This window comes from Canis aureus, chromosome 8 (assembly GCF_053574225.1).
Source record: "Canis aureus isolate CA01 chromosome 8, VMU_Caureus_v.1.0, whole genome shotgun sequence".
Classification (NCBI taxonomy): Eukaryota; Metazoa; Chordata; class Mammalia; order Carnivora; family Canidae; genus Canis; species Canis aureus.
Genome location: NC_135618.1, coordinates 56,291,537 through 56,359,287, shown reverse-complemented (window position 1 = coordinate 56,359,287; position 67,751 = coordinate 56,291,537). Strand labels below are relative to the sequence as shown.

The 67,751-nt window shown below is 39.3% G+C and overlaps 1 protein-coding gene across 4 annotated transcripts; it reads right to left on the bottom strand.

The window, feature by feature from the left end:
* Positions 1 to 18,288: 18,288 nt before the first annotated feature.
* Positions 18,289 to 50,347, bottom strand: RBBP6 (RB binding protein 6, ubiquitin ligase). Of its 4 annotated transcripts, none has more exons than XM_077907050.1 (19): positions 50,244 to 50,347; positions 48,970 to 49,150; positions 43,738 to 43,837; positions 41,567 to 41,603; positions 36,979 to 37,023; positions 34,809 to 34,897; positions 34,595 to 34,691; positions 34,070 to 34,209; positions 31,220 to 31,392; positions 29,513 to 29,616; positions 29,062 to 29,399; positions 27,745 to 27,841; positions 27,512 to 27,590; positions 27,357 to 27,411; positions 25,831 to 25,899; positions 23,641 to 24,003; positions 23,249 to 23,350; positions 20,640 to 22,403; positions 18,289 to 20,277 (listed from the first exon to the last, which is right to left on the bottom strand). In XM_077907050.1, the coding sequence occupies exons 2-19, from the start codon at positions 49,133 to 49,135 to the stop codon at positions 18,708 to 18,710; spliced, it is 5,388 nt and encodes a 1,795-aa protein (XP_077763176.1). In that variant the 5' UTR covers positions 49,136 to 49,150; positions 50,244 to 50,347; the 3' UTR covers positions 18,289 to 18,707. The 4 variants fall into 4 exon arrangements, with proteins under 4 accessions (XP_077763176.1, XP_077763175.1, XP_077763174.1 ...); XM_077907049.1 differs by lacking the exon at positions 50,244 to 50,347 and adding an exon at positions 49,440 to 49,579; XM_077907048.1 differs by lacking the exon at positions 50,244 to 50,347 and having other exon boundaries at positions 48,970 to 49,357.
* Between the last annotated feature and the right edge of the window lie 17,404 nt (positions 50,348 to 67,751).

Here is a 67,751-nt window from a genome sequence, read left to right as displayed (position 1 = left end):
TAAAATTAATAAACTTCCAGTTACACTGATCAAAGAGAAAAAAGGCACAAATTACCACTATCAGGAATGAGGGGGTGCCTGGGTGGCTCAGTCGGTTAAGCATCTGCCTTTGGCTCGGTTTGTGACCTTGGGGTCCTGGGATGGAGACCCACATGGGGCTCCCTGCTCAGTAGGGAGTCTGCCTCTCTCTCTCCCTCTGTCCCCTCCCCCCCGCGTGTACTCACTTTTGGGTGTGCCCTCTTTTAAATACATAAACAAACAAACAAATAATCTTTTTTTAAAAATCAGGAATGAGAAAGATGGCATTGCTCCAGATTCTATGACTATTAAAAAGGATAATAAGAAGATACTATGAGTAACTTTATGTTGATGAATTTGACAACTCTAATGAAATAGGCAAATGCCTGGAAAGACACAAGCTGTCAAAGCTTACTCGAGAATAGATAGATAACCTGGTTAAGTGTTATATCTATCAAAGAAATAGAAATTGTTCTTAAAATCTTTTTTTCTTTTTCTTTTCTTTTTTAAGATTCCATTCATTTATTTGACAGAGAGAGCACAAACAGGGGGAGCAGCAAAAGGAGAGGGAGAAGCAGACTCCCTCCTGAGCAGGGAGCCCGATGTGGGGTTCAATTCCAGGACCCTGAGATCATGAGCTGAAGGTAGACACTTACCGGCTGAACCACCCAGGTGCCCCTAAATTGTACTTAAAATCTTTTCAGTGAGGAAAACTCCAGAGCCAGATGACATCACTAATTCTACCAAATTCTTAAGAAAGAAAACATTCCAATTTTACACCAGCTCTTCCAGAAGATTGAAGGAGGAGGAATGAATGAATGAATTCTGCAAAGCCAGCACTATTCAGCAGTCTCTTGAACATAGATGAAAAAATTCTTAACAAAATTGAATTTAATATCATATTTAATATCACGTAATGATTCAGTGAGGTTTATTTCAGCAAAGTTAATCTAACATTTAATCAATGTAATTCACATAATAACTAGAAAAGAAAACCCACATAATTATCCCAATAGATGCCCCCTAAAAATAATTGACAAAACACAACATCCATTTCTGATAAGTCTCAGCAAACTAGGAATAGAAGGAAACTTCCCCAACCTGATAAAGGGCATCTAAGTAAACAACCTATAGGTAAATCACACATAGCAGCAGAAGACTAAAAGCTTTCCCCCTGAGATCAGGAATAAGACAAGGATGTCTGTTCTCACTACTACTATTCAACTGCTACTAGTCTACTATTACAAGTCTCAAAAAAAAAAGAAAAAAAAAAACAAGTCTCAGCTAAGGCACTTAGGCAAGAAAATGAATAAATCAAAGGCATCTAGATTGGAAAGAAAGAAGGAAAACTGTCTTTATTTGGAGGTAATACAATAATTTATGCAGAAAATAGTACAAAAAAGTTACTAGAATATATAAGTTCAGTGAGATTTCAGGATGCAAGACCAATTTCCAAAATTATTGGTAGACACTCACAACTAACAGAATGGAAATTTTAAGAAATAGCATGAAAATATGAAAAGCTTGGGAACAGCTTTGACCAAAAATGTGTGAGTCCTGTATACTAAAAATCATAAAACCCTGAGAGAAATGAAAGAATATCTAAACAAATGCAAAGATACATGGGTTTATGTATTGGAAGACTCAGTATTGTTAAAAATGTTAATTCCCCCAAATTGATTTATTGACTCAATGTAATCTTAATCAAAATTCCAGAAGGAGGAGTGTATGGCTGGGTCAGTTGGTGGAGTGTGTGACTCTTGATCTCAGGGTTGTGAGTTCAAGGCCCACGTTGGGTGTAGAGATTACTTAAAAATAAGAAAAATTGTACAACCGTATGTAGTACGTCCAGAAATGGCTAAAATGCTAAGTGGTGTTATGTACATATTACTGCAACAAAAATGTTGATTCTAAAATTCACAGTTGGGTAGCCCGGGTGGCTCAGCGGTTTAGCGCCACTTTCAGCACAGGGCCTGATCCTGGAGTCCCGGGATCAAGTCCCAGGTCCAGTTCCCTGCATGGAACCTGCTTCTTCCTCTGCCTATGTCTCTCCCTCTCTCTCTCCCTGTATGTCTCATGAATAAATAAATAAATAAATAAATAAATAAATAAATAAAATCTTTAAAAATAAGATAAAATAAAAAAAATAAGATAAAATAAAATTCACAGTAATATAGAAGGTATAGAAGAGTTGGGGGAAACTTTGAATCAGAACCAAACTGGAGTACAGAGCTACAGTAATCAAGACAATGAAGTATTGGCATAAAGACAGATGTAAAAAACAATAGAACAGAACAAGAACTATAGAAGTAGACCCACACAAATCTGGCCAATAGATTTTTAACAAACTTGCAAAGGCAACCTGTTGAGAAAGTTGGTCTTTTCAACAAATGGTGCTAACCAAATTTATAGATATGCTGAACAACAAACATTTCAACCCATACCTTGCACTATACAAAAATTAACTCAAAATGGATCATAGTGGGGACGCCTGGGTGGCTCAACAGTTGAGCGTCTACCCTTGGCTCAGGGCGTGATCCTGGAGTCCCAGGATTGAGTCTTACAGGGGGCTCCTTGCATGAAGCCTGCTTCTCCCTCCACCTAGGTCTCTGCCTCTGTGTGTCTTTCATGAACAAATAAATAAAGTCTTAAAAAAAAAAAAAAGGATCATGGGGGGTGCCTGGGTGGCTCAGTTGGTTTAGCATCTGCCTTCAGTTTGGGTCGTGATCCCAGGGTCCTGGGAGCCCTACATGGAGCTCAGTGTGGAGTCTGCTTCTCCCTCTCCCTCTACTCCTCCCTGCCCAGTTTGTGCTCACTCTTCTCTCTCTCTCAAATAAATAAAATCTTAAATAAAAATCTATTATAGTACACACCAGTAATGAACAAGAAATCAAATTAAGAAAACAATTCCATTTACAATAATATTAAAAAGAATAAAGTACTTAGGAATAAATATGTTCAAGAATGTACAGAACTTGCACACTGAAAACTATAAAACATTGTTGAAAGAAATTAAGGAGATATAAATAAAGGGAAGGAGGGGATCTCTGGGTGGCGCAGCGGTTTAGCGCCTGCCTTTGGCCCAGGGCGTGATCCTGGAGACCGGGGATCGAGTCCCATGTCGGGCTCCCGGTGCATGGAGCCTGCTTCTCCCTCTGCCTATGTCTCTGCCTCTCTCTCTCTCTCTCTCTCTCTGTGTGACTATCATAAATAAATAAAAAAAATTAAAAAAAAATAAATAAAGGGAAGGATCTCTTGTGTTTATGGACTAGAAGATAGTATTATTAACATGGCGATATTACCAAAAGAGATTATTATAATCCCTACCAAAACCTCAGATGCCTTTTTTTTTTTCAGAAATGGACAATCTTACCCTAAAATTCATATGGAAATACAAAGGACCCAAAAGAGCCAAAAAAAAATTTTTTTTAAAGAAGCAAAGTTGGAAGACTCATACTTCCCAATTTCAAAACTTATATAAAGGTGTAATGTGGTACTGGCTTGAGGATGAGTATATGTATGGAACAGAATTAAGAATCCAGATATAAACCCTTAGTGTCATAGTCAATTGATTTTGGAGAAGGTATGAAGATTCAGTGGGGGAAACAGCAGTCTTCCAACAAATGGTGCTAGGACAAGTGAACATCCATATGCAAAAGAATAAAGATGGACCACTACCTCCTACCATACGCAAAAATTTACTCAAAATGCATTAAAGACCTAAATGTAAGAGTTAAAATAATAAAATTCTTCATGACCTTAGACTGAGCAATGTTTTCTTAGATGTGACACCAAAGCACAAGTGACAAAAGTAAAAATAAGGTAAATTAGACATCATCAAGATTAAAAACTTGTGGGATCCCTGGGTGGCGCAGCGGTTTGGCGCCTGCCTTTGGCCCAGGGTGCGATCCTGGAGACCCAGGATCGAATCCCACATAGGGCTCCCTGTGCATGGAGCCTGCTTCTCCCTCTGCCTATGTCTCTGCCTCTCTCTCTCTCTCTGTGTGACTATCATAAATAAACAAAAATTAAAAAAAAAAGATTAAAAGCTTGTGCTTCAAAGGATATCATAGAGGAAGTGAAAAGACAATCCAGAGTGGGAGAAAAGTATTTGCAAATCATATATCTGATAGGGGACTTCTATCTAGACTATATAAGACCTCTTATAACTCAGGCACCTGGGTGGCTCAGTGGTTGAACATCTGCCTTTGGCTCAGGCCATGATCCTGGGGTCCTGGGATTGAGTCCCGCATTAGGTTCCCCACAGGAGCCTGCTTCTCCCTCAGCCTATGTCTCTGCCTCTCTGTGTCTTTCATGAATAAGAAAATTAAAAAAAAAAAACCTCCTACAATCCAACAATAAAAAGAGAAACAGTGCGAAGGAAAAATGGGCAGAGGATTTGAATTGACATTTCAGGGGCAGGGCGGAGGATATGCAAATGACCATTAAGCACATGAAAAGATGCTTAACATCATTAGTCATTAGAGAAAAGCAAATCCAAACCACAATGAAATATCACTTTATATCTACCAGGATAGCTACGAACAAGATGAATAAGTGTTGGGGAGAATGTGGAGAAATTAAAACTCTTGGTACACCACTGATGAGAATATAAAATGGTAAAGCTGGGACACCTGGCTGGCTCAGTCAATAGAGCATGTGGCTCTTGATCTCAGGGTCTGTAAGTTCAAGCTCCACATTGGGCATGGGGCCTGCTTAGACAAAAATGATAGAGCTGCTTTGGGAACTATTTGGCATATGATCCAGCAATTCCACTTAGAGGATATAAACTGAAAACACATCCGCAGAAAATCTTGTACATGAATGTTCATAGTAGCATTATTCATAATAACCAGAGAGGAGAAACAAGTCAAATGCCAAACACGTGATGGATGGGGAAAATGTGGTTATTTAGTCACAGGAAAGAATGAGGTACTGATACATAGTACCACAGGGATAAGCCCTGAAAATGTTTATGCTCAGTGAAAGAAGTCAGACACAGAAGGATACATACTGTATGATTCAGTTTATATGAAATATCCATAATAGGCAAATTCAGAGAGGCAGGAAGTAGATTAGTGGTTGCCAGAAGCTGAGGTGAGGAGGGAATGGAGAATCACTAATAGGTTCCTTTTTGCGGTAATGAAAGTATTCTAATTGCATGGTGTTGTACAACTCTGTGAATATATTTAAAACCATTGCATCATATATGTTAAAGGGGTGAACTTTGTGGTATTTGAAATATATCTCAATAAAGTTGGTATTCAAAATTGTATCATCAGTCTAAGTGTAGAACCCAAAGTTATAAAGTTTTTTTTTTTTAAAGAACTTATTTATTTATTCATGAGAGACAGAGAGAGAGAGGTAGAGATACAGGCAGAGGGAGAAGCAGGCTCCATGCAGGCAGCCTGATGTGGGACTTGATCCGGGGTCTCCAGGTTCACACCCTGGGCTGAAGGCAGTACTAAACCACTGAGCCACCTAGGCTGCCCAAGTTACAAAGTTTTTAAAAGAAAACATGGAGTAAGCTTTTTGAATTTGAGTTAGGCAAAGATTTCTTAGAAACACCTCCAAAAGCATGGTCTTTAAGTTTGAACACATAAACTGGACTCCATTCAAATAAAAAACTCTAGGTTTCAAAAAAATAATGGTAAGTGAATGAAAAACTAGCCATAGAGTGGGAAAATATATTTGCTTATCGCATATTTGATAAAGGACTTGTACCCAGGATATATAAAGAACTCTCAAAATACTTAAATTTTAAAATGGGTAAAAGATTAGAACAGACACTTCAATGGCAAACAGCACATAAAAAGGTGCTCAACAGGAAATGTAACTTAAAAGTACAATGAGATCCTTCTTATCAGAATGACTATAAAAAGACTGGACAAGCCACGTTGGCAAGGATGTAGAGGAACTTGAACTCTCATACACTGCTGACAGAAATGAAAAACAGTCAGCCACTTTAGTAAACAGTTTGGAAATTTTTCTTTTTTGTGTGTGTGTGTGAAATTTCTTAAAGTATTAAATAGACACCTACCACATGATCCACTCACTTCACTCCTAGGCATTTACCATGAAAAATGAGAGCATATTTGCATAAAAAAGACTTGCATCTAAACTTTCATCACAGCTTTATTTGTAATATTCAAAAACTGGAAACAACCCAAATGTCCATCAATAGGTGAATAGACAAAGAAAAATAAACTTAAAACATCCCACTCAAAAAAAAAAAAAATCCCACTCGGCAAGGAAAGGAATGGTATATGCCATGGCAGGGATGAATCTCAAAATATTATGCTGAGTGAAGGAAGCCAGACCAATAAATAAATAAATAAATAAATAAATAAATAAATAAATAAATAAAGTACCAACTGTAGGATTCCATGTATATGAAGGTCTAGAAAATTCAAATTAATTTACAGTGTCATTATCAGTGGTTTCTTGGGGTTTGAGGATAGGGAAAGGTAAGAGGGGACTTTACAACAGGCACAAGAAAATATTTAGAGGTGATAGGCTCCTTATCTTGACAGTAGTGATGGTTGGTTTTATAGGTGTGCATGTAGGTTAATTTATCAAATTTTGTTGTTTAAATAAATACATGCAGTTCAGTTTACCATGTAATAATTAAATCTGAGTAAAAATGCTTAAAATAAAATAAAAATAGCCTTGATGTTTGAGTATTTATTTTTTAAAAGATTTATTTATTTATTTATTTATTCATTCATTTATTCATGAGAGACACAAGAGAGAGGTAGAGATATAGTCAGAGGGAGAAGCAGGCTGCCTGCAGGGAGCCTGATATGGGACTCCATTCCGGAACTCCAGGATCATGCTGAGCCAAAGGCAGATGCTCAACCGCTGAGCCACCCAGGCATCCCAATATCTGAGTATTTAAAACAATAATTAGACTGAGAGAAAAGCACTACTGAATTCAGTATTAGTGTACTTAACACTGTATTAATAGGAAAAGCAGACAATTTAAATTATCAATAGGTGACTAGTTAAATGTTACATTTGTACACAACGGAATATTATGCAGCTACAGAAAAGAATAGGGACATTTTCTATACATTGATAAAGAAAGATGTCCAAGTGTATTAGTAAGTGAAAAATGCAAAGGGCAATATGGTATGCTTAGTACTATCTTTTTTTTATTTTTTTTATGATAGTCACACATACACACACACACACACAGAGAGAGAGAGGCAGAGACACAGGCAGAGGGAGGAGCAGGCTCCATGCACCGGGAGCCCGATGTGGGATTTGATCCCGGGTCTCCAGGATCGCGCCCTGGGCCAAAGACAGGCGCTAAACCGCTGTGCCACCCAGGGATCTCTGCTTAGTACTATCTTGTCCTAAAGCTATTTGTAGGGGTGCCTGGGTGGCTCAGTCGGTTAAGGATCTGCCTTCAGCTCAGGACATGATTCTAGGGTCCTGGGCTGGAACCCCACATCGGGCTCCCTCCATGAGCAAGGAGTCTGCTTCTCCCTTTCCCTCTGTTCCTTCCCCTGCTTCTGCTCTCTTACTGTATCTCAAATAAATAAAATCTTTTTAAAAAGCTATTTGTATAATAAGGAAAAGTAGTAAGTGTGTATGTGTGCACATATATAAAGAAATCCTGGAAAGATATACAAGTACCTAACAGTGGTTACCTGGGCTGAGGGGATAATTCTTGATGGAAGCCATACAAAAAAAGTGTTGAAACTTCTTATTTTTCATACATGCACACACATAAATACATGCATACATAATACCAAAGGACAAGGCACCAGCAGAATTTTATTTTTTTTAAGATTTTATTTATTTATTCATGATAGACATAGAGAGAGAGAGAGGCAGAGACACAGGCAGAGAGAGAAGCAGGCTCCATGCAGGGAGCCCGACGTGGGACTCGATCCCAGGCCTCCAGGATCCCACCCTGGGCCAAAGGCAGGCGCCAAACCGCTGCGCCACCCAGGGATCCCCACCAGCAGATATTTTAATACTATTACTGATCACAGAGAGTGGGATTGAGGAATTCCAGTCAAACATAGTGGACTGCATACATTTACCTTTGCTCCTTCCTAAAAATACAGCTTGATAATGAAGGGGGTGGGGAAGGCATGAAAGAAAAAAGAACAAGAATGGGAAATAATAGTTTTGGAAGGCAAAATTCATATGGAGAAGTGGTAAGTGACCTAGAGGACCAGAATCATAGGTCTAAATCAGAAGCCCAAAGCCAGATTATTGGTAACTCAGCAGCCCAGGAAGATCCAGAATTGACTGATAGCAAGTACTACTGAGAGTAGCAATGCAGAGATGGCCAAGAGGGTGAATACAAAGCCACTCACTCTGGCAGAAGAATGAAGCCTAACTCTATGGAGAAGTTCAATAAGAGCAGTTGTTCCCAACTTTGGCTGTATATAATCACCTGGGAGATTCTAAGAAGCCTGAGGTTCAGGTCATGCCCAGATGTATTAAATCAGAAATTCTGGGGGTAGCATCCACCCAGTCTTCAGTATTTGTTAAAGCTGCCTAATTAATTCCAATATGAAACCTTTGTGAGAACCGTCAAATGGGAGAACCTCTGGATTTGAGGACATCAGGCATAGATGCAAGCCGGTCTGCTGTAATGAAAATACAGCAAATGTATTTTTGTAAGCCTTAAAAAAAAAGATTTTATTTATTTATTCATGAGAGACACACAGAGAGGCAGAGACACAGGCAGAGGGAGAAACAGGCTCCCTACAGGGAGCCTGATGTGGGACTCCAACCCAGGTCTCCAAGAATCACGACCTGCTGAAGGCGGCGCTAAACCGACGAGCCACCAGGGCTGCCCTTTTGTAAGCCTTTTTATACTTAATGGAGCCTACTTATCTCCAAAAGAGTTCCTGGTAGTCAGGGTGGTAATTACACTGCTTCTCCTCTAGCCCGCTCTGAAGAGGGATGATTCCTTCCTGGGGAAACTAGCCCAAGAAAAATGCTTGTGAGTATACTTACCATGATGAGCACTGAGCAATGTACAGACCTGCTAAATCACTATACTGTACACTTGAAACTAATATAAATAACACTGTATGCTAACTGTACTGGAATTTAAATATAAAAAATAAATTTTTTAAATTTTTTTTTAAATTTTCATTTATTTATGATAGTCACAGAGAGAGAGAGAGAGAGAGAGAGAGGCAGAGACACAGGCAGAGGGAGAAGCAGGCTCCATGCACCGGGAGCCTGATGTGGGATTCGATCCCGGGTCTCCAGGATCGCGCCCTGGGCCAAAGGCAGGCGCCAAACTGCTGCGCCACCCAGGGATCCCTAAAAAATAAATTTTTAAAAAAGAAAAATTCTTGGAAGATAAGGGCAGCTGGGGATCCCCCAGGGAAATGATCTAATCAGATCAGCTTACAATAGAACCCACTTGACAAACCTTGCAGTTTCCAATGTAAGGAGTATAGGAAAACCTTAAAAAACAACGATCCTATCACATCTTCACTAGCCCTATTATACTGATGAGAAAAGAAGAGGACATTATAAAAAGGGAACAATAAGAAAACAAAAATTCTGGGACACATGGGTGGCTCAGCGGTTGTCTGCCTTCAGCTCAGGGTGTAATCCTGGAGCTCCAGGATCGAGTCCCACATCGGGCTCCCTGCATGGAGCCTGCTTCTCCCTCTGCCTATGTCTCTGCTTCTCTCTCTCTCTCTGTGTCTCTCATGAATAAATAAATAAAATCTTTTTAAAAAAAGAGATAGAAAATAGGAAGAAAGGGGTAAGAAAATCAGAGAATCGGTCAAGGAAATCTAACATCTAAATAATATGTTCCAGAACAAAATGGAGAATATCATCCCACAAGTAATAAAAGATGGTTTCCAGAACTGAGACTTGAATCTCCAGATTGAAAGGGCTGATAGGGGCAGCCCCGGTGGCTCAGCGGTTTAGCGCCGCCTGCAGCCCAGGGGGTGACCCTGGAGACCGGGGATCGAGTCCCACGTCAGGCTCCTTGCATGGAGCCTGCTTCTCCCTCTCCCTGTGTCTCTGCCTCTCTCTCTCTCTGTGTCTCTCATGAATAAATAAATAAAATCTTAAAAAAAAATGAAAGGGCTGATAGAACACATAGCAAGATAAATCTTAAAAGACTCATATCAACACACATCATCAAATTTTTAATGTACTCAGGATAAAAGGAAGTTCCTGAAATTATCCTCGGAGAGAAAAATACGGCTGAAAGCTGTATTATGAGCAATGTCTGCAAGTATAAGTGAAAATAATTTCCAACTTACAATTCTATACCCAAACCATAAATCAAGTGTGGAGATGGAGTAAGAACATTCTTGATGTTGTAGGCTCTCAAAAAATGTACCTCTCACTCAGCCTCTCTCAAGAATCTACTAGAGCATGTGCCCTTCACCCCAAATGAGGCAGCCAACTTAGAAAGAGAAAGATACAAAGATACAAGGTGAAAGATACAAAGATCCATTGCAGGGAGAAGGTGAGGGAAATCCCCAGGATGGCAGTAGAGAAGCTTGCAGGGTCATAGCTGTGTGGATGATCTAGAGGACAACCAATTTTTATAGGAGAGTTTTCACAAAAAAGATAAACCTGAAAAACCACTTGATTCATTTCAATATACTGAGGAGAGACTTACATTTTTTTTTGTAATCTATAGGAAATGAAACATGTTTTAAAATAAGTCGTTTAAAAAATAAATAAAATAAGTCGTTTATACAATAGCCAAACTATGTAAAGAGCCCAGGTGTCTATCAACAGATGAATGGATAAAGAAGATGTGATACATATATATATATATAATATATATTATGGAATTATATATATATTATATATATATATAATGGAATACTATTCAGCCATCAAAAATGAAATCTTGGAATGCCTGGGTGGCTCAGTGGTTGGGCACCTGCCTTTAGCCCAGGGCATGATCCTCGAGTTATGGGATCCAGTCCCACATCGGGCTCCCTGCATAGAGCCTGCTTCTCTCTCTGCCTGTGTCTCTGCCTCTCTGTGTCTCTCATGAATAAATAAATAAAATCTTTAAAAAAAAATGAAATGTTGCCATTTGCAATGACATGGATGGAACTGGAGGGTATGATGCTAAGCAAAATGTCAATCAGAGAAAGAGGATTATCATATGATCTCACTCATATGTGGAATTTAAGAAACAGAATTAGAGGAACAGGGGAAAAGAGGAAAAAAGAAAAAAAAAGACTAAATCAGAGAGGGAGACAAATCATAAGAGGCTCTTAATCATAGGAACAAACTGAGGGTCACTAGAGGGGAGGGGGTGGAGAAGGGCATTACTAAGGAGGGCATATAATGTAATGAGCACTGGGTGTTATATAAGACTGATGAATCACTGATCTCTACATCTGAAATAATACATTATGTTAATTAATTGAATTTAAATTAAAAATAAATAAGTTATTAATTCCAAGGAAACCAAAATTTTACCAGAAAGAGAATCCTAATACAACAAATGACTTGATTTTGAATGACAGATGTAAAGACATAATAATGTCTCCCAACATCCTTTTATTATTATTATTATTATTTTTAAAAAGGGTTAGGAGGAGAGTCCTAACCCTTTTTTTAAAAAAATATTTATTTATTCATGAGAGATAGAGACACAGGCAGAGGGAGAAGCAGGCTCCACGCAGGGAGCCCGACGTGGGACTCGATCCCAGGTCTCCAGAATCAGGCCCTGAGCCCAAGGCAGTGCTAAACTGCTGAGCCACCTGGGCTGCCCTCAACATCCTTTTTTAAGTAAGCTTTTCACCCACCCAGGGACTTGAACTCATGACCCTGAGACCCTGAGATTAAGAGTCTCTATCTAGATATTGAGCCAGCCAGGAGCCCCAAGACATAATATGTCCAGTCATTTCAATTTAGACCAAATGAGAACTTTTATTTGGAGGAGGGGAAAAGATAGTGTGGGGTAGGGTGGGGAGGGAGATGAACAACTGAAGTCAGTAGTAGTAGCTGGTCACTGAAACTGAAAATTTGAGGTGAGAGTATACTTTTTTAAAAAAGATTTTATTTATTCATGAGAGACAGAGAGAGAGAGAGAGAGAGAGAGGCAGAGACACAGGCAGAGGGAAAAGCAGGCTCCATTCAGGGAGCCCGATGCGGGACTCGATCCCAGGTCTCCAGGATCACATCGGGGGCTGCAGGCGGCACTAAACCGCTGTGCCACTGGGGCTGCCCAAGAGTATATGTTTTATATTCAACAAGTGTTATTGTTCTTATTTATTTTTTTAATTTTTAAAAATTTTTAAAGATTTTATTTATTTATTCATGAGACAGAAAGAGACAGAGACAGAGACAGAGACATAGGCAGAGGGAGAAGCAGGCTCTCCATGGGGGGCCGATGGGGAACTCAATCCCAGGATCCCAACCTGAGCCAAAGGCAGATATGCTCAACCTCTAAGCCACCCAGGCGCCCCATGTGTTGTTTTTTAACAAAAAAGCTGAAACAGTTGGAATTGATTGCATCTGAAGAGCTGAAGTGAGGATGCAGTGAGTAAGGGCAGGACACTCAAGTGTTTTATGCCTTGAAGAACTATGACTTTTAAAACTATGTAGGGTTTTGTTAGAAATAAAAGCAAATTTTAAAAGCCTGCAAACTGAGACGCCTGGGTGGCTCAGTGGTTGGGCGACTGCCTTCGGCTCAGGTCACGATCCTGATCCCGGAATCTGGGATGGAGTCCCACATCGGGTTCCCTGTGAGGAGCCTGCTTTTCCCCCTGCCAGTGTCTCTGTCTCTCTCTCAGTCTGTCTCTCATGAATAAATAAATACATCTTTTTTTTTTTTTTAAAAGCCTGCAAACTGAGGATATATATTATGATTTGAGCAAACTTAGTGAAAAGCTAACCATGACAGACAAGTGCTAATGGAAATGCCAAGGTGGTGGGAGGAGGGAAAATAGGGTTGGTTTTGGACTTGCAGGTAACTCTAAATGCCTGAAGGCAATGGAACTTTTACTGGCATTTTTATTGCCAGTGACATTTAACCTTTTCAAATGTCAATTGGCCATTTGTATTCTGTATAATGGTTGAGTTTGTAATTTTTTTTAAATTGTAGAGGGAAGAAAAGAGTTGCTATTTTAAAGAAGTGCCTGCAGTTTCTTCTGCTCTTTAATGGTAAAATTCATCACAGGGGGATTGTTTCTTGGCTCAGAAAAATACCTTAAAAGATGAAGAGCCTATGGCGTAGGACAAAAAAGAAGTAAAGATGTTGAACACAGGCAAGTGAGAGGATGTGATGTATTCTGAGGGAAATGCAATAAAACTTATGAAGACTGAGGCTCTACCATAGTGAGATCTGAAGAGAAAAATCAGCACTAGGAATAGACGTCAGGGAATCAGAAAGGGGCAGACCAAAATAAACCACATCTGGGGCACCTGAGTGGCTCAGTCGGTTAAGTGACTGCCTTCGGCTCAGGTCATGATCTCTGGTGAGCCCCACATCAGGCTCCTTGCTCAGTGGAGAGCCTGCTTCTCCCTTTCCCTCTGCCCCTCTGTGCTCTTCCATGCTGTCAAATAAATAAACTCTAAAAATCCTAAAGATAAACCACATCTCACAAGTATTATCACAGAAATATTGGGGAAGGTCTGTTTCCAGTTGACTGGTCAGTTTGAAAAACAAAGATCATTTATTAAAGAGAAGCTGATCCCAGAAAAAGGAAAACTGACCAACACTTGGGTTATGTAGTAAAATGAAATTGTGGATAAATGGATTTAATTCATCTAGAATTTTAAGGTGTGAAAATTTTTTCTCTAAATGGTAATCCAGTTCTCTCAAAGCTACTTACTGAAAAATTGACCTTTTTCACATTTATTTATGCTGAAACTGTTATTAAGTACTTTTTTATTCGGGCCAATTTCCAAGCTTCATTCAATTTCACTGTTTGTCTACCAGTTCTAGTACCAACACTATCATGATTCAAAAATTGTGTATCTTTGGTTTTTCCCTTCCACCTGTAATAGCCAGGTGAGTGAGGGATCTCTGGTCTGACCTCCTTCCTGGTGATGAGACCACATACAGCAAATCTATTTTTGGATGGAACCTTCCCCTAGCGCCATCAACATTGTAGCCTATGCTTCAGGCTTCCTTTGTGCAATTTCCATCATATTAAAATGGCCACAAAGGTAGTATTCCTCATATGCTCCATAACCTACCATTGTCCCTCCAGATTATGAGGCATTCATAATGCCCAAGATCTTCTATTTGCACTTCCCAAGAGGCCATCTGCTTTCTCAAGGAATTCTGGGGATCTGTCTTTATTTATTTTTTTAAGATTTTATTTATTTATTTATGAGAGACACAGAGAGACAGCGGCAGAGACAGAGACAGAGGCAGAGACAGAGGCAGAGGGAGAGGCAGGCTCCATGCAGGGAGCTGGATGTGGGACTCAATCCTGGAGCTCCAGATCAGGCCCTGGGCTGAAGGCGACGCCAAACCACTGAGCCACCCGGGCTGCCCCTGTCTTTAGTTCTTTAAAAACAAAAACACAACTTTTAAAATGTGGCATTGTGGCAAAATCCCACATTTCTGGCTGTCTGCCCCTTCCATCCTTTCCCTGGGTTCTAGCACTGATACAGTTTCCTCCTAAGATCACTTCTCATCCAACTTGTTTTCATTTAAGTTTTAGGATATGAAAAGGTATCGGTCCACCAGATATACTTACAGGTCATTAAGCCAAGGCTAAAACATATTTATAGATAATTATCAAAATTTTAAGGTTGAGGTTTCTACAAAGACACTATTTTGAATTCTAAAGGTATGTCCATTCTTTTACTAGCATCTCTTACTACGTTAGACTTAAAAATGAAAAAAATTGAGTAAGATCCACCCTGGCCAAACAACTTCATAGCAAATTACTAAAGAGCCACATTCTGAGTGGAAAGCAAGATTTTGGTGTTTGTTCTAAAATGAGATCACTGTCCACTCACCATTAGTTTTTCTGAACTGTATAAATTAGCAATAGCTGTTCTTTAAAAGTCCTATTAACACAACCTTAAAAATCTCAGAAGCCTGTAACAAAGAGAAGCCTTGATGAGTTTATACTGCATTAATGAAAAGGATTCTCATGAAATTTCTGAACATTCTCGGTAACCCCATTTTCCATGTGTGCTGAACTGTTATTTACATATAGCAGTGCCACACGACTCTAAGAATTTAAGTGGCTTATTTTATTGAATTTGTCATCATTTGCAATTCTTAAAATTAATGAAAAATGTTAATGCCAAAAGGACGTGTTTGATACACAAAGAGCACACTATATTTACATCCCTATGTATTAGTGAGGCCTTGTTAAAATAAGAGACCAGCTGAAATTGGCTTACACAAATAGCTGCAGTATAAAAGGGTTTAGAGAAGAGTTTGCTCCAAACCAGAGGTTTGCTCTGTGCAATTTTGTACAGTAAGAACAGAGTTCTTTAAAGGAGTTAAAGACAGGAAAGAAGTGGACAAGACAGAAGGGGACACTTGCACAAATTGGGATGAATAAACCATTAACTAGCTTTCTAACTCTGAAATCTCAGGCTTAAAAATTCTGGAGGGGATTTAGCACTCTTCATTTGGCATGCTGAGACCAGCAAAGGAGTTATTCTTAGGCCCCTGATGGTAAGACTTTGCAATATACTTGGCACATTGGAGCAGCTGATTATTGGAAGGATACTGTCTTCCAAATCTATAGTAGCTCAAAAATTATTTTCCTCCCTTAAAAATGTTGACATATCACTGGTTTCCAGGAAGTTTGCAGAATTTAACTTTAAGCTAAAAAAAATAATTTCATCCTATCAATTCAAACATTACGTGCAAGGTGTGGTTTGGCTTCTGGAATATAAACTCCACATTTCCTTTTGAGGCTCTCACTCAGTCCAGTGAGGAAGACAACCAAAGCCCACAGAAAACAAATGAAGTGTCTCCACAGCATATCCAATGATGCTATGCCATCTTGGGTGTGTATGGGGATGCTCAAGCAGGCACTATGAAGGAATAGTTAAAAAAAAAAAAAAGGCAAACTAACTCTTGAATGATGGGTAGGAAACTGTGAGACAGGCAGAGGAGGAAGAAAAGTTCAGCCCCATGAAAGCAGCCAAGTGTGAAAGACATGGAGATATAACATGGCCTTTCTGGGGTCCAGCAAAAACAAGTTGAGTCTTACACGTTATCCCATTCCTCTACATGGCAGGGGTGAGTTGGACTGGTTAGGCACTGAGGGTTGAGTATCTAGGCTGGACTGACCCTTCAGAGGTAGTGGCATTTCCTGCTCAAAGTAGTATTGGACAAAAAAAAAAAAAAAAAGGAGTATTGGACATCAAAAGCCACTAGAATCTTTAAGGATCAAATAAATACAAGCACCTAGCACAGTGCTGGACATGTATTTAACATTTCTTTCAAGTCTTTAATTTCATTAAGCAGCACCCTTACTTAGGCTTGGGAATTAAGCTGTTTAGGTACAGGAAGATGGGTAAGGGGGAGGTTTGGGAGGGGTAGGGGGCCATGTGGTAGAAATGATGGGATCCAGGCAATCATAGGAAGGAAAGACAGCAGAAAGAGAGAGAGGAGTTAAAATCTCAGGCTTAAGTAAGGTCAGTAGAGGATGGAGCTAGAAGACCAGGCTGCAGATGAAAGATTGGTTTAAACTTAAGAGCAGAGTGGCCCCAGAACTCTAGAAAACTGTCTTGGAGTGGACCACATTAAGGGGAAGTTCAGTTGAGGTTAAAATTAAAGACCAGGAGCCTACTTGGTAAGGAAACTGACCTCACCTGATGAAGTTTGAGTCCTGGGTGCTAAAATCCTCAGTGGATGTGGGAAATACAATCTAGATCTGGGGACCTGACTAGTAAGAATTAAGAGGGTAGCCAAGCTGGAATACCTGAAAAGTAGTAGTAATTATTTGGGTAGGGTGGGCTGTGGCTGGGAATGGGTGGAACAGACACCTTCCTCCCTAGTGATAGAGCCCTTTTAAAGTTGCTTTCATTTATTTATTTTTTATTTTTTTAAAGATCTTTATTTATTTATGAGAGAGAGAGAGAGATTGAGAGGCAGACATAGGCAGAGGGAGAAGCAGGCTCCATGCACCAGGAGCCCGACGTGGGATTCGATCCCGGGTCTCCAGGATCGCGCCCTGGGCCAAAGGCAGGCGCCAAACCGCTGCGCCACCCAGGGATCCCTAAAGTTGCTTTCATTTAACTTAATAAACTTACTTTTGACAAACATGCAACAGTCTTAACTAAGTCCTGAATGGCTTTGATGCTGTCAATATTTGTGATGCTCGTTTCTTTCTTCAAATATTAAATGTTGCATTAAAAACACAATGAAGGGGATCCCTGAGTGGTGCAGCGGTTTGGCGCCTTCCTTTGACCCAGGGCGCGATCCTGGAGACCCGGGATCGAATCCCACGTCGGGCTCCGGTGCATGGAGCCTGCTTCTCCCTCTGCCTGTGTCTCTGCCTCTTTCTCTCTCTGTGACTATCATAAATAAATAAATAAATAAATTAAATTAAAAAAAAAAAAACAAAACACAATGAAGTATGTTTGCATCCTGTCCACACGGCCCAGTCTGGAAATCCTGACAAGGCACAGTCACAGGAGTTTAATAGAAGCAAGCTACTGCTAATGTACCATCCAAGGGCACTCTAGGACCACCCTCAGACTGAAGCTGGTCTCTTTTCCTCCTCCTAGAAGTTGTAGTCTTGACCCATTTATACTGCCATGTTTTTGAAGCACCATTCTTACCCTAACTCCCTAAAACCTGTCAAAAGCTTTTCGTTGCCTATGATACTTCTTGAACCACAGCCACAAAGGAAGAGCCCATCATAGTCCAACCTAGTGCTCCTAGACCTGCTGCTCTTGCTTTTGTCAATCAGGCAGACCAGACAGGCCAGATACTCACTGGTGTGTGCTCATTAGCTGACACTTTATCAAGGAATTTAACACTTGTTTATCAGGGTTTCAAGAAAAATACAGGACCATATATCACAATTCCTCACCACTAAAATTCAAGTCCAAACTTCTAATTACTATATATGTTTAGGACCCTTTTAGATTTTTTTTCCCCCAACCAGGTCTCCATTTATCCTGATTTCTTATTTCTGGTCACCTACTACCAGCCCACTGATCAAAGTCTAGGATCTACCATGTTTACCTCATAGTTTTGTATATTTGGTACAGCTTATATTACAGGCTCAAAGGATATTCCAAATAAGAAAATGGAAGGGGGAAGAGACATGAAATACTTCCTTCAAATAACACAAATATTCGACATTTGAAAAGTTTACTGAAAACTTTTATTGTAATCAAAAAGTGACATAACGGGGTTGTAATGAATTCAGCAAATCATTCTGCTGATATTTTAGAACTGATACCAGCTTTTGCCAGGCAATTAAAAAAATTCAAATGTGAAAATTTCACAGTACAGTAAACTCCACCCCAACTAATTAATGGTGGTTAAAAATAATAGGCCCTAGCAAAACCTCTCATGTTACATGGTCACAACTCACAATTCTGTACAAAAGTTCGTGTTATAAAGCTCTGATGTAAAAATCAAATAATCAAGCAGCAATATTTTAAGTGCAGCACAGGGTCTTCCATATCATTATTTACAAGGCTTGAATCTCTTTACATTATAACAAAATTTAATACAGATGACTTAGTAATTAAGTCAATTTTTAAAATCTGTCCTTCTATACAGGGACAGATTTCACTTTTTGGTCATCCTTCTCCTTCTCCTTTTCTTTATCTTTGCTCTTCTTTGACTTCTTTTTCTTGTGTTTGTGTTTTTGGCTTTTTTCCAATTCTACTTCGGTGCCTGCATGCTTCTTATGCTTCTTATGTTTTTTATGTTTCTTGTGCTTTTTCTTTTCCTTCTTCTTCTTCTTCTTTTTGCTGTCCTGACTCTCTGCAGAGCTGGCACTACTGCTGTGGCTTCGGGTTTGGCTTCCAGAAGGGCTATGACTTCTACTTGGACTAACACTAGGGCTGCTTTGACTCTGGCTCCTGGCTGTGCCTATCTGGACACTTGCTGCTGTGTCCAGGCTGTCTTTTGTTTTCTCCACGACTTTATCTTTCAGTTCCTTAAAAACTTTTCCTGAAGTCTCCTCCTCTTTTACAGACACATTGCTTTCACTGTCACTTTCATTATAGTCTGGTTCAAAAGCAGCTTCATCAGTTTCTCTAGTTAAGTCAGAGGAAAGTCGAGAGGAGTGACTTAACTGCTGTTTCGGCTTGACAGCATTCTTGTCAGTCTGCCCAGGAACTTGCTCTTTTTCAATCTGTGGGTCTGGTGGGTTAAGCACATATAGTAATTTATTGCCACTTGATTCTTTATTGTTCCTTGCTTCTAACATGTGCTTCTCACGATCTTTACAAGGATTTTTATCTACAGGTTTTATTTCTTCACTTGGGCGTTTAGTATCATAAGTAGCTTTGTGATCATGAGGTTTTTTGTCTCTTGAGGGACTGGAACTGCTCTTTTTGGAATCTCCTGTTCCTTTTTTGGGCAAATCTCTCTCCTCTCTTGGCTTAGTTTTCTGTCCAGATGCAGAATCTTTACTTCGAGGAGGAGAGTCTTTCCTTCTTGTTAATTCATTCCTTTCATCTCTACGTTTGGAACTTGAGTACTCTCTGTTGTCGTAGTCAGTTTTTTTGTCTCTGTTGGGGGTAAAGTCTTTAGTTGAGGAACCTCGAACTGAATCATGCTTATCTGAAGTTCTTGTCTCTTTGGAAGATTGAGACAGACTTTTAAAATTCCCTTGTTCACTTAGACGGTCCAAGTTACTATCTTTCTCTGGCTGAGCGCTGTTCTTCCTCTTTTCAGGGTTTTCCTTCTCTGAAACTGAATGATCTCGATCTTTGGTCTTTCCCTTTTCACTGGAGGCAGAATTTTTTGAACTTTTGATCTCATGCTGTATAAGTTCATGGCTCACTTCCTTGGTGAGTTTCTGAATTTTCTCTGATGACTCACTTTCTTTTTCAGTATACTTGACTGTATTTAATGGTTTAGTGCTAACATTTTTAATAACACTGGCAGGTTTTCCTACATTTGATATAGGCTGTGTGGTCTTAACATCTTCTTCTTCAGATTCAAAGTCATCTTTATCCCATTTGGACTGAGGAACCTGAATCATAATAATAACATCTTCAGCAGGAGCTGTATTGTCGTTATTATATTCTTCCATAGTTTTAATGACAGTTCGTTTTGTATCTGTTTTTTCTTCAGATTTCCGCACAGGACTGCCTCCCGTTGAGCTCGTACTAAAAACAATTAAAATATTGTTAAATAATGAAGAATTTAATGAAGAATTTACTTTTACTGAACATTGGTTAAGTATAATAAGGCTAACTTAAACATAAACGTCCTTTTAACTCTCAAAGCCTTTGGCGCTACTCTAATAGAGATTAAATGATTCAAATGTAGGACTGCATAAAAACAAATGTGGCTCACCCACAAACTGATTTACAATCTTCAACTCCTTTCATTAAAGACCAGTCTAACCAGTAAACCAGTCTAACCCCTTTTTAATTAACAGACCCTTTAAAAGTACAAGCATGGATAAAATTAAAGGATATTCTCCCCCAAAACAAACATCTACATCCAACTACCCATAATCAGATACCTGGTGTAATCCACAAGCGTTGAGCTGGATCCCTCAGCTCCAGCTACTTTTCGTCTGACCTTTCCTTTTACTTTTTCTTGTTTAACTTTGCTAGATGTCGACTCTAATTTTTCAGAGGGTTCTTTTGTATTAGATACATTTTCTGTACTTCCAATTTTTTTACCAGTTTCTCTGTTGAGCTTGATTTTTTTGGCTGGGGCAGTTGAGGATGATGAAATCTTGTCCTTCTCAGGGGTCCTATCCATCTTTTCAATATCTGGTTCCATTTTGCGCTTTGGTGATGGTTTCACTATTTCAGTTACTTCTAGTTTAGAGATTTTCATTGAAGAGGACTCAAAATCTTTATCTACGCTTTTTTCTTCGGTTTTTCTTTTTCTTTTTTCTCCCTTGCTGTCAGGTGGCTTACTTTTCTCACTAGGCTTCTTGGCCTTTTCTTCCTTATTTGTTAATTTTTCTGATTTGACATCTTTGGAATAATCCTTCTTCACTTTTTCCTCTCTGACTGGTTTTGTCTCCTGGTGTTCCTTTGCTGACTTAGAGTGAGCTTTCCTGGGGGTACCAATGATCTTTTCATCTTTTTGGGAGGAAGATGATGACTTAGCATTGTCAGTCTTTGGAGTCTCCTCTTTGGCTTTTTTAAGTGGAGGTTCAGATCGAGGAGATTTTTCACGCTCTCCATCTAGTTTTTCTTGAGGTCCCTTAGCAGGTTTTGCAATGTTTTCTTTTTTGGACACTGTAGACCCATCATTTTTCCGTTTGGTCTTGTCACCTTTTGCTTTTGGTTTGTCTTTCTCCCTCTTGTCTTTTTCAGACACTGATTTAAAAGTGATAGATTCTGCATCCATTGGTTCATCTCTAACAGGTGTAGCATCATCTCGACTTGGGAGAACAAACAATGAGTCAGTTTTATTTTCTTCACCACTTGTAGGTTCTCTCGATTTCCTAGAAGTTTCTAACAACTCAGGGTTTAGAAAACCTTCGCTTTCCTCCCCCTTTCTTCTTTTCCTATGTTTCTTATGTTTGTTTCCTTTACCATCTCCAGGAGCATTTTCACTCTCTTTCTCTTTTGACTTTGTGTTGTCCTTCTGATTGTGACTGTCTCTTGTTGAAAGCTTTTCTGGATAGTTGCCACCTAAGTTTCGACTTCTATGACTTTGTCCACCAGCATAATCTTCTCTGCGGCCTCTTGTGAAGGGAGAATTCCTGATATTAAGAGGCAAAAACCTCTCTGGAGAAAAGTTCTCTCTATTTGCTGATGGTCTAGGCTGTGCTCCAGTAGCATAACCTATTTTATAATACTTTTCATACCACTCTCTATATTTTCTCTCCCATTCTCGGTAACGCTCTTTTTCAAATGGGTCTCTAAAATCAACACTCCTCCCATAATAAGCTTTCATGTCATAAGGTGGCGGAACTTCTCTGTATCTATTAAAATATTCACGTTCTGTTTCCCCTTGAGGCACATTACGTTTATTGGGAGACTGTCCCCTAAATGCTTGAGGAGATCTTGACCGTGAATGATACCGTCTATATGGGGGTGACCTTGACCTAGATCGATGATATCCATGAGATCTAGACCGTGAACGGTAATTTCTGCTCTTGCCTCTGCCTCTTCTGGGGTATGGAGGCGATCGTGAATAGGAACGAGAGTGTGAGCGGCTAAATGATCGAGAATAAGAACGTGAACGTGTTGAACCAGATCTTGACTTAGAATAAGTATAGGAACTTCTTGAATATGATGAACCACTATAAGGAGATTTAGACCTAGAAACAAAAACAAAACAATAATTGATAGTTGAGAAATACATACAAAATAAAATACAGATTCAGACTCTAGCATGCTCTCCTCACGGTTCCATCTTTTATATCAAATTTCATCTTAGATGATTAAAGAGGCACAGTGACCTCTACTGGAATGGAATAAAGTACACAAAGATCAGAGCAATCACTTGTTACAAAACAAAAGTGAAATCTTGACAATTAGAGTGAAGCGCATTAATGTACCGTGAGTTATATGAGCTAATTAAGTTAACACTAAACAAAATGCCAATTAAATTTAACTTCCTATCTGGTTATTTAAGTAGGAGTAATTTCTTTGTCCTACGTCGGCCAATAGTCTAGCTTTGAAAGGAACCACATTTCAAATGTAAGCTTAAAAAATAAGTCTTTTAAACAAACTTCCAGGGAATTTTTATAATTCAGTTTTTCTATTGATAAAGCAATTTGTAGTCTACCACTACTTCATTAATTATACAGGTTAATGTTCCAGCAAGAAGCTGTAGCCTCAAGTAAAAGGGTTCTCAGAATTGTTCTTCAGCTATTCTATTTCTCTCCTTCCACAAACATTTCCCAATTATTTCACACTACAAATAACTTCAAGGGACAAGGGCAATTTAATCCCCGTAACTGCTAGTTCTACACAATAGAATTTACATTGAGACATTATTTCAATAAACAGATATTGGGAAATAAGCTACATGTCCATTTCTATAAACCTAGACCGAATCAGAAAAATTCCGTAAGTGCAATGTTATTTATATCCATAGCTAATCCCTGGATATTCAAAGTCCCATTTGTAATTCTGTTGTGAAGGCTTGCAAAACACTAACCTGGAAAATGAGCGCCTACGCTCCTTTTGAATCTTTTTGTATTCCATCAATTCCTTAGCAAAATCATTTGTAAACTCATCTAGCTTGGACTTTTTCTTTTCCCTAGTAAAATAAAGTTAAAGAGTGAAAGTTAACAAAAACCATTTAAGAAAACTAACAAGACAAATGTAATTAGATCATGAATGAAATGAATGAAATTGCCATTAGTTTTCCATTTTAAAACTATAAATAACTAGGAATCCCTGAGGAAGTTGCTTGTATGGCTTTGGTTCAGTTTTTAGGTGATTTTTCTTGTACTAACTGGAAACACTAGAAAATGTTTCCAAAGATACCTGGCTTAATGTTACATCAGAAAATGAAAGTGTATGAGAATTTCAAATTAAAACACTCACTCTTCTTTTAGCCGTCGTTGTTCTCTATAGAATTCTTCCCTGGACAACGGGGGTGCTTGTGTTGTTGGGATGGTATTTGAGTGAGCTGTCTGCACTCCCGACGATACCCAAGATGTCGATAAATTGGCCGGAGCTGGAGGAAAGCCTGGAGGAGGGACACTATAGCCAGCAGGTGGCGGCTGGCCAGGAGGAAACTGAGGAGAGAACTGTGGAGGAGGCACACCTGGAGGGAGAGGAAGTGTATGGGGTGGGGGCGGGTACAAAGGAGGGGGTGGCACAGGCACAAAAACTGGAGTTGCTGGTAGCGATGGGCCTTGAGTTCTCTGTGATCTTTCGCTGTGGTGTCGTCCACGGTTTATACTTCTGGAGAAATAAATTCCAAGATATTATTCCTTCAAACTAAAATCACCCAAGACAAGTAAGCTTGTCTTTTCTATTCATAATTATCTTTAAACTTACAAAAGATGGAATATAACCAACTGTTCAAATAAGCATAGGAACACTTATTTATATGTAAATATAATTTTAAAGGCCACTTGAGAACCTAGATGATACAAGTTTACAGGGCCTTCTCTCTATGGAGATGCTACATTTATAAGTTCTCTTGTGTGACTTCCTAATCTGTGCTTTAAAAGAACTGACAATGTTAATGCCTCTCTGACAGAGGCCTCCCCCAAATGCCTTCCAGACCAAAATCTTCAATGAAGAAAACCACTTCCTGTAATCTTTTGAGGTAGGAAGTGTATAAATAAATGATCTTTCTTAGGTACCAGTACCTAAGTACTAGGTATTTTTGACATTTTACATCATTTTATTTTTCTGACAGAAAAATATTTCTGTCATTAAAATATTTCTGGCTTCATTGCTTTTGGTTTTTAAAGATTGTATTTATTTATTCATGAGAGACACAGAGAAGCAGAGACACAGGCAGGCAGAGAAGCAGGCTCTCTACAGGGAAGCTCGATGTGGGACTTGATCCAGGACTCCAGGATTATGCCGAGCCGAAGGCAGCGCTCAACCACTGAGACACCCAGGTGTCCTGAACAGGTTTTTGTTTTTGTATTTAAAGTACTTTTTTTGGTTTTGTTTTTGCAATTAAAGTACTTATTTGTTACGTTTTTAAAAAAACATTGAAGTATAGCTGACACACAAGGTTACATTATTTTCAGGTGTGCAACACAGCATTTAAGTCTACACCTGATGTGAGGCTCACAATGTTAACTACTATCTGTCAACCATATCACACTATCAGAATACCATTGATTATATTCCCTATGTTCTTCCTTTCATCCTCAAGAAAATAAGTACTACTGTTAACATTTGTAATTAACTAAATATCAGTGTTTTCTTTCAAAGAGTTGGGTGTAAATAACAGTACTGACCAGTTTCTGATTGGTCTCTCATCAAAGAAATAGTGGCTTCTTTAAAAAAAATGGGCTTATTTCTGTTAAGCTTAAACGTTCTTTAATTTATAGATAAATGGTACAGAATAGCAGGGGTTTAGATTTTAACCCTCTTTTCACAGCCTGAATTAGTAAATATTATCTTCTATTAGCATGTGATCTAGTAACAAAGCTACTTAGCAATTCTCAATGAAGCCCTAGAAAATATCCTTAATATTCTTGCTAGAGAGTTAATTTGGAGGCCCTTTACCCTGGTGGTGAGTGTGACCTACATAATAAGACCTAGGGCTTACTTCACAGACTAACATTGCTTTTGCCTGTCCAGGGCAAGAGCCCCGAACAATCTCTTGGTCTCTTCTCTTGGAAAAGAGAAGGTGGGAGAAGATTCAGACAATGGAGTCTAGAAGAGAAATAAATGCAATTCTTCTTCATGTTTGGGAGGTGAGCTAGTTAACTTTCATCTTAAACTGGCACTTAAATATTGTCTGGGCCTTAAGGACTTCCTTCTATCCTCAAAAGAGTAAATGTAAGCTAATATTCTCTTGTGTGCTGGGGCAAAGTAGTCATTGGGAAGGAGTATTAAAGATGTAGCCCTAAACCATCATTTAAAAGATTAAATGTAATCTGTTTTTCTCTAGGCCTCAGGGGCAACTCCTGAGGACTTAAGTAAGATAAGCATAAACCAAATGACCTCCCTTCCCAGCCACTGGAGTGCTTTAATTTCTTTGTGTTGTATTTTTCGGCATATCATCAGATTACAGTTTTCCAAGATTTTTAACAAGCCTACCTGTAGCAGCTCCTTTCCCCTCTTCTAATTTGCTGTGGTGGAGAAACCAGATATCCAAGCTTATTGGAACTGTTGGAAAGAAAGATAAAGTGGGCTTGAGTATAACACACAATCTCTCTTAGTGCACAGACTTTAAGACATATTTTAACTATTCTAGAAACGTTTTCCTCTCCCTGACCTCTATTCTGAAATTTGTTCCAGATAGAGAAGATACGGGCAAGTATTACATTTAAACTATTTTTTTTCTGATTATTTTGACATTAAACCTCAATGTACAAAACTTCTGCAATATTGCATTCCATTTAGCACTCTACAAGTAACTGTGAATTTATGTACAGAAGAGAAATAGAGCCCTTTTATCTGCTGGGCACTGTGCAGGTGAGGTGAGGAACTAGCACCATTCCAATTCTACAGATGAGGCAATGGAGCTGAGGAGTAAAACTGTATGCCCAAGATTATGTAGCTGTTAAGTGCAGGGGCTAAGATTCTAACGTGGGACTACCTGTCTCCAAATCCTGTATTCCTTCTACTGACACCATCTGCTAAGTCTCTCAACATGGCATATTTTTTAAAATAAAAAATTTGACTTATCTCTCAAACAAAAAGATCAAAGTTTAAGAATATAAGCCAGCTTATATAAATATAAAAACTGGTTTATATAGATTATAGAAACAAAAAGGACTATACATAGAAAGACCACAAACAAACAAATATATGAATTTTTAATGCCATAGGCCATCTTACAAAGATCAAAATTCTTCGTATTTCACAGGACAGAAAATCATACCCTAGAGATTTTAATATGTAATAAAATATCACTAACAGACTATTTTCTTTTTCAGACTATTTTCAAAATGAGAAATTCTGTTTTTGGTAGCCTCAATATCTGTTTACTCAAATCAAATTTTGAAAATCCATATTAAGGCTAGGAAAAAGTTTATTTACACCATAAGTGATTCAGTATGTAAAATAAAAAAATATTTTCGATTACTTATCTATTAACTAAATGAATAGATAACTGAAAAGATAACTTATCTATTCATTCCTATCAAGAACACCATTTGGTAAGACATGAAAGTGAAAAGAACAGATAAGAATTTACATTTTACCATTTTAAGAAAAGAATTACTCTTTAAAGATTATTTATTTTTCATGAGAGACAAAGAGAGAGAGAGAGAGAGAGAGAGAGAGAGAGAGAGAGAGAGGCAGAGACACAGGCAAAGGGAGAAGCAGGCTCCATGCAGGGAGCCTGACATGGGACTTGATCCCAGGTCTCCAGCATCAGGCCCTGGGCTGAAGGCAGCGCTAAACTGCTGAACCACCCAGGCCGCCCAGATTTACTCATTCTTTTAGGAAATAGTTCTTCACATAATCTTGGATTTGTGACACTAAACAAAAACTATGTTAACAGGGCATTTACAAAAGAAGAGTTTATAATAAAAAATATTAAGAAACACACTAGATTCTAATTTCCATTATCTAGTTCAAAAGCAATCATCTGGAGATTATTTTAAACATATACTTACTGTTCCCAACCTGGTCGACCACCACCTGGACGAGCAGTATTTATTCTTACTGGACCTTGGAAACAAAAACAATGTAAATATGAAACCACATGTTAAGTAAAGTTAAAATTATTTCTGAAAGGAGAAAATGTTCAAATCAAAATGATTTTACTCACCAGTTGTGGGGATCAACTGTCCATGCAACAGTGACTGTCCAAGCAAAGATGGGGTTCCAAGTACAGGTACCTGGTAACCCTGTAGGATAAAAACACGAGTAAAAAGACAAAGTTAAAAAAAAAAAAAAAAAAAAGAAAGAAAGAAAAGAAACAGAAGAGTTAAAAAAAAAATCAGAGAAAAACCAGAACAACTATATGACAAATCTCCAAATTTAAGAGCCAACTAAACTTACTTTCTCCTCCATAAGAGCAGTGATTGCAATTGAAGAGGCCCCTTTTGAGTGCTCTGGTGCAAGGGCTGCAGCTGGCAGTATTTTACTATCAGAGTCCCTATAAAACAATGTAGTTTGCAAGATATTAAAGTCATCAGAAATGGAGGATTAAGAGTAAAAATATTACATATTATCACTAAGTCTGTTTGCCTACCACCCGCATTAAGGTGAGTTAAATCAAAGTTGATGAAAACTTTTGAGGAAAGTGCAAAGTGCTAAGTAAAAAAGGAAGTCTCCTTAAGAAGTCCCATCTGGGATAGTCATGACAGAAACCAGTTGAGCTGTAAGAATAAAACTTAAAAAAAAAAAAAAAGTCAAAGTGTGGGACCTAAGGAAGACAGAATTAAGAGTAAATTCTACTTCCAGCTCTACCACTGAATCAAAGAGATAGGAAAACCAAGAAACCCTGAGACTTATTCCCACTTTAATCACAGAAAATTAATGAGAGGTCTTCCATATACATGTGAAGGTCCCAGTCCTCAAGATTTTGTTTCAAAAAATCTGCACAGACTTCTGACACCTATTTTTTTAAAAGGTGGTTGATTCTTTAAGAATTTATGGACCAGGGATGCCTGGGTGGCTCAGTGGTTGAGCGGCTGCCTTCAGCTCAGGGCATGATCCCAGGATCCAGGATCCAGTCCCTTATCGGGCTTCCTGCGAGGAGCCTGTTTCTCCCTCTGCCTGTCTCTGCCTCTCTCAATCTCTCATGAATAATGATAATAAAAAAGAATTTATCAATCATTGGACTATGTGGTCCAAGGTCCTTTTAGTGTCTGAAGTGGTAGGATTTAAATGAGTTTTCATTGGTCTTCTATATAATTAGGCTCCAAAATAATTTTTTTCCCAAAATAATTAGTCTGACTTCTTTACTGACATCAATGTTTTATTGCCTCTACTCTATGGATCCAAATTGTGTTTAGTTCTGCTCAAATCTACTCTTTTCTAATACCATCATTATGACCACAAGCGAATTCTCTTTATGATTCGACATTTAACAAAGGTTGTTGGCAACTTGTATAGTTGTTGACCTTGGGATGCTTAATCATTTGCCAAGTGAAATCTCCTTCATTTGCTTGTTCCTCCAATAAGAACAAGTCATCTCTTACAGGGAAACCTTTAGAGGAAGGTTACTTTATTGAGTCCCCCACCTTACTCAGCCCAGTGGTTCACAAGAATTCGTACTGCAGGACATTACAACTGCTAAAGCAACATACATCAATAAAAAACTGTATTACCGATCTCACTTATTTCTGAAAAATGAGAGATACACAGACTTACCGGAAAGGTCCATCTGATTTTTCTGAGTGGACTGATATGGAGACTGTCGCAGTTATATCGGGTACAGGAGCTGGAGTAGAAGACGAATTTCCAGGCACAGGAGGAGCCAAGGAAGACGGATTAGAAGTTAATGAAGACATAGAAGGAGCTGAGTGAGTTGATGAAGAGGTCACTGGAATCATCAAAGGATCCTGTTGTCTTGATATTGGAGATCTCATCAGAGGTTGTAGGTTCCGCTGAATGAGTGGTCTTGGGGGTGGTATTGGGGGTGGTGGTGGGGGTAACTGTTTTCGTAGTCTTTTTGTATAACCAGTTTCATTTTTGAAGTTATTAACAGCCTACAGATATCAAACAGAAAAATGCAGGAAAATGTAAGGTTGTATTTACTCAAGTACAGTTTAAATAATCAAAAATTTATAAAAAAAATTTTCAGGGATACAAAGATAGCTACCTGTCGTAAGAATTTATTGGCAATTAAAGCATCAGGAGAGACATCATTTTGATGGCATGTAGGACATGTATGATCATCAGATTCCAAGAGTGCTGTTCTTATACCTATGTAAAATATTTTAAATATTAATAAAAGCAGAGCACAAACTCGGTGTTCAGGGAATGAATTACAAAGACCACTTACATCTGGTTCAGTTACATGACTGTTTCCAAGCATACATCACTAATCATTTCTAAGATTAGGAAACTCGGAAGTAAAAGTTCTCGCCTGATAGTACTCCTGTTCTAACATCTCTCTACCTTAAAAACAGAGGTCATAAATATAATTGCAACAAACATTTAAGTTGAGAGAAAAAGCATTCTTTTCTAAATATTATTCTTTTTCTATTTCAGGGGAGTATTATAAGGGAAAAAATAAAAATCAGATATAGTCTAGAAAGATAAAAACTTTATGTGGTTAGCAGGCTTTTAAAAAAGCCTCACGAGGGCAGCCTGGGTGGTTTAGTGGTTTAGCGCCTGCCTTCGGCCCAGGGCCTGATCCTAGAGACCTGGGATCGAGTCCCATGTTGGGCTCACTGCGTGGAGCCTGCTTCTCCCTCTGCCTGTGTTTCTGCCCCGCCGCCGCCCCCCGCTCCCCCCGGAGTCAAATAAAATCTTAACAACAACAAAAAAAAAGTCTCACGAGAAAAATACAAGGTAAAAACCAGCAGCGTTATTTAGGCAAGCAGGTCAGTGATGCCTACCAAACAGGACATAGGACAAACACTAAAAGACAAGATTCACCGACTATGCTGCAAAATAAAACACCTGGGAGTAAGTGATTTGTTAAATCTGAGACGTACTTTGACACAAATCTTAAGGGACTTCTTAACTTTGGTCTTCACTGAAGAGGCTCCCAAAATAAAGATTTATATTCCAAAGCTATGCTTAGAAATGAAAAAGGCCAGAGCAGGACTGAGCAGTTAAATATTCAGATAATGCCATTTTCATCTGGGTTAAGAAGGGGCAAATTTAGAGTGTGGCAGAAAAAAACCAAGTGCTCATATAAATGATCAGAAAAAAAGTCACAAGCCACCACGTGACAAATGTTGGGTAGTAGGCTTATAGAGAGAGAGCAGTTCTCAATCACACTTAGGAATTTTAGAATAAGCTATTTTTCACAATTTAGGAAAGAGATTTAAGTACCATTTAAAAATATCTCAAGATTATCTAAGGCCCAAAAGGCTTTCAAAAATTTGCATACCATTTAAAATGTATAGGAAACAAAAATCCTTCATTTTATAAAACTTTGGTACACCTACACTGAAGGTACAAGTGGCCCATTTTAATACTTGGCAGGACAACGACACTTGTTTAAAAAAAGGGGGGGTGGGCAGCCCGGGTGGCTCAGCAGTTTAGCGCCGCCTTAAGCCCTGGGCCTAATCCTGGAGACCCAGGATCGAGTCCCATGACAGGCCCCCTGCATGGAGCCTGCTTCTCCCTCTACCTATGTCTCTGCCTCTCTCTGTGTCTCTCATGAATAAATAAAATCTCTTAAAAAATAAATGTAGTGACAAAAACGGTTGCTACTAAATGCTCACTGATGAACTGACCAATTATCAACATTTTGTACTTCACTATTAAAACCTATAGCATTGCTAAGAGCCTTTCCAAGTAAACACACAGAACATTCTAAGATCTAGGCCTTTGAAGGGTCACCGTTTCTTACATTCATCGCAGTAGCTGTTTCCACAGCAGGGAATGACAACGGCATCAGTCATAATATCTTTGCAGATGAGACACAACAGTTCATCTGGGATAGGATCATCTTCTTCTGAAGAAGAAGATGGCTCCTCTGGTAAGAAAGGTGGCTTTTCTTTCTTCCCAATTGCATACGCTTCTCTGTAAAAGAAGGTTTTACTGTTTCAACACTGTTAAGAACGCAAAGTATTTCCAAGATACATACATACATACACATGTTCTACTATACCATTATGGGAACTTACAATTCAGTATGATGCTAAATTTGTTTATACAAGTATAATACCTTCCAAAATAAGGGAGTAGTTATGAACATCCTCCCCCTAAACAACAAAAAAGACATAAAACAAAATCCTTAACAAGTACAACAAAAAAAGATATGCTATAAAACTGGCTAAAAGGATCTTAAGAATCCACAACTCTACAACTGAGGGCCAGAGAATAAAGGGACACATTCAGTGCCACAAAATTATGTTTAAGTGGCAGAGACAGGATTTGAACTTAAGACAGGACAACACCCTAACCACAATTTTCTCTATCCTACCATGTTACTTGAAAAACAAACAAACAAACAAACGAAATTTCCCCTCCACAGTACAGTCTCCAGAACGTGTGAAGGTATTAAAGAGTGAATGCCATACCATGGGAAAGAGAAATTGGTGTTGACATTACACAATCAAGGGGGATAGCTCAAGGGAAATAGAATGCCACCAACCACAGCAGTTGCTAGAAGTAGACTGCAGAACCAGTGGCCTACTTATAATCACTATTTTAAAAGACTAATCTATTTACAACCAACTAAGAAATATTACTAAAAAAAAAAAAAAAAAAAGAAATATTACGGACTTAAGTGATCAAAGTTATGTGTTACAAAACTATAAAGTAACACTTCCATCATTTGAGGTCCATTTTTTAGCAGAAGAGCATTTTGCAGAAATGTTGTATATTAAATATATTAAAAGGAAAAAACAACAACACACTATTCTCAGACTTGTCACCACTGCTTGAACACCCCCATCTTCTCCATAATCAGGCAGGTTTATAAAACACAGGAATTCCTAGATAAATTCTTGCTACCTCATTTAGGAACAGAGTGTGTCAATCTCAACGCTGGAAATGAAAGAATCTCAGCTGTACAGAGTAGGGTACCTTAGGTGTGTTATTTGTGTTGCAGTTGCTCCATAGACATCACCACGATTCCAGAAATAAGTATCAATTTGCTTATGCCCCATTGTTCCCAATTTGTGAAAGAGGAGTCTCCCACTGCCCAAAAGAGAGAAAAGAAAAAAAAAAAAAAAAAGAGGAGAAGAGAGGATAGAAAAAGAAACAGAAGAAGAGTCTGAGTTGCTTATCAGTGGTGTTAGTGGAGAGGGTGAAAGTTTCATTTAAAATATTTGGGCTCCCATTTTCCCCAGTATTTGCTGTGTGTTTGGCACAAATGGGCTTTTGTATTTCAGCATTCAAAAGCAATGAGTTAATTATTAGTTAGGGTTCACAAAGGTGTGTTAATTTTTCCAACACAAATTTCTATTTAAATACTTTTACTTGTATATATTATATTAAGATGAAGCGGTCTGCTCTTAAATTGTGTCTGTAAAAACCATCCAATTCAACCTAAGTTGTTTGGAAGCATGTATGAAACGTCTGAATTAGAAACAGCGTAACAACAGACTGCTCTAAGATGAACCACAAAACACAGGATGGTGACGGAGAAAAAATAGATGGGGGTGAAACCGAGAAAGTGAACAGGGTTGGGAATTAGGAAGAACATTCATTCCTACCCATGAACTAAAATAATTAGCTACTCGCTAAAGGGCATACTCAAAACCACACCATCTGTTCCATATCATTCTGTATCAGAGCTATCTTACTCCATATCACCCTTACCTGCTCACTACACTGCATTTCAACATGACAGTATGAAGCTGAGGATAACTGTTCTGCATATTTTCTCTGGGTCACTAAGAACATGGCCAGCTACTCTCTAAATTGATGTTTCTCAAGGTTATGTCCTGAGGATACACTCACTTCATAAACCACTGGAGGACTGGTTAGAGAACATAGTCTAAAGGCACAATTAATACTGTGCTCCATGTTATAGGAGTTCACAGTTGCCCAGGGCAACTGAAAAGGTAATTAGATGTATCAATAAGGGCAAATAAAATGAGAAGTCATCTAATTGAACTATATCATGAGGTTTTCACATCTATCCTAAATCTGACTCAAAGTAAAATCTGAAAACCCTTTCAAAATAAGCATGAAGCAGTAGCATACGGCACTGTAGGTCTTTTAAACTAATGGCTTGTAAGATAAACCATATTTCAGAATCTTAACACTCATACAATATATACAAACTTGTTCAAGAGAACTCAGTTTTTCATTTATTCTTGGCACTTATATTTGCCTTGACATCTTGTAGAATGTTTATGCTTAAGCCTTTTATTTCTCAAAAGGATTAAGATATTTGTCTTCACTTAAAAAATGTAAATAGCATATAAGGTTATGTGGGAGTATGTATGTGAATGAGGAAGAAAGCAGGGTATGACAGAAAAAGAAAAAAACCAGAAGACTACAAGGGAAGTGGCACTCAGTGATAACAAAAACCCCAAAATTCATTTTAAATTTGCATTTAATGGAGCAGACTGCAGCCTCACATTCTTCACACAGAAATGCAACACATGGAGACTAACAATAACAGTCTTACTATACAATGCTCACAAGAAATCCAAGTAGCCACATTACGAGCCCGCGACTATACAAAGTACTGGCGCCTGGCCGGAAAGCGGCCTCACAGGTCATACCTAACTCGCATACTTACGCATCTATAGTTGGTATTGCGTATTTTCCAGTGTTGGTAAGCATTGCACCTTTCATATTAGGATCTTTCACTTCCATCATAAAACTTCTGGGAATACCAGTGCTCTTTTTAATCCTAGGACCAGATTCAAAGTTTTTATCCTATTCGGAGGGAAAAGGAGAAAGGAGAAGAAAGCAAGCAGTTACCTTTAGTATTAGCTAACATGCAATGCTTATTAATTGCTTCTCTTATTTGCAGTGCTTTATACATATGATCTCATTTAATCCTCCCAACAGCCACGTGAGGGAAATACTGCTATGAGCATCTATGTACATCTCACAAAGAAGTGGTGACAGGCCTGAAAAATCTCAAGTAGTTTGCCCAAACTCACCTAGCCATTAAGTGACAGAGCCTGGGCAATCTGGCTTCAGAGCCCGTGCGTATTTGCCATTGTAACAGAGAAGGCAGTGTTCACCAAGAAATATATGATAACTAAGAAACTGTTAAGAAAAATAAGGTGTACCACAGTTTCTTCTTTGGACTTACCCCATTTGTTGGGCAATTCTTAATATAATGGCCAGGTTTACCACAACGAAAACAGGTATAAGACGGAGGTGGTGGACCTAGAGGTTTCTTCATGTAACTGAAAGGGAAAAAAAATTACATGTACACGAAAACTTGAAAAAATAATGCTTTTGACTGGGGGGGGGGGGGGATCCACCCCAAAGTTCCTATTAGTATGAAGCATGTATGGACTTACTTGATTGGGTCGTATTCATGGCCAGATTGCGACATCATTGCTTTAATTTTATCTTCTTCAGAAGCATTGGCTTCAGCCAGATTGGCAGTCTGTTTAACAGGTAATTATTTGACACACACATTAGAAACACATTTAAGACCACACAGCCAAAGACAACACCACTCATCCTGTAAAGAGCAGTATCTAATCTTGCATAAAACCTAAAACCGAAAGCTATTTACATGTTTAACCTAGAAGAGGCACTGGGAGCTCCTTAGGTCATTACATGATGTTTGGGTGTCTGCAGGGCTGAGGAAGGTCCTTCTGGGGGCACTCAAACCTTAGACCCTGTTTGTACCTTATATTAAGATTTGCGTAGGACTCCTCTAATGGGTTAAAAAACAGATTCAGGAAACACTTGATATTTTAAACCTTAAAAATAATTCAAGTGTCACAACATAAAGACTTAATGCTTACAACTTGGAGGTAGGGGCTGGGTAGAATAACTGAACATATTACAAAGCTGATATTATGCCAGAAAGGCTCTTTTAGTAGTAGCATCAGTTTCAAAGTAAGTGCAAAGCACCCAAACTGAGCACTCATAATTTTAAATCCAAGTCTCCAAAGTTTTACAAATTTCATCTTTAAGGTATTATATACAGAATGGTCTAGATATAAGCAGGGTCTAAGGGAGTGAGTCCTAATAACTTGAATCTTCAAGCATCTAGCACTCACATCAGCCATTCATTGGGTTTTATCTTTACATTCATCCACAAAACAAGCAACCAGTTTTAACATTTTATTGTAATTTTATATACAAAGAATGCTTAACATTAACAGAGCTTAGAACAACAGCAACATTTACAGAAAACTGGATTACAGATGTTGAACAACTAATTTGTTTGAACCCAAACATTAATTTACAAATAGTTAAAAAAAAAAAAAATCCCCCAAACCTCCAAAATTCCCCAACTGCTTCCCACAAAGAAACAATGGTAGGAACAGACCAAAACTCAAATATGGTCCTTACAGCACATAAGAATTAAAACCGTGAACTATAAACTGCTTAAGATGTTAACTCTATGCTAGACCGCTTTGCATTAGAAAATTGTAAGAGAGGATGGTTTCAGCCCACTTTCTGTTTTAGAATCAATTTTAATGTTTAGTATTCCCGGAACAAGAGCTTAGAAAGCTGCATTTGTTACTTGGACATTTTGGGGGGATACATTCTAGGGGAAAAGGACACAACCTATAACAAAGCCAAGGATAAGACAGGGACAGCACTAATGGAAAATCCATCTAACTCATTAATCTTGGTTGCTAAGTTTGGTTTTACATTTCTGATAGTAGGGAAAAAGGATTTTTGGAAAACTGAAAGACTTCCTTCTTGATCCTCAAAATCTGCCTATTCCATAATATACGTCTTTTTTTTTTTTTTTTTGGCACGATTTGCAAGCTACATCTATTGTTGTAAAAAGTAATCCATCACTAGTGCTTTCCCAAACAAAAGTACACATTGTTGATCAGAAAATGCAAGCAATTTTATCGCAAAACATGGCATATACAATTATTTCAGGAGGTAACAATTTGCCCCTCTGCCAAACATACACATTGGTATATTCCTGCAAACAGCTTTATACATTTACACAATTCATGTAGTCTGTGTTCAAACAAATTAGGTTGTTTAAAACTTTTTCTAATGCAGACAGACTACAGGTCTATAGCATAAAGAAACAATTGTTAACACATTTAAAATGTTGACCTTCATGGGATCAATTCAAATATTCAAGAAATAACCGTGCAATCGTCCATGTAAAGGAAAGCTTCTATTTTGGCTGCTTAAAGAAAGTCCACATAATTTACAGCCAAAACCAGGGAATTCCTCCAGAACTTTGTTAGTTTCCAATGTATAATTAAACAAAATGTATGAGGGAAAAAAAAAAACCAAGTAAGTGTAGCTTCATGTGTTTCTTCTGTCTTGAAGATGAACAACACTCCAACATTATGGTGAGGCTGCCAAAATATTCCCCCTATCTTCTCAAAACGGCAACTACTCTTTACAGGATAGTAATAATGTGTACAAGGTTTTCGCAAAATATATCCTCCCCCAACCCCTCTTCAAACGATTGTTCCATATTAAAAAAAATACGATGTTAGAAAAAGATTTATATTTTCAAGAATATATATATACCTTTGTAAGCTGGGCCAGAGAAATAGACGCAGAAGAGTCATCAATCTGTTCACAAAAAATTAAACACACATTCAAGTTCCACACTGAAAACATCTGAAAGTGATCATTTAGTCCCTACTGCCACTTAATGTTCAAATATTGGGCATTTTCTTACAAGTTCTCTAAAGAATGTTATTTCCAGTTTTAAGCTGAAATTGTAGCTCACCCCGCTTTACCCTTCTCTACATATTTCACACACAGTAAAAGGTTAAAGTTAAGGGGGACTCAATTACAATGAAAAAAAAAAATCAACAGGGTAAAGAAAAATATATCACAGAAAATGTGTTCAGAGCATTGACTAAATATTAAAGAGTCTCCTGTCTATCAATGGTCTCTAAATTTGATAATGCTCAAGACAATGTACACTAGATAAGAGAATAAGAAATCTTTCTAAGCTTCCTGGAATGCCATTATATAACATTGTAAAAACAAGCAGCTCTTTAAAGGCTCAGATAATTGCTTTAATAAAACAGCTCCAACATAATTGCTACTTTTTTCTCTTTTTTTGAGCATGTACTGTTCAGTTTGAATAAGTTTGTTTATTCTCCCATACAAAGAGTAAGAATGGCTTCTTGCCAAAAAAAAAAAAAAGAAAGAAAAAGAAAAAAAAAAAAACCCCACAGCTTTATCAGTGCAAAGATGTTAAGCCAAAAAAAGGGAAACCTAAGGTAGCCTGGGGCAAAGGCAAACAGGGCTACTAGCAGATGGACTTTAATGTGCGAAGAAAGTTAATCTAATCAAACAGAGCAAGTATTATATATTGAAGGATATAAGAGGGATTTTAAAAATGTATTCTCAAATGTAACTCTAAAAAATTTTAATTATTTGATCCCCTGAAATGATTTTAATACCAGTTTTTTAAAAAGTATATGTGTGTATGTGTACACACACAGACACTCCTTTAGCATTTAGTTCTAAAGATAGTTCTCTGTAAGTGTACCAAAATGAAAACAGTATTAGCTTCCTATGTAGTCATTGGGTTGCTTATTCAACAGGTCATAAATTTCTCATGCATTATTGGTCAGAACTCTTGTTTAATATGGAGAAGATATAACAAGATGTCTGGGTCAAAGAAAAACAACAAAAACAGCAACAACAGCGAAGTGACTTTCCATCAGGTATTTTTCAAATATTCCAGAGAACTAAGAGTATTAAAATAAAAGCAGCATGACTGAGAGCCCCAAACAGAAATGTTACCAGTTTCAATATGAAGTTTCTTATAGCACAATACCTACCACAGTAGGAGTTCAATAAATAAAAATGTTGAGTAAATTTAAAATACATCTTATAAATATCTTAGGGTTTTAAAAGTTAGTTTAATGGATATTATTACTGGGATGCTTATTTAAACAAAATGTTCTTACCTCCCCTTTGAGTGGCTACAGAGTTCATAATGTACTAACTCCACATTCCTAATACACAAATATATAATCTACCAGTGGGTTCTTATTCTCATCTAGCTTTTAAGTGGTCTTTTGTTACAGAACTAATCTCAAAGAGAAGCTTAAAGAAAAAAACAAATATACAAATATCCTGTTTTTATCCAGAATAAATTCTGATCCTTCAATCTATTTTGAAAAGGGTTACATTTTATGTCAGCTAGGAATTACTCAAATTTAAGTAATAAGAACTGAACAAATTACTGTCAAGTATCATCTATGTTTCTAACCAAAGAACTTAACAGCTTTTCAAAATAGTCCATTACTATCTGGAATATTAATACTGATTATTTCTTTAAAAGAAAGCAGCTATATTACTTTTTTATAGCTGGAACCAAAATACTTTTTTTTTTCTTCCCATTCCTAAGATATAGCTTTTTTGGGTTCTTATGCCAGGCTTTCTTGCCCTTTTAGTTTTCTGCCAGCTTGTTATTAGTATCCTAAGAAGTGGTTTCAGATACTCAATATCTACATCACTTTCTTTTTTCCATCAAATAATCACTCAAGCACCTTAAATACCTTAAAGTCCATAAGAAGTCAAATTTACCACAAATTTGAGAAAGGCATCCATCCAATTGCTTTCTACATATAGCAAGGTACTGGAAATAAAATGAAAACTGCAGACAAGGAACGGTTTAAAAATGACTAGGAATTTACATATCCTAAGCATCACTAAATGTATTAACTCTCGGATGCTAATGATAAAAAAAAAAAAAATGCACCACGTTAAAAAAAGTTGTCTTCAAAAAAACTGATGGGCATCATTAAAATTAATCCACTTCCCCACATCTGATTTGTGGTTGTGCTTCTGTGAGAAAGAATCTGAAATCTTTTATGCCACCTACACTTGCTTGAAATTAAAGGATCCTACAAAATGCAATTCTGATATTTAGTAAAGAAGAATATCCAGCTTTGCAGTACCAACATGAAAGGATGACTAAATAAAACAAAGCTAAAGAATACAGAAACAGCCATCCTTGATCACAACTGGCTTAGGTTACCAAAAATGTACACACATCTACTTTTATTAATCAGAATTTTTAGAAATATGGTTTGGTGCCTCTATCTTACTTGGCTTTTGTGAATGTGTACAATAACATGATTTGTAAGATGGGCATTAATTACGCTTGATGAATATATTCTCTCATCTTAAATGCCAGCAAATGTACCCCAAGCAAATAAATGATGGGGATATTAAATTACCTAATGTCTCCATTTCAGACAATTCTACCTAAAAATTAAAGCCACTTTTAAGTATCTAAAAAAAAAAAAAAAAAAGGAAAAAAAAAAAAAAAGAAAAAAGAAAAAAAAGAAAAGAGAAATCTAAATAAGCATAAAATAAACTGCTTCTTGTAGTGTAATACAGACATGCCAGGGAACACACAAGGCTAAAAGAATGTTAACTTTATTTATGAACATGTGATTTGTGTTTATACACATGCTAATAAACAAAAAGGAAATAATTGTTTTCAAGAAATAAAACTTCATCTGAATTAGTTTAAATACTATATAAAAGTACTTTATACAAAATGTGTTACATTAACTACTACAGTCACCAGGATAGTCACTCTAATTTGTGCTAGCATTTGGATACATAAAATCAGTTTTAAACCAATCACCAGCAAAACAGAAACTTGGACATTATTTTTTACAGCATTATGCTTTAAAAACCAAAAAACCAAACCAAAACAAAAAACCAAAAAAACCAAAAAACCCAAAAAAAAAAAAAAAAACCACCAACGAAAAAACCATAAAAACCAAAAAACCCCATATACCCTGGGGAGGGGGTGATGACCCCAAAACACTAAGTTTTGATCTTTGAATCACCATTATTTAGTTCCATGAGAACTAAAAGGCCATGTATTTAGAGAACAAGTTCAAAGTTCAGATATTCTATATTATCATGTTTAAGATGCAATGATCAAAGGTTAGTGAAATGCCTGATACACAATTAAAGATCAGTAGTATTTAAAAAGGATAAAGTGAAACAGCAAGCAATACCCTTGAATTCTAAATCAAGATTTCAGACAATCTCGTATTGTGTACAGATCAAGCCTGAGCAGTAAAATGTTTCGAGAACCATCAAGTTTACAGAATCCAATTACTACAGCCCTATGCTCTGAAACAAATGTGTCACCCCACAACCCAAGAATATAGCTGCCTTTTACTTAAGACCTCCAAGTCAACATGGTGTCATACTTAAGCTATGATCATAAAAATTAAGATGTTATCCCAATCAAGGGGAGTTATCTTTGATAAGCTACAGCTCTCAATTAGCTTACCATTAATGCAGCATTTTAGTATCTTTATGAGAAAGAAGGAAAGATTTGAATTTGGAAAACTAAGCAAGCTAGAAGTGGAAGACCTTGTATTTAAATTTAAAAACAACGTATTCAATTGTATAAATCATCAATGAGACATTTATGTACTCATGGGGGCCCAATTTCAGGTCTCACTCTATATAAAAAAAGAATAAAAACCCAAAATTGCCAAATAGAACAAAACAAAATAATAAAGCTGCATCAAAAGTCTCTGGAAAGCTCTTTTCTATATGTGTCTGAACTTGGAGAAAGTATCAAATTTTAATATTAGCTTTGCATAGTGCTAATGCATTTTTTAAAGCCATCAATCAGGCAGAAAAAAAAACTAACAAAAACTAAGTGATACAACGTGAAAATGGCAAAATATACACTCCAAACATTTTTTTATTGCAAGAAACAAAAAGCACACAACAGCCTGTACATACATACAAAATACTAACTATAGACAGACAGATGTAGAACATGTTATCATGTTCATTAGTGTAAAACCTACACGATCTAAAAAGAATCATACATTAACTGTACAACACAGTGTTATACAGGGAGGATGCTCTCATATTTAATAAGAAACAGTGTTTTGGGGGGCACAAATTACCCATTTCTACAAAGTAAATGTGCAAATTATGCCACATATATCCATATTCAACTGAGCTGTCATCAAAATACATTTTATTTACAACATGTACTATGATCAGTTGGATATTAAGTTCTAAATGATTTACTTCACTGCTACATTATAAAGGCAAAAAGCAATGTGTAGAAAAAGTGTGAGATTGTGTTTTTACATACTGCTTTTGAAGTTCCCATCACTGGTTCAGTTCGACTTCTAAAAAATAAACAAAACCGAAAATAACATTAATTAATGAGCAGCTATTTATGGATTTTTGCCCTAAGCCATATTAACACGTTTCTCTAATCACATATCTTTATGAACACAATTTTCCTTTGGTACAAATACTGAAAAACAGCCAATTTCCTAAGTAATAAATACACTACTTTGATTAATCTTTACCATCTTTAAACAGTGTTAAGACATATCTATGGCAGATAAATAACTTCTGTATTAAGGAATTCTAGAATAGGTAGGTGTACCCTGTCATTTTTAACAGATGTTTTCTTTCTCACAGGTGGTATGAAGATCTTTTGCTAGGAAACAGTGTAGCTATTTCTTAATAGACTGAATAACTAAATTATATTATTCCCAGGTTTTAAAAATAGTAACAAATGTAAATTTTCATATTAGATTTTCTTAAAAGACCACTCACTGTTAACATTAAAAATTTGGATCCCCGAGAAATTGCGGTGTTCCAAAAACTAAATTTCAAATCCAGAAAGACAAGTTGATAGTTACTTTAATTTTGTATAAATCTCAAAACAATGACCAAAGTTTAAACAAGAATTCCAACTTCTGGAAAAACACAATATAGCCTCACAGTGTGTTAGTTCAAAGAATGAGTTTGATGGTTAGGAATTCAACAAATTTAAGTACATACAAATAAAGAAGAGAAAAGAAGAATTTTAAAAGTCTTCATAGGAAAGGGGACAGGGGTTAACTTGCTAATACAGAGCTTAAATGTTCAGGTGAAGTTTATACTATCCTGACCACGGAGAAATGTTAGTGCACATCTGAAAGGAGTTTCTAAGTTTACATGCGATCTGGAAATCCTGGGATAAAAATGAAGCTTTCATTTTCTAGTATTTGCTCAATGAACTCAAAGGCATTTAACAAGGCAAAAAGATTACAAAGGAAAATTCACACATAGTGAATTAACATATAATTTTAAGAAGCACCTTATTTTCCCATGTACTTCAAGTAATTCTCTAAGAGTTTCTTAGTAAAACAAAACAAAACAAAACAAAACTAAAAACTGAATATTTAGTGTTTTTAAAAGAGCACTTGGTAAATTCAAGTGCAATTTCACACTAAATTCTAGGAATTATTTCCTCATAATTTCTTAAAATCATACAAAAAATTTTAAAAATTATACAAAATTAAAAGTGTAATTCACTTGGTATTTATAAGAAAAAGTATGCAGGTTTTTAAGTTGTTACTATGTAGAAGGTATTAGATATTACACAAAAGGATCTCCAAATGCTGACATGGAATATAACATTATAGCAAATCAATGACAATAATCTTACAATGAATACTTGCCCATATGAGGTAAAGCTCCAAGAAATGACTATTTTACCTCAATTCCAAGAACACATTCCATTTCCCAGAACTGGCAAATTCCAGAATTTTCCATTGGCCAAAAACAGAATTTGCCAAAATTTCAAATAAGGCTACCTAACTTCTAAGTGGAAATCATTACCCTTCCCACATTATTAGAATTCTAACATCATTAAAATTGCAAGAAAACACAGAAGTTTAAAGATGTTTTAATCCTGTGTCTTTTGTGAATGTCTTAAGCTCTAGGTTGGTGCTAAGATACTGTTGTGTTCTTACTCCAATAATGAGTATCTACCATGGACTAGGCACTATTTAATTCTTACAGCTCTCTTCTAGTATTAAGCACTCATATCCCTATATTATTTTGAGAAATCTATTTTGAGGCTTTAGGTAACTTACCCAAAGTCACACGATTGGTGTGAAGCAGCTACTGGAGTCAAACCTAAGCCTGATTCCGTAAGTCCTATAAACTCCATAGCTTCCCAACAAAAGCCCCTTATTGAGAAGCAAATGTTAGCATTATTGAACACTCTTGATGCTCTCAAAACACTTAGCACAAATCTCTTAACATATTTATGTAGCAAAAAATTCTTCCTGATAGCTTGTAACTATAGGTTAACTGGGGGAAGAAATTAAGAAAAAACAAATCCACCCTCACAGCTTTAAGAATTAAGAAGATATAATTAAGGTAAAGTAATGACTTCAGTTCTAAAATACTTGTTCTTTCCCACAAAATAAAAAAGTCTACTTTGAGGACTTAAATACATGAGATTTGATAAATACTTACATAACATATGTCTTGCTTGTGGATTTAACACCTCCAATAGGAATTCTTCTAACAATTACAGATGAATTCTTAGGAATTAGAGCATTATCATCAGTATATTCTGTAAAAAAGAGAAAGAGGTGAATTTCTATTTGGCGATTTGGAGAAGTCAGTCCTCAAGAATTAGTAAACTTCAAACATAAATTCTATGGAAAATGAACTTAAATTTAAAAGAGCACTAATTACTGTATGTTCCTTGCATCTAGGTCACTGATATTGTCAGAACAAATATACAAAGCCATAGGAGGTTCTCTTCCAAGGATGCCAAATACTGCCGTCAGGTTCTCGGCTCTAATGTCCCTACTTTTGTGGAACCCCAAATCTCAGTAAGGCTCTCATTCTTCAGTTTATTCAGCCAGTAATGCTAAGCATCTGACTATGGGAAAAAGCTGTTATTTAAAATGAAGGCATTCTGTCCTTATAGCCCTTCAACATGAGTATTACTAAAAACGACAGACTAAAGAAATTGACATGTTTTACATATTTTGAACAGAGAAAATACTTTTGTAAAAAGAATCAGTAGTGGGATGCAACTCTGGATAGAATGTTGATTCAAGGCCCTTCTGAGGAACGGACGCTTGAAACTTAAAAAAAAGGTGGAGAAGCTAGATGGATAGATGTGCAAAAAAGCCGGACAAAGAGTGTTTCAGTTAGAAAGAAAAGCGTGTGAAAAAAATCATAAAAAAGGCCAGAATAGTTGAAAGATAATGAAAGAATGACTTTAATTACAGATAGAAAGGTATAGATCACACACTGATTTATAGTTTGTTTCTAAGTACAACAGGCAATCACTGAAGGACTTTAAACAGAAATGATGACAATCTGATTTACCTTACTAACAAACAAGGTAACTCAAGTATCTATCTGGAAAACAAACCCACAGGGGAACAAGAGTAGAAAGAGGGTGATGACCATTAAGGAGGCTGCTGCGAAATCCCAGTAAGAATGTGCTGTCTGTGCTGGAACGTGACAGATGAAGAAATGGAGAGAATCAGAATGTTTTGAGGTGGAACTGATAATGCTATCAATGGATTTAATGGGGGAAGGAAGAGATGAAGGAAAAAGAGCAATCAAGCATAAAAAACTGGGTCCCTGGCTTAAGTAACTGGAAGAACAGTGATGTCACTTTCTGAGGTGAAAACAAGGAGGATGAGTGGATCCTATTTTTCTGTTTAAACTGCCCATTACTTGCAATAGTTCTGGAAGAATGAAATTACAAGAGGAACTAGACCAATTAATTTAACTATGGGTAAAAAGATTCCCTGAGGAGGGATCTGTAAAAATACCAAAAACAAAAATAATCCACTAGAGGGGGATAAATGTGAAAATGTACCCATCCCCCCATCACACAATCAGATATTAGGGTTCATTCTTAAGATTACGGAGTTTATGTCATTTAAGTATCACTCAGCACCAAGTGGCTGACTACCTCTGTTCTTCCAGTTATTTGAATTTATCACACACGTAAGCATTTTAAGATTATATATGCTCTTAATTTTAATCATAACATTATTAGTTATTTCCTTTTACAAACTAAATTGTTCAAGAAAGGATTCTTTTCAGTATACTTCAAATAGTAGATGGTATCTCAAAGGTATATCCAATCAGAGTGATGCAATTTCCAAGACCATTAGAGACCCATCATCATTGTCTTGATAGTCTGTGATAGTCCTAAATTTCAAGCAAGCTCTGATTAAGAAAAATTGGAAGGGGATCCCTGGGTGGCTCAGTGGTTTAGCGCCACCTTCGGCCCAGGGTGTGATCCCAGAGACCCGGATGGAGTCCCACGTAGGGCTCCCTGCATGGAGCCTGCTTCTCCCTCTGCCTGTGTCTCTGCCTCTCTCTCTCTCTCTCTCTCTCTCTCTGTCTCAAATAAATAAAATACTAAAAAAAAAATACTTTCTGAATATGTAGCAATTATCAAAAGCATTCACTGTAGCTTTCCAAGACAACTTATTAATTTTTTAAAAAGATTTTATTTATTCATTAGAGACACATAGGCAGAGACCCAGGCAGAGGGAGAGGGGCAGGCTTCTCAAGGAGCCCGATGTGGAACTTGATCCTGAAACCCCAGGATCATGCCCCCAACCGAAGGCAGATGCTACCACTGAGCCACCCAGGCGTCACCCCAAGACAACTTATTAATCTGATCAACACAGTACTGTGTCAGACTAAAAGTCAGGTACCTAACACCAGATACTCTGATTGCCTTATAAGTACCTGAATTACATTGTTGACTTCCTACCCTTAAAATACCTTACTAATAAGTCGCCTGTCCGCATCATCACAAGTACCTTTCCAGGTGCCATTTTTGATTAAAAAAAAAAAATGTGAAGACCATGGATTTTGAAATGAGAAATAAAACGAATTTGAGAAATGATTGAAGATATTAAGAATCTTTTAAGAACATTTCATTCCAGCTTTCAAATCTTTCACACTTAAGTTTAGAATGAAGGTTTGTTTTTTTTTTTTTTTTTGGAGGTGGGGAGAAAGTGAAAGGTAAGAAAACAAGTTTATATGGGAAAGCTCTATTAAAAAATATAGGAAGATCATTTGGGATCTGTTTTTGAAATATAGTCTAGAAATAAAGGAGCAAGATTCTTAAATCTAACACATGAAATTCTGATCCAAGCATTTTGCTCTAATCAAGATTTAAGGGTCCTAAACATGGACAGATTCCTAAAACTCTAAGGAATGTTTTACAGAAACGTGATATACTGGTTAATTTAACATTAATTCAAACAAATTAAAGTGATACAGTTCAGCATCCTCTCCCAGGCAATCTCCAAACTATGAGGGCTATAAACATTTATTTTGTACTCCCTAATTCACTGGATGGTGCTAAAATCCAGCCCATTCTTACTCAGCTGCCTGTGACGTTGGACGCTATTTCCCGTAAAACTCATTAAGTGACTATCCTCTGAGCTTCTATGCCTGGTATCTTTTCCTCTCCTAATTTGAGGATTGCACAAAATGCATTCTCTCCCCTGAAGCTCCTTCTCTTAACCAATCTAACATCAAAGCTTTCTCCAATAAGGACAGTTCACACAAACATATAAAAGAAAATATTTTGCTGGGCAGAATATTTCCCTGGCTTTCAGGATTTATAAAAATAATACATCACATAATTTCCTGACTTCGGGAAAAACACACACACACACACACACACACACACACACACAATGTCACAAATCTCTCAGATTTCTGGAGAAGAATTCCATCAACTCTAACTTACCCCAATCTAACAAAGTTGTATTCAATTACTGGGGGGAGAAAATGGACAAAGTATAGCCCCAAATGATGAAATCATTTAATACTCCAGTAAAATATAAAACCTGCCTAAGTGAAAATTGTCTCAATATTCTTTGCTTTCATTTATATTTTCTTTACTCTCATTCATAAGTACCATTAACAAGTATGTCCTGAAATTCTTATAAACCCATCTGTCCTGTGAAGTGTGGCTAAAATATTTAAGGGACCCTTTTGGTGGCCTTAAAGAGTACTTCCTTCAAGATTTTTCTTGAATACTATTTTAAAAAGCTGTTTCTCAACTGTTCATGATGACTAGCAATTTTTCCTCTCCTTGAGTAGAGGATTCTACACATAATTATGATCACCAAAACTTCAAGTGAAGTATCCCTTAGGTATGACATAATTTTAAAAAGGGTTGGGGTGGGGGCAGCAGAGAATATTCTTTCACATATCATCTATCACGTGAGTAAATAAAAATTCTTTCTTAATGAATATATTTGAGTCACGCCAGTAGCGCCACTCTGTATCATAACACAATTATGCTTATATCTGGATGTAAATGGGTAGCAGCTCTTTTACACAGTAAGATTCACTCTATTAAAAACTATAGGCTAGGGGCGCCCGGCTGGCTCTGCCAGGAGAGCAAGCGACTCTTGGTCTCAAGGCTGTGAGTTCGAGCACCAGGTTGGGGGTAGAGATTAAAAATAAAGTCTTAAAAAAACAACCACCACTCCCTATAGGCTAAAAGTGAGGGCACCCTCTCCTTAATTTCAACTAAAAGAAACCAAGTCACACCTTAAGCCAAATTTAGTGACCAATAAAATACCCTAAGCTAATTAGAACTTCTCTTTATTTCTTCCCAACCCAGACTGACCTACTGAAACTACACATCAGCATTACAGTACCGAGAAAAAGAAACCAAAACAAATGCAGAGCCAGAATCCAAAGAGACTCCTTATCACACTGTCTCATCTGACGTGAAAATCCGCAACATTATAAAACGTTTTCAAAAAGGAGAAAGAACTTAGATTCCTATCAGTGGCTTGTTTGAAACTCATGCGGTAGCAGCCTACTAATTCTCACGTATCCTGGTAACGACAAAAATCCTGTAAAGTCTAGCAATTAATTACTAGCTTAAAAAAGAAGAGCCTCCAGTTTTTGATCTTCACTAACTTGCTAAATTTTAAGGGTAACGTGACAAAGTTAGTTCAATCACTTAATCCCTGTATTACTAACTCTGGAATTCACACACAAAAGTGGTGACATCAGAACACATCAAGTTCCAAAAGAAATTCCAACCGTAAGGAAAGACTGGCTGGATTCAATCATTTAAAAATATTTTAAGTGAGGACCCCTTCTCCAACAACACAGGCAACTCCAAAAGAAAAAGAAATGAAGTACACAAGGACAGGAAAACAAACAAACAAAAACAATAAAAACAACAACAGCAACAAAAACACAAGTACATAAAACCTGCCACTGAACCCCAGACCGCTGTCAGGCCAGAAAGTTAGACAAGTACCTCGACTGCTGCTTTAACAAGTAAGAAGCCTCCCCCTCCTCCTCCTCCTCCTCATGAAAACCAAGCTCCAAAAGGCAACACGGCAAAAAAGGCCCCCAGGGATCTGGATAGCAAACCACCCCCCACCCCAGCCACCAAAATAAAATCCTCATTTTTAAATTACATTTGAGAAGAATCAGACTTCCACGTTTGTTTGTTTTTCTTTGGGGGGTTGGCCTGTTACCCGATGAACCCACGTACGCGGGCATCAAACAAGCCGGTTAAACTCCCGCGGGCCGACCGCTGCCACCCTTGGGCCTCGGTGAAAAGTTGTACCCCGAAGTGTGAGAATGAGCAGCCCCGCCGTCATGGCGGTTTCCCTGCCGGGCCACCAGCGCCCAGCACAACCAGCGAGTCCCTGGAGCCCATGTGGCTCTTACCTTCTTTCGTCTGCGCGTTGGTGATCTGCAGGTCGCAGTCGGCAGCTTTCAACTTCTCTCTCCCCATAATCTGCTTCTTTAAATCGCAGAGGGAGATGTGGAGCCCATCAAAGGTGACGGTATCATAGTTGAGTTTAGAGGAAAATTTATAATGCACACAGGACATGGTGCCAAAGGATTCCTAAGGTTCAGCGAGGAGACGTGGACACGCTCAATATATGTGTATTTACGAACTTAAGAGCAAAATAAGGTACACGCACAAAACACTCAAAAAAGACACCGAAGGACCCTAAGGCCTCAGTTTAAATAACTCCCCCCCAAACCACAAGCAGGGGTTCGTAAAAAAAAAAAAAAAAAAAAAAAAAAAAGAAAAAAAAAAAAACAATAATCAGAACACACAGCCCCCCCCACCCACCCACGGCGCCCCCTCCCCGCCCCGCCCCCCCCGGAGACTCAGAAGCACTTCATACGGGAGGAAGCGGACGAGGACGAGGGGGGAAAAGGGGAAATCGAGAATCCGCCAACGGGCACAATGTCACCCGGCTGGGTCCCCCTCGCTCATGCTAAGGGGCCGGCAGGAGACGGGGGGCAGGCGGTGCAGTCAGTAAGCGGTCAGTCCACACGTTAGAGTCCGGATGACCCCGCGGGGTCAGGGGTCCATAGCGCGGCCGCACCTCCCGGTTGGTCTCTCTTTCCGTGGATTGGGGTGACCCAGGCCCCGGGAGAAGGTTGGGGGAGAGGGCCTAGGCCCGGAGTCCACGAGCGGCCTCTCGCCTCCTCCTGGCTTCCGGACGACCGGCGTCAGCTTGCCCAGGCCCAGGCCCGGGCCCAGGCCCCCCTCGCACAGACCCCTGTCGCCTGCTCCCCGGCGGCCACGCGCGGCCCCGCGGCCTAGGCCAGAAACGCGCGGTCGGCGGAGGAGAGGCCTTCCCGCAGGCCGCCCCCGGCGCCGGCTCCGCCTCCCCCCCGCCGCCGCCGCCGCCGCCGCCGCCTCAGACACAAAGCCGGTACTAGGCCTCAGCGAGGCCTCGAAGCACTTCCTCACCACCCCGGGCCCCAGCCAGCGGCCGGGTGGCTTTGGCGGACCCTGGGGACGCCGCCGAGGCTCCCCGACGCTTCCTCTCGCCGGGCGCTCCGCGCTTCTCTCGCCTTTCCGCTCCCGTCGCCTTGCGGCCCGAGCCGCGAGAGGAGGCCCCACGGGAACCGCCGGGCAACGGCGCGGGCTTCGGGGGCTCTCTTTTTGTTCGGCCCCCCTGCCGCTCCCGGGCCCTCACCCAGCGCCGGCGACACCTCCAAGCCAGGCACTATGGCGGACGCGGCCTGGCTTCGGGCGAGCGCCCCACTCCGGGGTCTCTTAAGCAGGGATTGCACGGGCGGCGCGCGCGGGGCGGGGCTGGCGTGCGCGGGGGGGCGGGCCGGGGGCGGGGCCCTCGGCGTCACAAAGCGCACCGGCCCGCCCACGTGACCCCGCGCTTTGTGACTCGGAGCGCGGAACCTGAACCAGCCGGGAGAACGGAAGGAACCATCGGCCTCGGCTCGCGGGGGGGGGGAGGGGGGTGCCGCGCGGAGGGCCGGCTCACTAGGCGGCCCCGGCGCGGGGGGAGCCCGGATTCCAGCGGCCGGCGTGCGAGGTAGTCTCCGCGGCCAAGGCGGGCGGCCGGCCAACTCCCTTTCCCCGCAGTCCCCGCCGGCTCCCCCAGTTGGAGTAAACATTATGGTTGCTATGCACTGAACTGTGGTTGCTATGCAAGCGCCCCCTAGCCTCCCCTTCCCACGAGCCGGCTGCCTTCGGCTCCGCTAAGCGGCGATTCTGGAGCAGCCCCCAGACCTCCCCACCCCCCAACACTGTAAAGGTTTACTGAGCCCCTACTATGTGCCAGGCCTGGGGCTGAGCCCTTTGCAGCGCTGCCGGGCTCTGGAGCCCAGTTGTCGGGGTCCGGAACCCCAGCTTTGGGGTCGAGGTTTAACTGTGCCTCAGTTTCCTCGGCGGTAAAGTGCAGTTTAAACTAGAACTGGGGGTGGCGGATGGGGGCACCTGGGTGGCTCAGTGGTTGAGCGTTTTGCCCTGGCTCAGGTCGTGATCCCGGGTCCTGGGATCGAGTCCTGCATGGGGCTTCCCAGAGGGAGCCTGCTTCTCCTCCCCCTGCCTGTGTCTCGGTCTCTCTCTCTCTCTATCCCTGTCTCTCATGAATAAATAAAATCTTTAAAAAATAAAGAAAGAAAATGGTACTCGGCCTACCGGGTTGTTATGGATTAAACGAATAAATACGTTTCCATTGTTGAGGACCGTTCCTGGCATATGGTTCAATGTGTCTCCCATGTAACTCAATAAATGTCATTTTAGTTTTTTTCTTAGATTTTATGTATTTATTCATGAGAGACACAGAGAGAGAGAGGCAGAGACACAGGCAGAGGGAGAAGCAGGCTCCATGCAGGGAGCCTGACGCGGGACTCGATCCGGGGTCTCCAGGATCACGCCCTGGGCCCAACGCGGCGCTAACCCACTGAGCGACCCGCGCTGCCCCATAAATGTCATTTTAACAACATCAACGAAACCTCGTAAATGGTCGCCACTACATGATCTCCGATTTATATAGATGAGGGAATGGAAGCTAACAATCGAGAACTTTCTGATTCGCAGAGTCAGGGGAATGCCTGCTTTGTAGCGTCTCGGAAAGCCCATTACTAACTGTAAAAGAAGGGAACTGTGCCAGGTACCCCCTCAGTGGGTCGGAGATTATTTTTTTCCTTGGGGCATGGGGAAGTTATCGTAACATGCATAAAATTCATACTGTAAAAAAAATGCATTCATAAACTGTAATAATCACTGTAATTTACGATGCATTTTCCTCATGCTCCCTGGATTTTTCCTGGCTTGGGCTCAGAGAAGATAAGTCACCGAGAAAAAGCTCACACAGCCATGATGGGACAAAGTTTGCCAGGGACTTCCTAGATACAGACACCCAATCCTTGCAGAATGTGGTTTAAGTCCGTCATCCTCTTACCAGGACAATCTTCCTAAGGGAACTTCATCCAAATAGGATGGCCACCATTCTATTTCTTTCACTTTTTTATTTTCTTCCAGGCATTTATTACTACTTGCCATGGTATATATTTACTTTTTAGTTTTCTGTTTCCTTCCCACAGCTGAGAACAAGGATTTTTCTCTTTTGGTTATGCCATATACCCAGCTCTTAGGACCCCAGCCTGGACATAGTAGGCACTCAATAAATGTGTTGAATAAATACATTGATCTATAGAAATACTATGGCAGTAAGATTTCGGCAAATCAGCCCCGGAGACAACAAAGACAATGTAACTCAACCACACCATTAACATCAGTGCTTTACACATATAACAAATTTCTCCCACCTTTATCTTCTTTGGTAACTAACCAAAAGTTCCTTGCTCTTGGGTCCACTTCCGAATGGCCACTTTTCTTGAAAAACCTGTATGAACCAAAGGGGGGTAATTACATCTAATGAAAGAAAAGGTGGACAGGAAAATGAGGTATTGTACTGGTATTCACACCTCTAAAGTGGTAAATCTATATTCCTTCACTAGTCTTTGCCTAATCCCTTCACACTTAATTCAATATTAATTTAGTCATCCTGATGGGACACAAAGGAGGCCACATCCCTGTGGTAGAGTGGATTAGAATCCTGCCAGAAGAGGAGTATGTGTCCTTGGAAAGAATATAGTCAATGTTATCGTTTGGTCCAATGGTTCTCAGCCAAGAGCCCTTTACCATGCTTTTGGAGACTTTACCTTATAACACATCAAACAGGTCAAAATTCACCCACAACCTGCATTAAAAGCGCTCGTGATGGGATTTAATTCAGTTGCTTGCCTAATTGACAAAATGTTACCTTTGGTTCATTCCATTAAATTCCTCAGTGGATCTCAACTATGTGAATTTTTCTTTTTTAAGATTTTATTTATTCATTTGACAGAGAAAGAGCACAAGCAGGGGGAGCAGCAGAGGGAGAAGGAGACGCAAGCTCCCCACTCAGCAGGGGGGTTCAATGCCAGGGTTCAATCCCAGGACCTCAGGATCATGACCTGAGGCTAAGGCAGACACTTAACCAGCTGAGCCACCCAGGTGCCCCTAAATTTCTGTTGGTAATATGGAGCTTCTCTCCCTGACACTTCTCCCCTCACCCCCACCCCAATATCCATATAAGCCCTGGAAAGCCCTTGTATTGTACCTACCTTTCCAAACTTCTGGTAGGTAGCATCTCCTGAGCTCCCACCTCCTAGGATTTTAAACCTTTGTCACTCTCAAACCCACTGTACCCTCACATTTCCACCAAACACATACGTCTAGTAGATCCCCTACCTTATTTTAGTATGCCAACATTTCAGTTTCAGAGAACAGAATTGGGAGACCCAAGAAAATCTGCCGGTCCGCTACAGGGCACTTGTGCTACTATCCAGGCTCCGGAAGTTAGAATGAGATCTACCCCACCCAGGCTGCTATATACTCCTATAATCTAATCTCAGCAAGTACTCCCAACAGCAGGCACATCACAGATTCTGAGTCTGGCCTCCATGTTTTCAGCCCAAGTTCACAAAAGATAGATATCCTTTATATCTTTATATCACCAATGTATCTTCCCCAAATGGGGAAATATTTATATTTTCTTTATTTAATACTGAAGCCTACAAAAAGTTTTGCATTTTTTATGTAATAAAGTCCATCAGTCTTTTTACCTCATGGTCTTTACTCATATGCTGTAAAAAATAGTTCCTAGCCACTCAGAACCCGCCTTAGATATTTGTTTGCTTATGTTTCCTTCCAGTTTATGTTTGGGCATTATGATTTTTTTAAAGATTTTATTTATTTATTTATTCATGAGAGACACAGAGAGAGAGAGGCAGAGACAGAAGCAGAGGGAGAAGCAGGCTCCATGCAGAAAGCCCGATGTGGGACTCCATCCCTGGACCTCCGGGACCACTCTCTGAGCCAAAGTCAGACGTTCAACTGCTGAACCACCCAGGTGTCCCAGGCATCATGATTTTAAATTAAACTCTGTAATCGATTTGAATTTTTTTGTATATAGGGTGTAATATAAAGTGAAGGCCATTTTATCCCTTTTTAAATTGTGGAATATATTGTTAGTAAAGAAAAAAAAAGCATGAAATATGTATTATGGTTTGATGCAAATTATACATGTGTCTTATAAAGGGAGTTTCTTTTGTTTTTAACTATATTTTATGGCAATTGATAATAGATTGAATGATTTGAGTTTAAAATTTTTGAAACATTTTACATTTCATTTTTCATTTTCTCTTCCTTGCAACATTTTATTTTTATTTTTAAGATTTATTTATTTATCTGAGAGCATGAGCAAGCAGGGCGAGGGGCAGAGGAAGAAAGAGGATCCTAACAGACTTCCCACTGAGCAGGGAGCCCCACTCAGGGCTCCATCCCAGGACCCTGAGATCATGACCTGAGCTGAAGGCAGATGCTGAGCCACTCAGATGCCCCTTGGCAACATTTTAAACCACACTTAATTTGTTTAAAGCTAGCATATGAACTGATTTTTTTTGTTTCCCCGTTATTCATTCATTCATTCCTTCATTCATTCATTCAACTGGCAAAATTAAAAAGGTTGACAATACCATATGTAAGAGATGCGGATCAATGGGATCCCCTATGATCACTGGGGAGTTTGGAACAGTAATTTTGGGAAATGATTTGGCATCCTCTTGCAATTCCTATACCCTATGAATCGGTCATTGCACTCCTGCTTAAATATATCCAAGGCAAAATTTAACTCAGGTACTTGCATGAGAATTTCACGGGTGCTTTCTTTAATGTAGCAAAAAGCTGAAACAACCCAAATGCCCTTGAAAGGGGGAATGAATAAATATGTGATAATCTATCCAGACAGTGGAGTATTGTGCAATAATAAACATAAAATAACAGTATGTGTAATGACAAGGCAATGGGATCTTTTTGACTGTTCTGGAGTCAGAAAAGCAAGTCTCAGAAGCTGACATACCATACCCTTCCTATGAATTTCAAAAACAACTAAAAGCAAACAATACATTATTTAGCGAAGCATACAAAGGTAACACACCTGAAAATTGGGAACCAGGAGACACCACATTCAGGATAGCGATTACCTCTGAGATGGAAGGATGAGACGAGGAGCCCAGAGGAGGTAGGAGCTATCCGCAAAGAGCTAGTTCTTGGGCGGGTTCACAGGTAATCATTAGTATCCTGCAAATGAACACATAAAGAATAGTTAAACTAAAAGGAAATAATGCACAAAACAGTGAGAGGTCATGAGATTAGGAGTATGATTAATCCATTGATGTGTCCCTGACATTTCATCTCTCCTTCTTCCCACTACCAGCAAAGACTCTCATGGTCAGACAGAAGAAATGAAATCCCTTTCAGAGGAACAAGCTCCCTAAACTCCTTTGTAGCACTGAATGCCATAACTGTAAATGAAACTCGTGTTTAGTTTATACTATTATAATTTGGTTTGTTTTCTGATGTTGAGATAAAGAAGGGTTCTTGGCCATCAGACTCCTGGGGACCTGGGGACCTGGGGTCAGAACACGCCACCAGTGATCTTTCTTTATCCAGTGACTTTTTTTTTTTGTTGAGATTTTATTTATTTATTTGAGAGAGAGACAGAGCTAGCACAAGCGGGGAAGAGAGAGAGAAATAGGTTCCCTGCTGGGCAGGGAGCCCAACGCAGGGCTCCATCTCAGGACCCGGACATCATGACCTGAGCCAAAGGCAGATGCTTAACCAACTGAACCATCCAGGTGCTCCTATCCAGTGACTTCTAACTCCCCTCCACCATAGTAAGGTGGGACTCGAGACCAGGAATGTTTTGAAAAGGAGAGGCCTCATAAAAGTGCCAGGAGATGTTATATATAGAAAGACACACGCCATGCTTGCTTCTCCTAGAAATTCCAGGGCTCTAGGTAAACACAAAGGAGGAGCAAGAATGGGAATGCTATTGTGCCAGAGCCCAGGCAAAGCACAGATCCTTGGACAAAGCCCTTCTCTGTCAGGTGAATGTGACCTATTTATTCATTTGCCCAGATATGAATGATGTAATGAGGGACCATGTGTGCCAGGCACTATGCTGGGTGCTGGGCACTCTGTGGTGAACAAATCAAAGCCCCTGCCTGCAGGGAGTTTAAAATAAATAAAGGATTTTAGAGGCTCCAAAACTTGCTGTGTGACCTTGGGAAAGTAACTTAACTTCTCTGGCCCTTGGTTTCCTGCAGGGCTTGTTTCATGGGTCCTGTGTGATTGTGCTTCATGCAGCGCTCTGCTGTGGTCATCTTAACCATTCCTCATAATTTTCATTTTCATTTTGCACCAAGTCCCACAAATTATGTAGCTGATCTTGGTTTCTTGACTTGTGAAACAGAGTTAAAATAGTACCTTCCTCGAAACAGAAACCAAGGTTTACAGGAAGGGGAAGTGAGGAGATGATGTCCAAATGGGTATAGAGTTTCGCATTTTCAAAAACAAAAAAAGAACAAAAATGTTTTAGAGATCTGTTGAATAACAGTATGATTATACTTAACACTACTGAACTATACACTTAAAAATGGTTAAAATGGCAAATATTATGTTATGTGTAAAAAAAAAAAGACCCCAAAATAGTACCTTCCTTATAAGGTTGTTAAGATAAATCCATGACCGAGTCTGGCACAGAAGCACCACATAAATGTTGTTTAGAAAATAAATTTAAGTGGCAAGTGCTAGAGAGTTTTCTTTGAAGTTGAAGTGCTTCCATCTTGGATGAACATAACAAAACAACTGTGGCTAGCATTTGCCACACATTTACTATTCACCGCCCGGTGACAAGTACTTTGGATACAGACTTCCTTAAATCCTCTCAAGAACCCAGTGAATAGGTCCTGGATATTCTCCCTATTTTATAAATGAAGCAATGATCTCTGGGTGGCGCAGCGGTTTGGCGCCTGCCTTTGGCCCAGGGCGCGATCCTGGAGACCCGGGATCGAATCCCACATCGGGCTCCCGGTGCATGGAGCCTGCTTCTCCCTCTGCCTGTGTCTCTGCCTCTCTCTCTCTCTCTGTGTGACTATCATAAATAAATAAAAAATTAAAAAAAAAAAAGGATTCTTAAATGAAGCAATGAGGTTCAGAGAGGTGACATCATAGGCTTGAGGTCACATAGGAGTTGCAATTTAAAAAGGGGTGTGCCTGAATGGGAAGGGCACTCTCTAACCACTGACTCGATTTTACTGTGGAAGCACTCCTCCAGAGGGGCCCATGGAGAGGTGCCCTCTCTTCAGGTACCAGAAGCAAAGCCGCAGACTGCCCTGGCCCTCCTCCCTCTGGCTTCCACTTATACTCTTTGGTCCTGTTTTTGTTGTTGTTGTTGTTGTTTTAGGATTTGATTTATCTATTCATAAGAAACACACAGAGAGAGAGGGGGGCAGAGACACAGGCAGAGGGAGAAGCAGGCTCCATGTAGGGAGCCCGATGTGGGACTTGATCCCAGGTCTCCAGGATCACGCCCTGAGCCAAAGGCAGATGCTCAACTGCTGAGCCACCCAGGCGTCCCTGGTCCTGGGTTTTGATCCTGTCTCTGCCCCTAGACTACGTTCTCAGACCGCATCATTTGCCTCCTCTATGCCTTTCCTAAGTCACCTGGCAGGTGCTTGGTAATTATTTGGGGAGCCCAAAAATGACTCTTGATAAGTGGTTCTGCTTGGCTTCTCCAGCAGTAACAAGCTTGGTAGATTAAAGCACGGCAGTGGCCTTGAATGTCCCCTCATACTTAGAAACCTCCCTGGAGGAAGTGCAAATAGGGACGCCTTGCAGGCTCTGTGCGCGCGGGGGGGGGGGGGGAGGGGGGGGGGGGGCTCCCCTACTCCGCATCCAGGATCGCTGATCTGATCTGAGAGACTTGGCACTCTGCTACGTGCTTGACGTGTGCTATCTCATTTCACCTTACCGTGACCCAGTGAGGTAGGTCTGATCCTTTTCCTGATTTTACACAGGAAGAAAACAGGCTCAGAGCGGGAAGCCCAAGGTCACACACCGGGGAGGTGAGGCCAGGGTTATAGCCGGTAGTGATGGAGTCAGGATTCAAATCCAGTTGGGAGCTTATGCTCCCTGTCAGGTGGTCCTGGTGGCCTCTGTTACACCTGTGCCTCTCTCAGGTGCACACTTTGCCTTCAGTTTGCTGGCTTTGCTCCTGGAGGAGTGGGGGGATGAGAGAAAGTGCTAATGACAAAGGCTCTCATTCATCTCCTATGAATGGAGATGTTCTAGGCTTAAGTATAGATGTTCTATACTTATGGAGTGTTCTAGGCATGGTTCCTGGCAGGCTTCTGGCACACGGGACACAGCAGTGACCATGGCAGGCAAAGCTTTTTCTATCCTGGGTTTGCCATTCCAGTGTTAGAGAGGTAAAATAAGCACCTAGACAAAGGGGAGAGATGGCTATGGAATGCTTTAAGTATTGTGAAGAAAATAAAACAAAGTTAGCAAGATGGAGAATGAAGGGGGAGGGCAGAGGAGGATTTACACTGAATGGCCTCTGTGAGGAGGCGACATTGGAGTTGACATTTGAGTGACAAGAATGAGCTAGCCATGTGGGTTCTAGGGAAGAATTTTCTAAGTAGGATGAATAACAAGTGCAAGAATCTAGAGGTGTGAGCCATCACAGTCAAAGGCCTGGTGTGGCTCAAGTGTGGATCATCATGGGGAGTGACTGGGCTCAGGTCAGAGAGATTAGCAGAGGCCAGATCATGTAAAACCACAAAAGCCATTTAAACAAAGTTTGATTTGAGACAGGAAAGTCCTAGAAGGGTAGGAGAACTCAGGGCCATCTTATTTCAAAGTTCAGGGCAAATTCGACAAATGGCTGTTACCATGGGTTCCCATGACCCAAGTTACAGCTGAATCATATACCTCCCCGAAACATCCTAGAAGTTTCTGGTATCCTGAAGGGGCAAGGTGTTGTCAAGTGTGATTTATATAAAAGGCAGAGATTGGGTGACACATCCACCATGGCTCATAGCATCTTTCCCAGTGGTCATATGACCAGGGTTGTGGCTTCAGACAGGAGGGGAAGGATGATCCCAGTGACAGCTGTCTCTTCCTGCAGCTCCTAGAACCTGTTCTACCTGTCATGCAGGCTGGTGACAAAGCTCTGTCAGGAACGGGTCAAAGGTAACCCTGATAATCTAGTCCTATGACTTGGTAAAGAGCTGGTGAGTCAGGAAAAGGAAGACAGGGAGGAGAAGGGAATGCCTATATTCCAACACTGATTGTGCCAAGGCACAGAGATTGTTTTAAACGCAGAAGCTGGAGAGTCTGATTCAGCAGGTCTTTGCAGGCTGTGCAGGTGATCTTGATGCACAGCCAGGATTAAAGACCCACCACATTTTAGGATGCACGTGGCTAAGGGCACAGATGCAGGTATACAGCCTCTGTGTAAAGCCCGGCTCTGCCACATACGCCATGAGGGGTGCTGAGCAAGTGGCATAAGCTCACTGCCCCAGTTTACTCACTGTCAAATGGAGCTAATAATAATAGTACCTCATTCATAGGCTGTGGCAAGGAATAAAGCACCCTAGGGCAGTTCCTGCCCAGAGTAAGCACCACACAGACGTTGGCCTTCGTTGTACTATTTCATTGCCCTTCAGGACCGCCTTGTGAGGAAAATATCATTATTATTCAGATTTAGAAATGAGAACTGAGGTGAAGTGACCTTTCCAAGGTCATACTGAAAAAGTTTTACTCAAAAAAAAAAAAAAAAAGGAGAAAAGAAAAAAAAATATAGTTCATCCCCAAATGCTCAAATCATCTGGGCCCCGGTGGAGCCATTGTACCCATTGCGCTGCAGACAGGAGGCAGAGGACCACCTTTCTTGCAGGGTTTCCTGGAAGGGGAAATGTGGTAGTTCAAGAGTGAGGCAAAATTCTTCTCCCAGTCACGGCTGAGTAACTTCTTACTGGTGGGTCCTGCACATAACAACTATAATCTCTGGATGAACTACAAAAAACAAAAGACAGGGATCCCTGGGTGGCGCAGCGGTTTGGCGCCTGCCTTTGGCCCAGGGCGCGATCCTGGAGACCCGGGATCGAAACCCACGTCGGGCTCCCGGTGCATGGAGCCTGCTTCTCCCTCTGCCTGTGTCTCTGCCTCTCTCTCTCTCACTGTGTGCCTATCATAAATAAATAAAAATTAAAAAAAAAAAACAAAAGACACACAAAAGCCCCCCCCCCCCAAAATTAAAATAGCCGTAAAACAATAAAAAAACAGGCAGGTGCTAGATAGAGAGGTGTTGTCACTTGGAAGAAAAGGACAGTCCAGGCTGAGTGTCCCGTTTTCAAAGGCAGAGCAAATCCATGCCAAGGGACAGTGGCCAAAACTCTGCCAGAATATCTGGTTTTACTGGTCTGAAGAACCAGAGAGCAGGGAATGTGCAAACACAGCCTTTGGACGTTGAGTTGGGAATCCTGGAAAAAGAAGATTCAGAGAAGGGGAATCCAGATTCTATGTATGAGCTCTGCCCATATCTCTAGCAGAGCACTTAAAAAAAACCTTTTATTTATTTATTCATGAGAGACAGAGAATGAGAGAGAGAGAGAGAGAGAGAGGCAGAGACACAGGCAGAGGGAGAAGCAGGCTCCATGCAGGGAGCCTGACGTGGGACTCGATCCTGGGACCCAGAATCACCTCTTGGGCCAAAGACAGATGTTCAACCACTGAGCCACCTGGGCATCTCTAGCAGAGCACTTAATACAGGACTTCAGCTGCCACTCACCCCCATGAGGCAGTCTGCAATTTGAGTTTAGCCAAATTAACTGCCTGTTTTAAAAAAAGAAAAGAGTTGCCTGGGTGGCTCAGTCGGTTAAGCATCTGCTTCAGCTCAGGCCATGACCCCAGGATCCTGAGATGGAGTCCCGCATCTGGCTCTCTGCTCAGTGGGGAGTCTGCTTCTCCCCCTCCCCACTGCTTGTGTTCTCTCTCTCTCTCTCAAATAAATAATTAAGATCTTTTAAAAAATAAAAAGAAAAAAAAGGATGAGACAGGCTGTTATATACTGATATGGAAGGGTATTCAAAATATATAGTTAGATGCAAAGCAAAGATTGGTGCATAATATGCTTCCAAAACTATTTATATATGTGCGTGTGTGTGTATACACACACATATTTGTATATGTAAATGTATATAAATGTGAATGTATATACACATACATGTAGCCATATGCACTTGTATATATCTAGAAAATTTCTGAGAAGCTGAAAGGATCTACAAACTAGTAACAGTGATGGTCTTCTGGGAAGGGAAAATAGAATTGAGTCGTTGGCCCAGCGATGTAGAGCAAGAATCACTTTTTCCCTTTGTGGTTTTTTTTAAGTCAGATTCATTGAAGTGTAATTTACATACAGAAACATTCACTGCTTTTTAGTTTACATTTGTCTGATTTCTGGCAAACACAATCACGTAGCAACCACCACAGGCCAGATATAGAATGTTTCCATCAGCCTCCAAAATTTCTGTGCGCTCCTTTGCCGTCTACTCCCAGCCCCTGACACGCATTGACCTGCTTTCTGTTCCTACAAATGGGTCTTTTCCAGTTAATCATGTAAATAGAACTATATAGTATGTTGCCTTTGAGGCTGGCTCCTTTCACTTAGCATATTGCACTTGAAATGCATCCATCTTGCTGTAAAACCAACAGTTCGTTCCCTTCTGTCGCTGACTAATCTTTCATTGTATGGATGCACCATGGTTGGTTGACTCATCAGTTGAATATTTGGGTTATCTCCTGTTCTGGCAATCATCAATAACACTGCTACAAAATTAATGTGTAGGTTTTCCCATGAAGATAAATTGTCTTTTCTTTAAATTTAAATTCAGTTAATTAACATACAGCGTATTATTAGTTTCAGGGGTAGAATTCAGTGATTCATCAGTTGCATATAATACCCAGTGCTCATTACAACACGAGCCTTCCTTAATGTCCATCACCTAGTCACCCCTTCCCTCCAACCTCTCCCCTCCAGCGACCCTCAGTTTGTTTCCTAGAGTTAAGGGTCTCTTATGATTTGTCTCACTCTCTGATTTTTCTCTTATTTTATTTTTCCCTCCCTTCCCCAATGTTCATCTGTTTTATTTCTTAAATTCCACATATGAGTGAGATCATATGATAACTGCCTTTCTCTGACTGGGTTATTGCACTTATCATAATATCCTCTAGTTCCATCTACATCATTGCAAATAGCAAGATTTCATTTTCTAGTGGCTGAGTTATATTCGATTATATATATATATATATATATATATATATATATATATACAGTACAAATCTCGTTCTTCTGTTGTTGAATTTATTCCTAAGTACTTTATTCTTTTTGATGCTATTGTAAATGGAATTGTTTTCTTAACTTCATTTTTCACATTGTTCATTGATAGTCTGTATCTTCTTCAGTGATACCCCTCCCTGTACCACACTTTCTTGATTACTATAGCTTTATAGTAAATTTTGAAGCAAGTAAGTGTGAGTCTTTATCCTTCTCCTTTATCTCCTTTATCCATTCCTCTGTTGATGGGCATCTGGGCTCTTTCCATTGTTTGGTTATTGTGGGCACTGCTGTTATGAACATTGGGGTGCAGGTGCCCCTTCGGATCACTGTTTGTATCCTTTGGGTAAATACCTAGTAGTGCAATTGCTGGGTCATAAGGTAGCTCTGTTTTTAACTTTTTGAGGAATCTCCATACTCCATGAGAATAAGTTTTCATCTCTTTGGTAGATAACTAAGAATGTGTTATCAGGCCACATGGTAAGCATATGTTTAACTTCTTGAGGAACTACCAGGCTATCATCCACAGCAACTATACTCTTTTACATTTACATCAGCAATGTATTGGGATTCCTGTTTCTCACATCCTCACAAACATTTATTATTGTCCTCCTTTTTTTTTTTTAATTTTATGATAGTCACACAGAGAGAGAGAGAGAGGCAGAGACACAGGCAGAGGGAGAAGCAGGCTCCATGCACTGGGAGCCCGACGTGGGATTCGATCCCGGGTCTCCAGGATCGCACCCTGGGCCAAAGGCAGGCGCCAAACCGCTGCGCCACCCAGGGATCCCTATTGTCCTCCTTTTTGATTGCAGCCATCTAGTGGGTAGGTATAAAGTCCTATTGTATTGTGGTTTTGATTTTCATTTCCTTAGTGACTAATGATATTGAAGGTCTTTTCATGTGCATATTGGCCATGTGTATATTTTCCTTAGAGATGTATGTATTCAAATACTTTGAACATTTTATTTTTATTTTATTTTTTTAAAGATTTTATTTATTTATTTATGAGAGACACAGAGATGGGGTGGGGGTGGGGGGAAGACATAGGCAGAAGGAGAAGCAGGCTGCATGCAGGAAGCCTGATATGGGACTCGATCCCAGGACTCTGGGATCATGCCCTGATCCAAAGGCAGACGCTCAACCACTGAGCCACCTAGGTGTCCCTACTTTGAACATTTTAAAATTAGGTTATTTGTATTTTGGGGGGGTTATTTGTATTTTTGTTATTGAATATTAAGAGTTCTTATATAGTCTGGATACAGATTCCTTATGAGACATATAATTTGCAAATATTTTCTCCCATGATGTGATTTGCCTTTTTACTTTCTTGATGATGTCCTTTGAAGGGTAAAAAAAAGTTTTTTCATTTTGATGAAAAACTTCTATTTTTCCTTTAGTATCATATCTAAGAAACCATTGGCTGATCTACAGTCACAAAGATTTATTCCTATATTTTCTTCTAGGAGTTTTATATTTCTATTTCTATTTAGGTCTATAATTCATCTTCAGTTAAGAGTATTCTTTCCTCATTAGGTAGCCTTTGCACCTTTGTTGAAAATCAATTAGCCATGAATATGAGTTTATTTCTGAACTCTTTTTAAAAAATATTTTATTTATTTATTCATGAGAGACACAGAGAGAGAAAGGCAGAGACATAGGCAGAGGGAGAAGCAGGCTCCCTATGGGGAGTCTGATACAGGACTTGATCCCGGGACCTCAGGATCATGACCTGAGCCAAAGGCAGACACTCAACCACTGAGCCACCCAGGTGTCCCTTATTTCTGAACTCTTAAATCTAGTCTGCTGATCTATAAGTCTACCCTTAAACCTGTACCACACTTTATTGATTACTATAGCTTTATAGTAAATTTTGAAACAAGTAAGTGTGAGTCCTTCAACTTTGTTCTTCTTTTTCAAGATTGTTTTGGACATTCAAGGTATGAATTTCATGATTAGCTTATCAATTTCTGCAAAAAAAAAAAAATCCAGCTAGAGTTTTGATGCAGATGTATTGAATTTGCCAATCAGGAGTATTGCCATCTTAACAGTATTAAGATTTCTGATTGGGACGCCTGGGTGGCTCAGCAGTTAAGTGCCTGCCTTGGTTCCGGGGTATGGTCCTGGGATCCCAGGATTGAGTCCCATATCAGGCTCTTCCTCTGCCTGTGTCTCTGCCTCTCTCTCTCTCTGTGTCTATCATGAATAAATAAATAAGATCCTTAAAAAAAAAAAAAGACTTCTCATCTGTGAAGACAGAATGTCTTCCTATTTATTTAGATCTTCAATTATATTCAACAATGCTTGTAATAGTCACTGTACAAATCTCGTTCTTCTGTTGTTGAATTTATTCCTAAGTACTTTATTCTTTTTGATGCTATTGTAAATGGAATTGTTTTCTTAACTTCATTTTTTACATTGTTCATTGATAGTCTGTATCTTCTTCAATGAATTGTCTATTCAAATATTTTGCCCATTTTTAAACTGTGTTGTTCATTTTCTTAATATGGAGTTTCACAAGTTCTTTGTATTTTTCCTGTGTATATAGAATGTAGTTTTCAAATATTGTCTCCTAGTCTGTGGCTTGTCTTTTCATTTCCTTAGTTAATTTCATTTTCAGATTGTTCATTGACAGTCTATATATCTTCTTTAGTGAACTGTCTATTCAAATATTTTGCCCCTTTTTATTATTATTATTTTTAAGGATTTATTTGAGAGACAGAGTGTGCACGAGTAGGGGGAAGGGCCTAAGGAGAGGGAAAGAATCACAAACAGACTTCCCACTGAATGTGGAGCTGGACGTGGGGCTTGAACCCATGACCCTGAGATCATGACCCTGAGATTGTAACCTGAACTGAAACCGAGAGTTGGACACCTAACTGACTGAGCCACCCAGGCACCCCAGAAGTTTCAAAAATTTGATGAAGTTCAATACATCAAATTTTTCTTTTGTGGATTTTGCTTTTTCTGTCTTATCTAAGAAATTTTTGCATTTGCATAACTCAGGATAACAGAGGTTTTCTTTTATGTTTCTTCTTATGTTTCTTCTTTTATGTTTTCTTCTTTCTTCTTTCTTCTCTTATGTTTTTGTAGTTCAAGGTTTTACATTAAATGTCCTCCATTTCATGTTAATTTTAAATTTTATTTATTTATTTATTTATTTAAAAATATTTTATTTATTTACTCATGAGAGACACAGAGGGAGAGAAAGAGAGAGGCAGAAACACATGCAGAAGGAGAAGCAGGCTCCACACGGGAAGCCCAATGTGGGACTTGATCCCAGGACTTGGGTCATGCCCTGAGCCAAAGGCAAATGCTCAACCACTGAGCCACCCAGTCGTCCCAATCAAGTTAATTTTTAAAAGATATTTATTATTTATTTTGAGAGAGGGAGAACATGGGGTGGGAAGGGGCAGAGAGAGGGAGAAAGAATCTCAAGCAGACTCTCCACTGGGTGTAGAGCCTGACGTAGGGCTCAATCCCACAACCCTGAGATCATGACCCTGAGATCACATCCTTGAGATCATGACCTGAGCTGAAATTAAGAGTCAGGTGCTTAACTAAGCCACCCAGGCATCCTCATTTTGAGTAAATTTTTGATTATGGATAAGACTTTGTTTTGTTATTTTGGATTTGTGGGTGTTACAGTTATAGTGTTATAGTACTGTTTGCTCAATAGGCTGTCCTTTCCCCAATGTCCTTTCTCCCCAAATGCCTTTTGACTTTTGTTGAGAGCAATCCATTATATATATATATTTTTTTCCTTTGTTTTATATATATATATATACACATGTACATATATATACACACGTATACATATATATGCTTATATGTATATATATAAAGTGTATATGTGTATATATATAAATATATATACACATATATATACATATATATATGTAAAGTGCATAAAATATGTTCAATTTAAAGAGTATGTACAAGGGGACCTGGCTGGCTCAGTTGATGGAGGATGTGACTCTTGGTCTCAGGTTGTGGGTTTGAGCCCCACACTGAGTGTAAAGATTACTTAAAAAATTTTTTAAATCTTTAAAAAAAAGTGTAATTATATACAGTACTACTCAGGTCAGTCTCCAAGGACAACCCCATTCTTTTCTCCAAGAGTACTGACCATCTTGGTTTTGTAGTAATAATTCCCTCATTCTTAAATTTGCTATGCATGCATGTGTCCTTAAGTAATTTAGTTTAGTTTTGACTGTTTTGAAATGTTATTACATGTATGGAATCTTACTGAGTGTATTCTTTTAAAATTTTTAATTGTTGTAAAACACTTGTAACATAAGATTCACCATGTTAACCCTTTGTGAGTGTACATTTCACTGGTATTCAGTGTTCCACAATGCTGTGCAACCATCACCATGGTCCATCTTCAGAATACTTTTCACCTTGAAAAGCTGAAACTCTGCACCCACTAAGCAATAACTCCCATTTCTTCCTCCCCCACAAATGTGTTCTTATGTATCTTGCTTCTTTTGTTCAATATGATATTTGTGCGAGCTCTCTGTGACATCCCACCCAATGATGTCGCTCATTCATTTTCATTGCTATATTGTGGTGCTTCTCAAAATCAGACCATCCAAGAAGACAAAACTATTTTCCTACTACCAACTACACATATGTAGTATATAAATACTGAGAAGTTATTTGTCTTTTTTTAATCTTCCTTCTCTCATGAGGGTACTGTATAGTTTTGAGAAACTATCTCATATAGTTATACATATATCATATGTAACATTGCAACAGACTGCATGCAGAAGCAGATATAAGAACTCATTTATCTTCCATTAAGGAAGACATTAAAGAGATGTTAAAAAATGTGACATAATACTGCCATTCTTCCTAGTTTTTTTTTTTTTTTAGAAAAGAACAAGTTATTTTTCATACCAATATGATTTGTTATGTCATATGTTTATTATTTTAAAAATGAATAAATAGAATTATTAAAAGTTTCTCAGTTTAGGGGTACCTGGCTGGGTCAGTTGGTAGACCATGAGACTCTTGATATTGGGGTTGTGGGTTCGAGCCCCACATTGGGTGTGGAGATTGCTTAAAAATAAAACCTTAAGGGATCCCTGGGTGGCGCAGTGGTTTAGCGCCTGCCTTTGGCCCAGGGCGCGATCCTGGAGACCCGGAATCGAATCCCACGTCGGGCTCCCGGTGCATGGAGCCTGCTTCTCCCTCTGCCTGTGTCTCTGCCTCTCTCTCTGTGTGACTATCATAAATAAATAAAAATTAAAAAAAAACCTTAAAAAAAGTTTCTCAGCTTAAATTTCTCATTTGGTAGGTACATAGAGATATAACTCATGTAAACAGAAGCTCTTTGGGAACAGCTGGTAGTTTTTAACAAGTAAAGAAGGGATCCCTGGGTGGCGCAGTGGTTTAGCGCCTGCCTTTGGCCCAGGGCGCAATCCTGGAGACCTGGGATCAAGTCCC

What these genes read in the sequence shown, in the direction of transcription:
- RBBP6 (XM_077907050.1), bottom strand. Translation starts at nt 49,135, where the DNA reads ATGTCCTGTGTGCATTATAAATTTTCCTCTAAACTCAACTATGATACC. An exon ending in CAACGACGGCTAAAAGAAGA is followed by an intron (nt 23,351 to 23,640) that starts GTGAGTGTTTTA and finishes TTATTTTACTAG; the next exon opens with GGAAAAGAAAAAGTCCAAGC. An exon ending in CGTAGGCGCTCATTTTCCAG is followed by an intron (nt 22,404 to 23,248) that starts GTTAGTGTTTTG and finishes TTTTGTTTCTAG; the next exon opens with GTCTAAATCTCCTTATAGTG.